This window comes from Lampetra fluviatilis, chromosome 30 (genome assembly GCF_964198595.1).
Source record: "Lampetra fluviatilis chromosome 30, kcLamFluv1.1, whole genome shotgun sequence".
NCBI lineage: Eukaryota > Metazoa > Chordata > Hyperoartia > Petromyzontiformes > Petromyzontidae > Lampetra > Lampetra fluviatilis.
Window position 1 is genome coordinate 12,552,403 of NC_136304.1, and position 56,545 is coordinate 12,608,947.

The following is a 56,545-nucleotide window of genomic DNA, read 5'->3' on the forward strand; positions in this document are numbered from 1 at the left end:
AGCTGCCAGAAGCCCGAAGAGAGATCTAGCGTTGAAAAGAACTTCGCCCCCGACAAGGCATCGAGAGAGTCGTCCATACGCGGCAGGGGATACGCATCTGCCACCGACACCTTATTTAATTTACGAAAGTCTACACAAAATCGCAATTTGCCATCTTTTTTCTTGACCAAAACAACAGGTGCGCCCCATGGGCTGTTAGACGGAGATATTATGTCCGCAGCCAACATGTCATCCACTGCCCCTCGAACATGCTCTCGCTGGTATCGACAATCAAGGGAATTTCCCTGTCCCCAGATGACCTGCTTGTCAGTTTTGATGTGGTTTCATTATTCACCAAAGTTACTGTGCCTGACACCATCGCAATTATTGAGGGCTTGGTTCATCAAGGACTGAATGCTGAGGTACTCGACCTGGTGAGACACTGCTTAACCAATACATACTTCACCTGGAATGGAACTTTCTACAAACAAACTGAGGGCACCCCAATGGGCTCCCCCCTATCTCCGGTTGTAGCCAACATTTTAATGGAGAAATTTGAGACTTACGCCATCCAGACTGCCACTCTACGCCCGACCTTATGGAAGAGGTAGGTAGATGACACTTTTGTCATCTGGCCACATGGCCGGCCTGCTCTAGACTGATTCCTCGACCACATCAATTCCATACACCCAGCCATCAGATTCACCATGGAAGTCGAAAAAGATGGCAAGCTACCCTTTTTGGATGTCCTAATTAAAAGGAGACCTGATGGTTCAATGAGCCACTCTGTCGACAGGAAAGCCACCTATACGGATGCTCACCTAAAACCGGATTCCCACCACCATCCATCCCAGAAGAATTCCCTCATCAAGAGTCTACACCATATAGCCCAATGCATCTCTGACCAGGAACACATTGCCAGTGAACTCAAGCACGTACGCCAAGCTCTTAAGGCTAATGGTTACTCCGACTACACAATCCGCAAAGCCATCACTCCAACCATCAAGAAGGATCCGGTTGAGGAGCCATTCAAAACCATCACCTTACCTTACATTGCGGGGGTCACAAAAATATATCTAAAATCCTGAATAAACACAAGATCCAGGTCCGATTCAACACAGTACATAAAATCCGTGATCTGGTCCCGTCTGTAAAAGATGTGGTTCCAGACATACAGTACCCTGGTGTCTACAAACTAAGTTGCCTCTGTGGTAGCAGTTACATTGGAGAAACCAAAAGACATGTCTCAGACCGCATCCGTGAACATAAAGCAGACCTGAAACACAGTAGGACAAACACATCAGCCGTGGCAGATCACTGTTACAATTCAGTGGGCTCACATGACATTGACTTTTCCAAGACAGAGGTTCTCTGCAAGCCATCTGGCTACGATGAGGGATTCGTTCATGAGGCGATCCACATATACCAACACAGAGACAATTTCAACCGAGAATATGGATTCTGGCTCAGCAATCATTGGAAGGACGTAATAAACCATTTCGGATCTTAACTGATTGTGGTCACGTTTACGGTGAATTTCAGACCGCAGTCCACTCACTGGCATTGACTACATATATTTTGTATTCTCCGCAGGGAATGGAGTCTTTGTTCCGCTGCAAGTCCCCTGCCACCACTCTCCCATTGACATATTTCGTTGCTTCCTCTTAGTATCTTTCACGCGACGGTCAATGGTATAGTTTATAGCAGATTGTATAATAATAAATAGTATAAAAGTGTAATGTTTAATATAATGTATATATAGTATCGTAATTGTATATTGAATATACAGCAGTGTGGTATACAGTAGGGTGGGTAGAATAATACATAGTGTAATATTACAATGTATAGTCTAAGGTATAGGGTGGTATATAGTAATGCAGTATATAATTTAATTTTGGGTTTGCCTATGGCAGTATATAGTACGGGGTAGATCCGTGTGATGTAAGGAAAAACTTTAGCTGGAGGCATATTATATTTTTTGCAACAGAATTGTAATGTATGACTTACTGTTAGTAGCTCAGCTTATTGGAGAGAATATTTAGTATATTTATGATATTGATGTAGTTTATATTTTAGTTTTTTTACGTGGTGGTTTGGCTGCTGCAGCTCCTTACTATTAAAATTCCTTCCCTTTATTACTGCTAACCCTACCTCCTCCCTTTGTTGCTGCTAATCCTACATAATGCACGGGCATAATATGACTTTGAGACCCCCCCCCCCACCTCCTACGCATTCCACAAGTAGTGACTAATCCCATATCTGCATTTTCCATAAATATGCTAAATTCCTCTGTTGATATGCAAATTCCTTTGTCAATGCGCCCTTCCTCCCCTAACCCAGCTTAAATATAAGCTTGGTGGTGTTCATTCAGACGCTGTCTTTCCAACAGACCTGTTCTTCACCTGAGGACGGCTGCTTGCGTTGTGGCCAAAACGTCGTGATAATTGTATTTTATTATGTTTTATTTTCATTATTTTATTATTTCCCTTCTACGTGACTTTACCAAAAGAACCAAGAAGATGAATCCCTGCAGTCATGAAAGCTTTAAATCGAAAGTTTGGAATTGCCCTCAGGCCGTCGCATTGCGTTCTTTGTTGTTCCCCACTCGTCTGCATACGGTTAACGCGACTGTCCAGGAGCTAGCTACCGTCACGGTTACAATCCCTCCGATGCGCAATTACTTGTCCCCATGCGGTTGTGTAAGCCGCTCAATCGGGAGGCCACCGTGGGAGGGGTTGTGCTGGGACCCTCTAACAGATCGGCCCGGGGGATGACGCTCGTAGGAGCTCAGACGCTGGTCTCGAGTGACCAGCAGCCATTCAATCAGATGCTAAATGTTGGGCTGGACACATCAGTTATACAGGTGGGCACAGTGCTCGCCCACGAGTCGGCCGCGAAGGTAGACGGTAACGTAGTGGGGGGTGTAGGGGTCGTGCCGGACACGGACCAAGGGCTAAATGGCAAGGACAGCTGGGCGGATGCCCTCTGCTCCGAAAATCAAAACTTGTTCGGCGCCCAGAGGTCCGCGCTGCACGCGCTGTTGCTCGAGTTTGGGGACTTTTTCAGCAGGGGTAAATTTGATATTGGTTGCACGACCCTCCTGAGCCATGACATTGACACAGGTAACTCTGTCCCCATTCGGCAAAACCCTTACCACTTGAGTCCTGCTGAAAAGGAACATGTGTGCCAGGCAGTCAACGAGCCCATGGGGTGCTCTGATTGTGCTCGTGAAGAAGCACGACTGGAGTTTACGCTTTTGGGTCGACTTCCGGAAGCTTAACAAAGTATCTGTGGCGGACGCGTACCCCCTGCCTTGTATGGATGAATCGCTGGACGCGCTGGCAGGGGCACGGTTTTTCTCAATGCTCGACCTGCTTTCGGGATTCTGGCAACTGCCCTTGGATGATTGCTCAAAGCCGAAGACTGCTTTTCGCACGCCGCAAGGTTTATTTGAGTTTAACCAGCTTACAATGGGCCTCCACCCGGCCCCGGCGACGTTCCAGAGGCTCATGAAGTTGGTCCTGGCAGGACTCCAATGGGACTCCTGCCTGATATACTTGGATGACGTTATCGTGTTTAGCCCCACATTTGATGAGCACTTGGTCTGGCTACGCGCTGTTTTTCTTAATATGCAAGCGGCTAACCTCAAATTTAAACCTCAGAAATGCCACATGTTGCGGACGTCCGTTCGGTACCTTGGGCACATCGTCAGCGAGTCGGGTATTGCGACAGAACCTGATAAAACTGCGTGCGTGCGCACATGGCCAACCCCCAAGTCGGGGGGTGAGGTGCGTAGCTTTATCGGATTTGCATCCTACTACCGCCGCTTTGCGCCCGGGTTCACCACCATTGCCAAACCCCTCCACACCCTGACGGCGAAGGGCCAAAAATTTCGATGGGGAGCGGAAGAAGAGGCCGCATTCGTTGTGCTCCGCAATGGGCTGGTGGGCGCTCCTCCCCTCAGATACCCTGATTTTTCATTACCATTCATCCTGGACACTGACGCTAGTGTAGTGAGTCCAACTGAGTCGCAGACGTTGTCTTAGGAGCAACACGTTTATTAGCTATTAACACAACATACCCTCAGGTGGTGACCACCCAACTAACCACGATACGGCGGAACTAGACGCAGTTCCACTATCCTGGTCCGGACCACAAGCTGGGTCCTGGACTGCATGGCTGGAGGCTTCTTCAAGCTTGACGGGGATTTCCTGCCTCTCCAACAGTAAGAACCCCGAGCCCCTCTCAGGGCTCCCTCATATCAGGCCGGGCTGGGGCTGGTTTCGCCTCTCGCCCCGCCCACCTTCTCGATCGCTCTCGCCCTTGCCCGAAGGTTCTCGACAGTTCCTCCCGGACCATGTGACCACCCATTGGCCCCCTCCACCGGTGGTCCCCCTCCAGTATCAACCGGTCACATGTCCCCAGGTCAGCCAGAGTATCATGCCCCCAACGTAACCCTAGCTGGCTGACACTCTCTCGCTCTCTCAATTGGAACCCGCACCGCATGCTGTGCGTGGTGCCACTGCACTTAACCAGTGCTCACCCAAGCCCCCACTAAGGCTGGTACTGCACCTCGTGTACACACAACAGTATACATCCCGCCGTGGCCTCGCAGGCCCGGCACCACACAGTGACATTCCCAGCCACTCCACTAGCAACACAGGCATTGGCGCAGTGTTGTCTCAGGTGGTGAACGGGGTGGAGAAGGTTGTAGCATGTGGCAGCAGGGTGCTGTCCCCGGCTGAGCAACGCTACTGCGTGACGCGTCGGGAACTGCTTGCCATAGTTTATTCATACAGCAGTACTGGCCCTATCTGTATGGCAGGCGATTTGAGGTGCGTTCCCATCACGCTTCCCTCCAGTATGCTTTGCGTGTTGAGCAACCATCCGGCCGGCTCTCCCGCTGGTTGGAAATCCTGCAGGACTACTCATTCCGGGTGTCTTACCGGAAAGGTGCATGGCACACTAATGCAGACGCGCTTTCGCGGCTTCCCCCGGGCAACGAATGTGTGTGCCTTTCTGGTTCGGGCTGCTGCAGATTGCCTGCCGCGGCTGTGCATCCTCCGGTTGTCGCGTCGGCGGGGACCTCCACCCCTGATATTCCCGGCGATCCTGGCGCACGACGAATGGAGGCACCTCCAGGCGGAGGACGCCTCTCTGTTGAAATTGCGGCGCCGTGTCAGTGATCCGGGCGACGGATCGAGCCGACGCAGGGTAGCTCCTGTCATTCTCAGGGAAGGTCTTTTAATGTTTTTGGACAGCGGCTTGCAACGCTATCGTAGTACCTACGAGCCTCAGGGGCAGACTAATTTTGGCCATCCATGAGCGGCTGATGCATCTGGGAGTTCACAAAACCCTGGCTACCCTTAAGCTTGATTTTCTTTGGCCCGGAATGGCGGGAGACATCAAGAACGTCCTGATGGGTTGTGTGCAGTGTGCTCGCCGCAAATCGCTGTCCGCCTTTGCAATCTATTTGGGTTTCCCGTATCAACGAGCTTGTCACACTCGATATACTGGGACCTTTCCCCATCACAGCCCGGGGTAATAAATATTTGCTGGTGGGTGTGGAGTATTTCTCCCGTTGGCCTGTGGCTTGGCCGCTCCCCAATCAATCGGCCACCGCCATCACCGAGGCATTTCTGCACAGATACGTGCTAGATAAGGGGGCCCCGGAGCACCTCCTTACTGACCAAGGGAAACATTTTTACTCCAAATGATTGCAAGAGGTGTGCGAGCTCTTGGGCATGAAGGTCTGCACGTCGCCCTATCATCCCCAGACGGATGGGATGGTGGAGCGACTTTACAGGACTCTAACCTCTATGTTGAGTCAGCAGGTCAATGCATCCCAGAAAGACTGTGATCTGCACATTCCAGGGGTACTTGCAGCCTACAGAATGGCTCCGCACGTTTCTACCGGCTACTCGACATTCTTTCTAATGTACGGGAGAGAACCAAACCCCCCCCCCCCATTGACGTCCAGCTAAATACAGCTTCTAGGAAGCCGAGGGTTACCATCTCGGAACCCATGCGTTTTACCCTTCAACGGGTTTCGGAAGCACACGAAGCTTCAAAAGAAAATTTCACCTCACAGCAATTGGCCAACAAACGTCTAAGGGGCCTTCGCATTTTGGGTAAACAGTGGGCCACGGGGGACAGGGCTTGGCTGCACTGTCCTCAAGTGCCCATGGGGACATCCCCCAAGTTGTACAGACCCTGGCGGGAACCGGTTGAGGTGATACGGGCCGACCGGCCACAATGTGTTAAGATCCCGTTCGGCCGTCGGAATTGGTTTGTGCATCCTTCCCGCCTTAAGCCTTTTGTCACTCCCCGTCACATCCCTTCATCTCCAATTCATGAGGGCCGAGTGTCGGGTGTGCCGGGCGATCTGGGGGGCGCGCCTGTTGAGGTTGTTCCACAGGGTGATTCTGCGGTCCCACCCACAGGACCGGAGCGCATGACTCCCTCGACGCCGTCGGCTGCTGCTCCTCCAGACACTCTGCTTGGTGGCTGCTGACCAGCTGTTCTCCGCTGACTCTATTATCTGCTATGGAGGGGCCGTGCCAGTCGGCCAGCATTCAAGTCCCCCCCGGGCCTCCCAGGGAGCTTAGGCCCACCTCGCCTGGAGGTCCGGCCATGCGGACTCGTTCTAAGACTGCTCGCTTTGTATGACTCTCACACACCTTGCTGGTTGCCTACACTGTCGGTCACACAGTCACGCTCACGGGTCATGGAGGTCATTGGCTGAACCTGGGTTTTTATTGTACTGTGCGCACGTGATTTTACAGGGGTGCACCGTGCTGTGAGGGGTAAGCGAGTTAACCGGTTCATGTACATTTGTTGTTATCATTAATTCCCCTCCTTCCATGCGTTCTTCCCTCTCTCCCTCCCTCCCTCGCTCGCGGTATTTGTACGTACATATGTTATTTGCGGTATTTATTGTCGGTCGCCAGTTATTTATTGACGTTGGCTTTTTGGGAGGCATCCCTCTCCATTTTTCCATAGTTGTGTTACAGCCGGGACGGATGTGTGATACACGGGGTGGGGGGGGGGGGGTGATGTAGTGACATATGACGTCACTACTGTGTCGGGACTGTACGAGCGTAGGGACATATGACGTCACTACCGTGTCGGCTCGGTATGGGTGCTGTAGGTGATTGTCACGGGGGTCGTGTCAAGCCGTGGCACTCCGCGTGAACCCAACAGAACACGTGACCGGATAAAGGGGGGCCAGGGGCCCCAGGGGGAAGCTTGGGGGTCACATGGTTGGGGGTCCGAACCTTCCCGAAGGATCGAGAAGGGGGGCATGGCCTGGGGCAAGCCGGCCACGCCAGAGCGGTTATTAGCGGGTGTAAACGGGGAGCGCGGCTGTTCTACTCCGGGATGAAGATGCCATAAGAAGTCCTCAAGTCTCCGATCGTCGTTCGTGACCAAGCAGCCGTCCTCCTGCCTTGGTCACTCTATGTAATGCTCCCGAGTATTAGTGAGAGTCGGTGGTCACCACCTTATGTATAACCGCCTCTACGGGGAGGGCTTCCACATAACTTTGAGATCCTTCAACAAGCTCCGTGATAAGAAGGCTCAGCTAATCGAGTCTCTCACCTTTCTGAAGAGATGCCGCGACTCTAAGGTAATACCAAACGCATTTACACTAACATCTGCTGCTGTAACTTCTTCTAATGATAAACGAATTCTGTCTAGAACTAGCTTAGCTCTTATCTCAGAGAAAATCAGACTTACGCGCACCGAACTAGATCAGTTAGACAAGACACTCTACAAATCACACTTATCTTTGACTGCAACAATGTCCACATCAGATTGGGAACATGTAGACAATATGACTGCCTCTTCAGCTGCCGCTATGTCGACCAAATGTAAGGACAACTTGATTTCCAAATTTAACCGCCTCTCAAACAAGAAACCGGACCCACACATTGAAAAGCTAGATGTTAACAAAGTCGTAATTAATCGCAGTAACAGTCCTATTTCTGAAGGTCTGAAATCCGTTTTAGCTAAAGGACTAAACTTTGCAGTCACACCTAGACACATACCAGTTAATGATATAATTGCTCGAGTAGATGTAGCTCTCAAGGGCTTGAGTCACATCGCTGCAGACGTAGCAAGATCTGAAATCTCTGCAACCCTCAAAAACGCTAAGATGCCAGTTAGCAACATCAGCAAAGATGAGCGTTTTGAATTAGCTCAATTAAAAAAGAGGGATGACATTGTCATCCTCTCAGCCGACAAAGGCAATGCCACTGTCATCATGGACAAAATAGAATACAACAACAAAATTCAAGAACTACTCAACGATGGCAGCTATACAAAAATAAAAAGAGACCCCACCAACAGCCTCGTCACCAAAACCAACAAAATAATTTCTGCTTCAACCGCATTAATTGATCAGACCAAACAGTTCTCGTTGAAACCTTCTGCAGCCAGGCCACCAAGATTGTACGGCTTGCCAAAGATACATAAAGAAGATACACCTCTTCGTCCCATTGTCTCTACTATCAACTCCCCCACTTACAAACTGGCTCGTTTTTTGTCTGAAATCCTACGGCCTTTCTCTGGAAAAACCACCCCTGCGGTACAAAACTCTACTGACCTGGTATCGACAATCAAGGGGATTTCCCTGTCCCCAGACGACCTGCTTGTCAGTTTTGATGTGGTTTCCTTGTTCACCAAGGTTCCTGTGCCTGACACCATCGCAATCATTGAAGACTTGGTTCATCAAGGACTGAATGCTGGGGTACCCCCCCCTGGTGAGACACTGCTTAACCAATACATACTTCACCTGGAATGGAACCTTCTACAAGCAAATTGAGGGCACCCCAATGGGCTCCCCCCTATCTCCGGTTGTAGCCAACATTTTCATGGAGAAATTTGAGACTGACGCCATCCAGACTGCCAATCTACACCCGACCTTATGGAAGAGGTACGTAGATGACACTTTTGTCATCTGGCCACATGGCCGTCCTGCTCTAGACCATTTTCTCGACCACATCAATTCCATACACCCAGCCATCAGATTCACCATGGAAGTCGAAAAAGATGGCAAGCTACCCTTTTTGGATGTCCTAATTAAAAGGAGACCTGATGGTTCAATGAGCCATTCTGTCTACAGGAAAGCCACCCATACGGATGCCTACCTAAAACCGGATTCCCACCACCATCCATCCCAGAAGAACTCCCTCATCAAGACTCTATACCATAGAGCCCAATGCATCTCCGACCAGGAACACATTGCCAGTGAACTCAAACACGTACGCCAAGCTCTTAAGGCTAATGGTTATTCCGACTACACAATCCGCAAGGCCATCACTCCAACCGTCAAGAAGGATCCTGCTGAGGAGCCTTTCAAAACCATCACCTTACCCTACATTGCTGGGGTCACAAAAAAGATCTCCAAAATCCTGATTAAACACAAGATTCAGGTACGATTCAACACAGTACATAAAATCCGTGATCTGGTTCCGTCTGTAAAAGACGTGGTTCCAGACATACAGTACCCTGGCGTCTACAAACTAAGTTGCCTCTGTGGTAGCAGTTACATTGGAGAAACCAAACGACATGTCTCGGACCGCATCCGTGAACATAAAGCTGACCTGAAACACGGTAGGACAAACACCTCAGCCGTGGCAGATCACTGTTACAATTCAGTGGGTTCACATGACATTGACTTCTCCAAGACAGAGGTTCTCTGCAAGCCATCTGGCTACCATGAGAGATTCGTTCATGAGGCGATCCACATATACAAACACAGAGACAATTTCAACCGAGAAGATGGATTCTGGCTCAGCAATCATTGGAAGGACGTAATAAACCACTTCGGATCTTAACTGATTGTTGTTCACGTTTATGGTGACTTTCAGACCGCAGTCCACTCACTGGCATTAACTGTGTATATTGTGTTCTCCACAGGGAATGCATTATTTGCTCTGCTGCGGATCTCCTGCCACCGTTTTCCCATTCACATGTTTCATTGCTTCTACATACTATTAACATGCCCTCCCTTTGTTAATGCTACCCCTCCCTCCCTTTGGTGCTGCTGATCCTGCATAATGCATGGGTATAATATGACTTTGAAACCCCCCCGCCCACCTCCTACGCATTTCCCATGAATATGCTAAATTCCTCTTGATATGCACATTCTTTTGTTAAGGCTCTCTTCTTCTTCCACCTCCAACTCAGCTTATATATAAGCTCCTAGCTTGGCAGTGTCTCATTCTTCACCTGAAGACGGCTGCTTGCGTTGTAGCCGAAACGTCGTGAGAATTGTTTTATTATGTTTTATTTTTATTATTTTATTACTTCCCTTCTACGTGACTTTACCGAAAGAACCAAGAAGATATAGTGTTAATGTTATGTGTTAATAAAGTGTTGCCTCCAAGTTGAGTGTGCGCCTCAATCGAACCCATTACAAAGGCAATAAAAAGAGTAGCTCCGGACGATTTTGGCCAGTTGTCTTCAACCTCTAGGCCGTCAAGACCCACTCCCTGCCGTCCTGCCTCCTCGAGCCGCTTGCAGCCTCCGTGTGACGCCAGCGAGTGCTGCTACGAGTCATTGATAGGTAAAGTTTCGTCTCATCCTTCTCCCTCCAACTCTCACAGCGTCCGTGCGATGCCGTGAGTCCAGCTTCGAGGTACGAGGTAGGACGCTTGAGTGACTTGGTTCGTTAATAAACTTTAGTACAGAGTATCGGTGCAGTGTGATTTCTGTGTGTGTGGGTAGAACGTCGGCGTGGTGTCTGCGATTTGTGTGTGGTGCGACTGCGCGGGGAGACGGTGTGCACGAGAGAGTGAGCGTGGAGCTGCAGCGTGTGCGCGCATGCTGAGAGGAGATCGCTGCAGGCGTGGGTGCGGTCGTGCCGCGGTGTGCCGCATTTGGGTGAGACACAGTGCACGCGGGAGAGCTTGCGCAGGGCTGCAGCATTGGTGGGGTGTTGGTAATTTGAGTGTGTGTGTGAGGCACGTGTGTATTAAACATAGACGGCCGCCGACATTCGCGTGTCCGTGCCACGCGAATATTAGGGCGGGGGAGGGGCGCGTTAGAACCCGCTCGCCGACGCTCGCGTGTGTTCACACAGACAAATAGCATTGACGGCGAGGCGCGTGCGCAAATTCGCACAGCCCTTTAGCGCTAGCCTTTGTGTGCAAGCGGATTAGGGCTTAACCACCCAGAGGTGCACGCGCATATTCATACCGCTGTTTTTAGCGCTCGCTTGTTAGAAACGAGCACCTGCAATGGCACACGCGTACATGCAGCCGCCTTCATATGAGTGGTGGTGTACGTGGGCGTGTGCGGAGTAACCCCCGTGCGGTGGTGAGCCAGCGATTTAGCTATGGCCAATCATCCGATCGATGGAGAGGGTGGACGTCGCGCCCTGCCCGCTCACAGGGAGCGGGGAGGCGGGCGTTGGCCCCCACAAAAGCATACATTTCATAACGCACAACTCGCAGCATGGAGGGTTACGCGGTGACCTGGAAATGGCAGTGTGGCAACTGATAGATGAGGATGTTTCAACAAATTTCAGACAGCCTGAAATGCCCCCACTGTCGCGGAGGCTTTCATACACAAATATTTGAGTGAGAAAGGTGAGGACAACGATGCGCATGGTCCCATTTTAATTCTGGCCCAAGAACCAGCCTTGAGGAAAGCATGCGAATTAGCATTTGCAAAGTTCAGGTGGAGGGAAGGGTGGCAGGAGTGTGGCCCAAGCCAAAGGTGTTGTAATTGCCAGCACTTGTTGTGCACGCTTGATCCGGGTGTCGTCAGTCTGGGCACCAGCATGAGTTCTCGTATGCACAATCCGAAGCGGGTGTTGGCAGTGATAACAGTGCTGTGGTTCACTGCTTGGGCTGCTGAGATTCACCCCCATGTTTGCACTGCTCAAGGTCGGTGTACATAGAGGAGGAATTTAATGCAGATTTCTATCGTGAAAATTTACAGACAGCATAGGAATCGGCTTCTGAACCAGATGGGTATAACTGTGGATATCATCAAAGATGCAGCACCAACTGCTAAAACAAAACGGTGAGGGGAGGGCGATGCCTGTCGGCAGCGTCCCCCCGTGAAACACAGGCAGGTCTCCTCAGCCCGTGTCTCGGAGCACACTGCGGGTCGCATCGAAAACGCATTCGCATGCGTCCGTCCGGCCCTGTACTCGATCTGCAGGTCATATTCCTGCAGTTGCGTTAGCCACCGGGCCATCTGCCCCCATAATGATAAGTGCGCACGCGACATTTCCTGCCGTACAAATATGGCCGGAACTGCTTACACGCGAAAATCACGGCATACAGTTCCTGACGGGTCACAAAATAGTTCAGTTTGGCCCCACTCAGAGTCCGGCTGGCGTATGCAATGACCCGCTCCGTCCCATCCTGCACCTGTGACAACACAGCGTCCAACCCACTGCTGCAGGTGTCGGTGTTCAGGATAAAATCTGTGGAAAAGTCAGGGAAAGCCAGGGTGGGGGTATGGGTGAGGTGGTCCTTGAGGGTGGTGAAGGCCGTCTGGCAGGCCTCCATCCAATGGTAGGGGTTCTTAGGGGAAGTGAGTTGGGTTAGGGGGCATGCAATCTCGCTGAATCCCTTCACAAATCGACGATAATAGGTGCCTAGCCCCAAAAATGACCTGATCTCCGTCAGGTTCCTCGGCCATGGCCATTCCACTTCAGCGCATACCTTTTCCGGGTCGGTGAGCACCCCTGCCTCGCTGATGCCGTGTCCGAGGTATCCAAACTCGCGCTGCGCAATATAGCACTTACGCGGTTTGAGCTTGAGATGGCCTGCTCGCGGTCATTGGAACACCTCCCGTAACCTGGACCAGTGCTCAGACAGGGGACCTACTGAACACTATCACGTCATCCAGGTAAATCAGGCACTGTTCCCACTGCAAGCCCCGCATCACCAACTCCATCAACCGCTGGAACATCGCAGGCGCGTTAGTGAGTTCGAGCGGAAGTCCTCGGAACTCGAATAGCCCCATCAAGGTGGTAAATGCAGTCTTCAGCCGGTCCTCCTCCGTCATCTCCACCTGCCAGTACCCGGACTGACAGAGTGGAGAAATACCGTGCACCCGTGAGGCTGTCAAAGGTGTCATCGATGTGGGGGATGGGGAAGGCGTCACCGAGGATAACCGCGTTCAACTTTCGATAATCAACCCATCCTTTTTCGTCACCCGCACAACCGGGGCAGACCAGGGGCTCGCTAGGAGCTGGAATATGTTATCGCGGAGCATATCCTCGACCGCCTCGTTAATGTGGGCCCATTCGGGTGCACCCAGTCGGTAATGAGTTGGGCTGCACCTGTGTCAATTTGGTGCTTAACGAGGTCTGTCTGGCCCACATCCGAATTGTGCTCACTAAACACGTTAGCGTACTCCCGTAGTCTCCCTCACAGCTCATCGGCCTCTACCTTGGTTAAATCTGCCCAGAGTACCTGTAGTGCGTCAAGCAGGGGGATGACCTCTGCCCTGGGGGTCGGGCCGACCCGCCATTCCAGGTCCTGGTTGTCCTCGGGGCAGCAGGGGTCCTCAACATCAAGTTGCTAGAGTGGTGTATGTGCAGGGGTTATACTGTGGCTACCGTGGTGCACCGTCGCAGCATTGCTGGGGTACTGTGGGGGTTAAACACTCGCATAAACAGTCAGCCCCCTTCAGCGTTTACCAACGTGGCCGACCCTACAACCCCGTACCGGTCCACCAACTCCAGGTGAGGAGTCAACATTGCCTCACCCAATGGTCGGTGGGAGGGGTCAGTGGGGGGCATTGCTACCGGCAACAGCATCTCCGCAAGGGGGCCGACGGTGATGGCTGACGCCCAGATAGCAGCCACGGGCTCAAAGCGGGGGCGACCCGGCTCCTGTCCCAAAAACGTAATCCGCTCCCCGCTGCCCTCCACGGTGGCGCATCGCTGGCAGGGCTGCATGTTGAGCCCCAACTTTTCCAGGAGGTCGGTACTTGCAATACACTTGTGGCATAACACGCTCGACACATAGAACTCCTGGTTACACACCTGGTGTTCGAGGCGGACCTCAAGAGTGACCCTCCCCAGCAGTCCCATCCCCACTTCACTTGCTGTGTGCAGTGCACGATCCGGGGCCTGTAGGTGGCCCAAGTCAACCCCAACCACGCTGCAGTGTGTTGCAATCACAAATGAGGCTACCGCCCCTGTGTCCAGCAGAATCCGGGTACGCCGCCTGTTCACCTGCCCTTCCACCAGCGACGTGGCCCCCGTTATTCCTGCCACTAGCTCCCACAGCCAGTCGCCCACAGTCGCCACGTTCTTGGGTGTTGTTGCTGGCCTCTGCGTGGGGGTCACTCGCTCGCCATTATCATTACAGTTTATTCGAGCCGGTACTGCGTCGATTGCGCCCCTCGGTGGTCCCCTCTCTAGGGAGGCCTTGGTGTTTAACCCTGGCCCTTGTCTAGCGCGGGCGATCTGGGGACAGTCTCTCACGGGATGCCCCCGTTGGTCGCATATATAGCATGCCCGGGGAAGGGTGGTGGCTCCATAAAAGGCCCCTTGCTCACTCCCCCTTCCCCTCCCAGTGCGCATTTGTTTGAGCTCTGCCTCTAATTGAGACACCCGCCCGGTTATCCCCCCTACCATGGAGCGTAGTCCTCCCACCTCGGACTGGACCACCTCCACTGTGGACTGCAGCTTGTTCATATATCCGTGTACTCGGGTCACCTCCCCGTGCACTTGGGTCACCTGCTCGCTTACTTGGGTCGCATCCCCGCATGCTTGGGTCACCTCCCCGCGTACTTGGGTCACCTCCCCGCGTAAATGGGTCACATGGCCTGTTATATCTCCTATGCCAGTCTGTATCCCTGCTACCCATCCCGGGGTTGTCTCACTGAGTCCCGGGGGCTCCCTCGTCCCCCCCTCACCGTCCTACCAGTAGAGGATATGATTTCTCAGATTGATGTAGCCCTCAGAGGCATAGGACACATCCATGCGGATGTAGCAAGAGCTGAAATAGCTACTATTCTTAAGAATGCTAAGAAACCCACTAGTAACATCAGCAAAAACGAACGCTCTGAACTCGCGGACCTAAAAAAGAGAGATGATATAGTCATCCTCTCGGCAGACAAGGGCAATGCCACGGTCATCATGGATAAAGATTCATACAACAACAAAATCCTGGACCTTCTTTATGATGGGAGTTACTCCAAAATTAAAAACGATCCCACTAAAAGCCTAACGACGAAAACCAACAGAATCATCACGAGTTCGACTTCCCTAATCGAACCAAGCAAACGTCCCTCTCTAAAACCATCGGCGGCAAGACCTCCCAGACTCTATGGTCTTCCCAAAATCCATAAGGAAGGCACCCCGCTACGACCCATCGTGTCGACGATAAACTCTCCTACGTACAAACTAGCCCGTTTTCTATCAGATACTCTGCTCCCCTTCACAGGCAAGACCTCTTCGGCAGTACTCAACTCAACCCAATTAGTCTCTATGGTTAAGGACATGGTACTATCTCCTGATGACATCCTCGTCAGCTTTGATGTAGTATCTTTGTTTACCAAAGTCCCAGTACCGGACACCCTAACAATAATTGAGGACTTAGTCCAACATGGATTGAATTCTGATGCACCTGCGCTGGTTAGGCATTGCCTCACCAACACCTATTTTACCTGGAATGGCACCTTCTACAAACAGAATGAGGGTACCCCTATGGGCTCCCCTTTGTCACCAGTTATAGCCAACATGTTCATGGAAAAGTTTGAATCAGACGCCATCCAGACATCCACCCTGCGTCCTTCCCTGTGGAAGAGGTATGTGGATGACACTTTCGTCATCTGGCCACATGGCCCCCCAGCATTGAACCACTTCTTGGACCACATCAATTCTAGACACCCATCCATCAGATTCACCATGGAAGTGGAGAAAGACGGTAAACTACCATTCTTGGATATTCTGTTTGAGAGGAGGCCTGACGGATCCTTGGGACATTCTGTCTACAGGAAAGCCAACCACACAGATTCCTACTTGAAACCGGATTCCCACCACCACCCATCTCAAAATAATTCTCTCATCAAAACGCTATACCACAGAGCCCATGGCATTTCTGACAAACACCACCTGACCGGTGAATTAAGACATGTACATCGGGCCCTCAGGATGAACGGATACTCTGACCGTACTATCCGCCAAGCTGTCTCTCCCACCACACAGAAACAGCCACATGAAACTCCAACCAAAACTATCACGTTACCATACATAGCAGGCGTGACCAAAAAGATCTCCAAAATTCTAAACAAACATAAGATCCAAGTCCGATTCAGTACAGTGCATAAAATCCGTGATCTGATTCCATCTGTGAAGGATGTCGTTCCTGACTTACAATATCCTGGAGTCTACAAATTGAGTTGCATTTGTGGTGATTGCTACATTGGAGAAACGAAACGTCATGTTTCTGATCGTGTCCGCGAGCACAAGTCAGATCTGAAACACGGCAGAACTGATTCTTCTGCCGTTGCCGATCATTGCTACAACTCGGTGGGCTCTCATGAAATTGTCTTTTCCGAGACCAAGGTTCTCTGCAAACCTCCCGGCTACCATCAAAGGTTTGTACACGAAGCCATACAAATATACAAACACAGACATAATTTCAACCGTGATGATGGGTACAAACTTAGTAATCATTGGAAAGATGTTATCAACCACGCAATAAAGACTTAATTACACTTTTTTGGACCATCTTATCTGACAGGCACTATTTTACTTTACTTTACCGAGTGTTAACATCCCCAGTGTTTAACAGTATTCTCTTCATTGTTCAGCCAGCATTGGTGTAAACATGGGCATTTTCGTTCTTTTTTATATCATGTGTATCAGGCCTCCCCTCCCCCTCTCTGTCCAATGCGTTGGTGTGTGCAGCAGCAACCGCGTCCAAGCCGTTGTCCATTCTTTTTGGCCCCGCCCCCCCTCCCCCTCCCGATGCGTTGTACTTGACACTCCGTGATGTCTTTGAGCCCCGCCCCCCTCCCTCCCGATACGTTCCATTCATTGGCTACCACATTCTGATGAGCTCCCCCCCCCCTCTCCTCCCCCTTCAACTTGCTTATAAGGGATTACATCATGAATCATTGCCTCACTTGATGCAGCTAATTCGGCTGTGACGGTCCCACCTGATGACGGAGACTTGTGTTGCCTCCGAAACGTCGTGATTTTTGTTTTATTTTGTTTTTTCATTAATGTTGATGTTTTACCTACGTTGACTTTACCGAAAAAACCTAAGAATATGAGCTCCTCCTCCTCCTCTGGAAGGAGGCTTACGATGGTGCGCTCCCGTCCCAGCCCTCGGAACTGCGCGCGCTCACGAGAAAATCTCTCACACACACGCGCACGCTCGACAAGGGTGTTAAATGGGCATATGGCCAGTTCACATCTGGCTGCCACCATGCCGTGCTAATTATAGCACGGCATGGTGCAGAACTTTCTCGGCGGCGAGGCCATCAATGATTTCGGAAGCTTATCCCGGGCGTGCGCTCTGCGTTAGCGAGCGCATGTCCTCAGCGTATCTGCGGAGGTCCTCGCCGGGCTGGTGGCGGCGCACATTTTATGCTGCCTTTGCCTCCTCCCGGTCACTCGTGCCGAAGCGTTGGCCGAGTCAGTGCATTTACTCTCCCCAATGCGCTTGCGCGCTTGTGGGTAGCGCTGCTACAAAGTCAGCTGCCTGCCACATCCAAATTAATATGTAGCTGCTGCAGCGCTTGTGTGTACGTCCAGCCATTAATATCTCTCGTGTACCCGAGGTTCCGGGCAAACGATTTCCACTACGGTATCCCTTGCCCGGTGAACACATACTTTACTGTTGTTCGGGGTGGGGCGCCTCTCTCCCTTGGAGGTGGAAGAAGTCGTATCACCTCTGACACCAATCTGTGGGGGCTGGCGTCCACCCCATCGTCCTTGCCGGGCAGGAGGGGCGCGACGTCCGCCTCTTCCACTCCCTCTTCCACTCCCTCCTCTACCACGCCGATCGGCCCCCGCCGGGCCCCCACCGACCGGGTGATCGGCCCCCCGGCGTTAGCATCCCCTCTGAGGGACTAGGCCTCGGCAAGGTAAGGTAAAAGTTAAAAGGTAAAAACAACGAGCCTACCTTTACCCTACCTTTTACCCTATCACAATACAATCACTCTACCCTTACCTTTTACCCTTTTGCAGGTAAGGTAAAAGGTAAAAGGTAAAAAGCAATGACCCTACCTTTACCCTACCTTTTACCCTTACCCCATACAAATTACCCGATTACAGGGTAATTACTGGGGTACTACACATGACAAAGGTTTATAATGGTAAATTCTGGGTAGAGCGCTTTATTCATATAGAATACTCTCGATGATTGTTGTTGTTGTCGTTGTTGTCGTTGTTGTTGTCGTTGTTGTCGTTATTGTTGTTGTCGTCGTTGTCGTATCCTCAAATCTTGTAACTCAATTTTAACCCACTTCCCAATGTGGTATCGACTGCAAACTTGGTATACTTATGTCACACTGATGAAAATACTATATTCTATCATAAAAAACATGTATATTTTTAAACCATCTTTTTTATATGTTATGTTTCGGCTTGGGTATAATTGTCCACGGTCAACTGACGTTGGCTGTAATTGGCCATGGTCCCTTACTTCATGGCAAGCTTCGGGGCCACTTCCTGGAGTCTTGGAGTTCTTACATTACTCGCACATTTCATAAAAGCATGTTTTTAAAAAAGTTTTTTTCAAATATTACTTATTAAATGGAGGCCACGGATTGCGCCACGGAGCTTTTAGCGGTAAACAAGGTACCGTATTTACCGGGTAATACTTCGCGCTTCCTTTACCCTACCGGGTAATTCTTCCGAGCTACCTTTACCCTACCTTTTACCTTACCCCTTGGCATGTCGACACCTTTACCTTTACCCTTTTACCCGGTAAAAAGGGTAAATTACCTTACCTTGCCGAGGCCTATGAGAGACATAGCTAAATCGCTGGCTCACCGCCGCACGGGGTTATTCCACACACGCACACACACCAACGCTAATTTTACAGTGGCGAGCACGCGCGCGCCCCTGCCGGCGATCAGATTCTAATATGCGCCTGCACTAAGACTGACGCGAAATGGCTGCACGAATACGCGCGCGCCGGCGGGTGGTTTATACGCTACCCCGCACCCGCACTAAGACTTGGTCTAAAGCAGCTGCGCGAACACGCGCGCTCCTGCGGGGGATTATATTCTAACACCCGCACGCCCCCACAGCTAACGCTACAGCAGCTGCGTGAGCGCGCACGCTCCTGTGGGTGATCCTATTCTAAACCGCGCACACACCACAGCTAACGCTACAGCAGCTGCGCGAACGCGCACGCACCTGCAGGCGATTATCTCAACGAGCGCTCGTGCTGCAGCTCTGCCCTCACTCTCGCCACGCGTCTGCCCACGCAGCCGCTCCACACATAAATCACTCACACCACACCAAGGCTCTGTGCTAACATTTATTCACGGCGCAAACCCTGCATGGCCCGGAGGGATATTCTGCGAGCAGTGCCTAGCCTACTGCTACCCAAGTCCCGAAACACTCACATGCCCTATCACGTACCTCGCAGCTGTACTCACGGCGTCGCACGGACGCTGTGAGAGTCGGAGGGAGGATGACGAAAAAACTTGCCTATCAGTCTCGTAGCAGCACTCGCTGGCATCCCATGGATGCTGTGAGCGGCTCGAGGAGGCAGGACGGCCGGGGGGGGGGTCACGGCGACCAAACTGTTGGAGGATCAGAAAACTGACTTGAACCATGTCGGGCTCATACTCTTAGGTTTTTCGGTAAAGTCACGTAGGTAAAAAAATATAAAAAATAGAAATAATATAAATAAAATAAGAAGTCACGACGTTTCGGAGGCAACACAAGTCTCCGTCATCAGGTGGGACCGTTACAGATAAATTTACTGTCTCAAGTGAGGAAAAATCCAAGAGACAAGCTCTTAAAATACAAGTTAAGGGGGAGGGGGGGGGGCTTATCTGAATGTGGTAGCCAGGGAATGGAATGGTGGGGGGGGGCTAAAAGAGAACAATGGTGCACATCGACTTGGGGTTGTGGCCGGTGTTAGCTGATAATCAAAATAAAAAGAAGAAAGCAGTACTGTTAAACGCTGGGGATGTCAACACTCGGTAAAGTAGAATAGTACCTGTCAAATAAGATGGTACAAATGTGTAGTTAAATCTGTTTTAGATGGTTAATAACATATTTCCAATGATTACTCAGTTTGTACCCATCATCACGGTTGAAGTTATGTCTGTGTTTGTATATCTGGATGGCTTCGTGTACAAACCTTTGATGGTAGCCAGAAGGTTTGCAGAGCACCTTGGTCTCGGATAAGACAATATCATGAGAGCCCACAGCGTTGTAGCAATGATCGGCAACGGCGGAAGACTCAATTTTGCCGTGTTTCAGATCTGACTTGTGCTCGCGGACACGATCGGAGACATGACGTTTCGTTTCCCCAATGTAACAATCACCACAGATGCAACTCATTTTATTGACTCCAGGGTATTGTAAGTCAGGAATGACATCTTTTACAGATGGGATTAGATCACGGATTTTATGTACTGTACTGAATCGGACTTGGATCTTATGTTTGTTTAGAATTTTGGAGAACTTTTTGGTCACGCCTGCTATATATGGCAACGTGATAGTTTTGATCAGAGTTTCAAGTGGTTGTTTCTGTATGGTGGGAGAAACAGCTTGGCGGATAGTGCGGTCAGAGTATCCGTTCATCGTTTCGGGCTACCCTTTTCATGCCCCTTGATAAAAAAAAAACATCTGGGGTTATGTTATCCTGCGTAGCCAATCGTGAGCCTACCTGTGATTTTCAAACGTTTTTCTGCCCTTACACGTTACGTTTTTTTCCGGCCCATTGTCTCTGCACCCATACTCATTAATCCCTGACTCAGCCGGTTTAATCTGGGAGAGTGTCCGGCTGGCGTATACACACCCGGTCAGTGTGTACTTGGTCGGTGGCGCGGGGATCCCCCCGCGCTCATCGTCTACCCTGCTCGCTTAATATTTCTCCCCAGCCCTCTCCCCGATGTCGTGCGTGACTCATTGCGTTGTGCCAGGCGATCCCCCGCCGGGACACTACGTGTGCGTGTGCTCGGGGGTGGGGGGGAATCGCGGCGCTTGCGGAGTCGCTCCGCGGTCGAGGCACCACAATAGTACTCAGACAGCTCCAGCTATGGTTCTAATTGATCTGCTAGCAAGAGACTAGAAGATCCATTCCATCATGCTGTTTGTAGATCTCTTGGCAGCGTGTGACATGGTGGAATATGGAGTGCTAATGACGTGCCTACGACTCATCTGTGGATTGTCCGAGTTTACCTGATTGTGCTGAACTAACCCTTTTATTTAAAAAAAACACAAACAGGTTAATTACATCATCGAAACTTTTAATAAAAGCGGGCTTGGGCAGGACACGCCGTTAGAAGGGATGATGAGCAAGATTAATAAGAAGTGGCGGCGAGAAGATGGAGTGATTAAATCAGTTTAGGTACTGGAAGAATTGTTACATTTCAAGATCGTCAGGTGGCAACGGCTTTTAGATGCCTTCATTCAGCAGTACGAAACGGTTTAGTGCCAGTAGGGGGGTAACACCACAGGCAAACGATTCAGAACGACTGCCCTTACCCAACGTCATAGAAAAAAATTCTAGTTTTAATACTCGTATGGGTATCAGTGATATATTTTTTACTACTCACCTGTTAGAGGGCGCTGTAGTTCAGTGCTTGATTCACAACTGGAGAAATTAGATGAACAAGTGCTACTTTGTTGAAAGTCACACATCCAGTAAAAGCACGATATAACGCGGGCGTATGGGGGCACGAATAACACCCGCATTATAATGGTAAACGCATGTCTCCATGTTCGTGTGAGCTAGTGAAACGTGGGCCCCTCTAATGGAACTGTGCTGGTTAGAAACATTCAGGCTGGCCTGCCTACGATCCATCCTGGGTTTAACCAGGCTGGATTGTGTGAGCTCACAAATCCTTGAAAGACCTCGACCTGGACACATTCCCATCAGTGAGCTTCTTCGGCAGGTAAGGCTGCATTGGCTGGGTCATGTAGCCTGCATTTCCAGCCATGGCATGCCCAAGCAGCCTCTATTTTGGCCGCATACAGGGGGATAAACGGGCATGACACGGGCTGTAAAAGAGATGGACTGATGCAATATAGGAGGATGTGGAGCTTCGTGGACTGTTACCAGCGGTGTAAATATCGGCCTCTAATGAAGGAGGCTCGTGAAGGGCGCTGCTGGGCAATTGGAGGCAGTCGCCCTCCAGCAACAAAGGAGTGCAGAGGAATGATGCTCAAAACGATAAGAGTGCTGGACGGCTAAAATGCAGAACGTTGGCACAGTAGGGGACACTGCTAGTGCATCTGCAAGTCATCTCAGTCAGTCAATCCATGGCTCCTGGGTCTGTCCCGTTGCCTCCTGTCAATGAGCCTTTGACACTTCACGTGGCCTCAAAGTGCACCTGGCCTGGCATAGGTGCCGTGAAGTTAACGCCACTAGTGGCGAATGGCAGGTGTTGTTGTTGTTGTGTCTCCGTATCTGTGTAGGACTTGAAATCACGCGCCACGCGTTCTGTTGCTAGGCAAGCGAGCAGAGTACAGTGGGAGCATCTGAGGACACGGTTGTTGTGGAATTAAGGGGGGGGGGGGGTCGTTAAGAGACACGACAGGTGTTAGGGGTGACGGAGGACGCAGGCCGGTGATTGGTCAGGAGGGTGAGTGGTTAATGACCGACGCCGGCCTGGCGGCAATAACATGGTCACGTGAGGCTGGGGGCCTGGGGGCGAGTAGCAAAGCGGGGGATGAGATAATTGATTGGGACTGATTGGTGCGGGGATATAGGGCACAGCGTAACGGAGAGACGGGAGTCTTGTTTGGGATTGGAGCTGGAGTGGTTGGTGCCCGGGAGAGAGACGGAGCAGCAGTGAGCAGGGATAGGTACGATAAGGATAGAGAGAACAGTGTACGGTAGAGTGGATAGAGAGAACAGTGTACGGTTAGCAGTGGAGAGAGAGAACACAGTGTACGGTAGCAGTGGATAGAGAGAACACCGTGTACGGTAGTAGTGGATAGAGGATACAGTGTACGGTAGAAACGGGGAGACATGGAGTGTTGTTAATGGCGAGTTGTGCATCGGAGCGAACGGAGAGACACGGAACGATGATGAGGTGTGAACTCTACGCGTGAATAAACGAGACGAGAAAGACAACGAGAGTACGAGTCCTACATCTGTATGAATTTGTCTCCGTATTTGCCCAACTGCGTGTCACCAAAGGAGTTGAGAGCGCTTGGGGTGGGGACTGATGTCTGGCTCTCTGCCGATCTGCAACCTGACCAATGGAGAGAGGACAGCTGAGGGTAGGGGGGCTGGATCAGACACTCAACACCTGGGACTTGGCCACGGCACACCGGCTGCGATACACTGATGTATATAATCAACAAAAGCAAATACGACATTCCCTCATTATTCACGAGGGATACATTCCAGAGATGCTCATGAATAGCACATTTCTAAGATATTCTCCTACGAAAACCTTTTTTATGAATTGCCTGAAATTCCAAAATAAGCTATTGATTACATAAAAATAGAATAACACATCTCTTTATCTCATCACTTTCTTTCTCTCTCGATGCAGTCATGTAGAGTTCCAGATGCGATTCACGGATCGCAAGTTCGTGAATAACGAGGGAATCAGTAAATTTGTCTTTTCATTCATTAGCACGGTTGGCTATGTATGGTGTCAAAGAAGTTCAACATACATCCACATTTTTTTTCACAGGTGATATAACTTGAACCGTAGTATATACGATTCGAATGCGACTGGCCTGTCATGGAAATGTGGAATTTCCACCACTAGTTCAGGCCCTCCAATTAATATGTTCAACTTCTTTTTCACCGTATGTAGCCAACTGTGCTAATCGGAGGTGGGGATGATGAGCATCATCCCACACTCACTGAAGCAGGAAGACAGACTTTTAATATTCATTCAAATGCAATTTAACTTTTGAATCTTTATTTACTCTTAAAATAACCACAAGTGACATGGTATCAATGCACGGGACTGACAAAACTGATTGAGCTACTGAGAATGTCAGCTTACATTTTGGCATCTCTGGTACCACCTAAACTCTTGCCATCACACCACTGCCATTTGGAATGGATATAAAACACCACTAGATGGCAGAATAATATTGTTAAGTTTTATTTCAATGTTATTTCACTTGAGCAGTCAATGCAGGCAAAGTCTGTATTTGTAATATTATGCAACATAATGTCTATTTATTTTTAATTTGTACTGCCTTTAAATTGTTGTGCATCACCTCTAGGTGAGCTGGTTGGTTGCTGCAAGGTCACTGAGAAGTGAGCACTACCCTCTCCATGCTTGTAGTGCCATCGACTGGCTGAAAGTTTATCTGCCTCTGGTAATGCTAAAATTACCTAGGCTCTGGCAGCTATGGGTGTCCTTGCCCAACCGTAGGGTATTCTGTATTTAGCAGTTTTACTACAAGAGGAGTTCCACAGCTCTGGTGCTGGGAGCTTAAGTGCAGCGCACATCCGATATTTGAGGGGCGCTGGGTCGATGCCGTCAAGATTCTGTTCAATGTGGGCGAGTGGCGCTGTGAAGCAACTGCGTTCCATCCTGCAGTCGCAGCAAGGCTCTTGCTGCCTCCTCCCGGAGCTGTGCCGACGAACTCAGCTGCATCCACTCCTCATTCTGAAAAAGAAAGTGGTACAGTCACAGACACGAGCAATATTATTCTGTTAACACCACCTGTAAAGAGCTGGCTTTCCATCACGAGTGAACGTGTTATTTACACAAGCCAATCGGCGTATGCACATTCAATGCAAATTTCTTTGTAAAACACGTGGTAAAAAATCTCCTGCAGAAACTACACAGACTGTTGGGGCAAATGTTAGAGTAGCAAGCATTTATTATGCAGGCCATCAAGGCACATGAAAGAGTGGTGTGGCTAGGACCACTCCTAGCCGCCTTTGTCTCCCCAGTGTGGATGTTTACATGCCACACTACTCATTTAGGGCCGAATTGACCATGGGGATATTACTCACCACTGGTGTTATCCGTGGAGGGAAATCGAACGCACGCTGCCAGATTTGAAGCTCGATGCATGAACCACTAGGCCACCGCTCCCCCCATGTGTTAAGAATATGGCCATAACATCACACGTATCAATCACCACTCTCCTCTCTCAGCCGGCAAAGTGAACTGTGCACAAGCACAGCACAGGAAAAGGAACACGGGTACAAAGCTGCACAAGGTCCCATGCTCAACCGTGGCAGGGACAGGAGTTCTCACCAGCTTCTTGTGCTGGATGTGAAAGGCATTGACCTCGTGCAAAAGGGACACGTTCCCCTCCAGATCGGCCAGGAGACGGCTCACAAGACTCAGGAGCTCCACTGCTTGCCTAATACCACCAGAGCACGCCAATAGCAATCGTCATTAGAATCATGGCTGCCCTGCCAATCCTGTCAAGAATGCTGCAATCCCAATATTGTTAGAACAATTGGTTTATGTCAGCAGTTAATTGTTTGTACACACAGTGGAACTGCTTTAACAACTGATCTTGTAAACATAAGTAAAGGTTCTTTGGTTCTTTTCGGTTAAGTCACGTCTAAAAATAAAATAATAAATCAAAATAAAACAACACATTACGACGTTTCGATTGCAACACAAGCAATCATCATCATGCATAAAAGAAATAGCAACAAAAATCTAACTAGAAAACTATAGACCGACATACAAGCAGACAGACATCACAACGGCACACAGAGAGAGGACACAAATCGGCACAAAGAGATGGTCGTTTCTGTGACGGTCCCTTAAATATAGAGAGGAGGGGGAGGGGACGGGGGGAGGGATAGGGCGGGGAGATCAATGGGTGCACGCCAACGTACTCCTATTGTAAGTGAGATGATAGACGCGGTAAGTAAAGGTACAACATTGATTTTAGAAACAATGATCATGTTAAATAATCATATTAAAATAACAAGATCTGGATTCTTGAGCGTTGTGCATCGCGATGTTCATAGAATGCTTGTTAACATTCGTCTTGGCCAATCAACACGCTCCCTACAACTATTCTTTGGGTCTTTCGGTAAAGTCACGTAGACAGGTTCAAAGAAAATAACAAAAACTACGACGTTTCGATCGCAACACAAGCTTGGATGACGACCGCTTGTGTTGCGATCGAAACATCATAGTTTTTGTTATTATATTTGAACCTATATATGTGACTTTACCAAAAGACCCAGTCACAAAAGCTTTAAGTCAAGATTTCCCTACAACTAACTCCACACCCCCTCTCCCACCAAAGCCATGTACGGAGCTATAGTGTTTGGTGGGCAATACAACCTTATGACTGCACCGAAGGCTATACTAGTGTGAATATATTTTACAGTATACTAAGTAAAAAATATTTAAATACTGTACAGTATAAATACTATTTTCAATAGAAATAGTTTTTGTTTCCAATATGAATCATAAGTTATGTGTTTACAGTATGAAATGGTAAGTTATAAAGGCTGTGAACGTATACTCCTAGTACTGTTAGAAGTTATTTAATATTCGAAGCTCCAGAAACGCATTTACTTTGTATATCGAGGTATTACTGTATCTTCCCTTCTGCATTCATGACTTTCGAACACAGCTATCACAAAATTATAATTCTGTGACATTGTTATCGTGGGCTGCAGGGGGTCCTCAGTCCAAAACAAGTTGAGAACCACTGCTGGTGAGCCTGTAATAAAGAATGACATTCAAACAACATCTATATATATATAAAAAAGGGAAATTTGTGAACATGTGTGTCTGTTCGAAATGTTTAGCATACTTCCCAACATGCAACAACCCTGAAATTTGGCATGTGGGTAGCTTCCAGACTGTACACAATGGAAAAAGTATAAAAATTACTTTTGTATTTGGGGGGGGGGGGGGGCGCAATAATGGATATATTTTGCACAGCAAGTGAGCGGTGACGTCACCCGCATGCGGCAGTGTCACGCAGTGTGCCTACTGACGTCACGCATCCCCCCCCCACCCTCCGCGTAGGCCGTGTATTAATCCAAAACGAGAATCCTCTCGGGCGAAGCCGGGTAGTAAAGCTAGTACAACATATAATTGTCAAGCTAACATTCTCAACAGCCACATCCTCAAGCTGGCTCTTTTCCTCATTCCTGTGTGGACGTCGTGTGCTGCCCTCTCCCCATAAAACCATAGGCATCCTCACTCCAAACTCGTGGCCACCCCTCTTCTGTTGCACTCCCCGTGCAATCTCTGCCCAGGCACCTGTGGTAGTTTGCGTCCAAAGCGACGCTTGCCGTGGTGGTGGGCTCCAGCAGCCGCTGTGTTAGGGCACGCCGCTCTTTGAGCACCCCCTCCAGTTCCCCGTTGATTCGCTGCAGCTTCTTTGTCTTTTGCACTGCAATTGCACACGTTCACAAACAATGCTCTCTGCCTGCTGCTTCCGAAGAGCCATCATGCCTCTTTGCATCAGCTTACCATGCACAGAGTACTTGTTGAAAATGGGTAATTAGAATGTTGTTTTCCCCATTCTTTAAGTTAAATATATTTCAACAAATGTCCCACTTAACCATACAGTTTTATCAGCAACAACATATTCAGCAACAATGGGAATAGGGAACAAAACCTTTGCCATTGCAGCACCAACGTTTTGGAACATTGTTTCCTCCCTTAACATCATACATCTTAAATTTCGATTTAAAGCGTTCGTGACTGCAGGGATTCATCTTCTTGGTTCTTTCGGTAAAGTCACGTAGAAGGGAAATAATAAAATAATAAAAATATAACATAATAAAATAAGTTTAACACGTAGGCTTTCCCGACCAATATTATTCATAATCAACGTTTTTGGGTTTAGATCGCGTTATTTATAAATGTGTCGTAACCCTCCACCACCCGACACGGCCAATCAGTAAAAAAGTGTCACGTTGACAAAAGACAAATAGTTCACTGCTTTAGCCCACCGGTGTGTTGAAGCGTGAAACCACAACATTTACAATTTGAGTACGACGTTTCGCTGGTAATTGCGGTTTTTAAATTTTATTCAGTATCTCGGCGGTGACAACAAACCGAAAAACAAACCGAATCCCGAGGGGGCGCCCCCTCACTCGTGCCCTAAAGGTCCCGCTCAGTCACCGACCCATCCTCTGGGCCGGGATCACCCGTGCCACAGCATCGGAGGGGAAGCCTCCCCTTCCAGCCACGCACACCTTCACCCCCCGGATGCCGGCGAGGACCTCCCACCCCCCCCTGCCCTAGCCCACCCTGGGCAGCGGCCACTTCCATCGTTCCCTTGCGGCCTCGCGCCCCATTTTCCCTTGGTCCATCTCTACCACCCTTTCCAACAGTCTCCTCGCAGCATAGCATGTCTCCAACGGGGACGTCAGGGACCCCTCCAGCCCCTTCTTTCGCGCTTTCCACAGCGCCTCTTTCGTCGCTCCTATTACAGCCCACACCCGGTCCCTGTCCTCCCTCCCCACCCCCCGCAGCTCTCCCCACATGACGTCCCGTGCCGTCACCCTTGATAGAGCGAAACGGGCCAGCAACGGCTTACTCCTCCTCCAGACTTCCTGGGCGAAAGGGCACGCCACCATCACATGCGCCGCAGTTTCATCCGCGTTGCAGCCCCTCGGGCACTTGGGGGTATGCGCCATTTGGCGGCTGTACAAGAAACCCCGCGTCTCCAACCTGTCTCGGACAGCCAGCCATGACAGGTCCCGCTGCTCCTTCGTGAGCACTGCCGACGCCACATTCCTCCAAATCTTCCCGTGCGTCTCCCTCCTCGCACCGGCCACCTCGTCACAGGCCTCCTCCTTCTCCGCCGCAGCCCGCACCTCCCTGGGGGCCCACCGACCCCCCCACCGGCTCAGGCCGTGCTGCCCGACGTAGCTCCCCACCACGTCGCTAACCCAGCCCCCCGGCCAGTCCAAAGGGGTGCTCCTTCCTGCCTCAGTCATCCCGAGCCCCCGCAACCGCCACGTCAGTCGGTACCTCATATACCACGCTGCCTTGCCCCGCGGCTCCGCAGAGAAGAACAGCCGCAGCGCATTGCAGACAAAGGTCGATTGCAGGGTATACCCCACATTTGGGGCACCCCTCCCCCCATTCTGGACCTGCAGACACACCACGGCCCTCCTCACCCTCTCCATCCCTCCCCCCCAGATAAACCTGAAAATCGCCGTGGTCAAGGCCTTAGCCTCCCTCCCACCTGGCGGGAACACCTGCGCCAAGTAGTTTAGGGGTGGTAATATTTCTGTTTTAACCACCATAATTCTACCGGCCATCGTGAGCCGCCTCCCAGCCCACTTACCTAGGCAGCCCTTTGCCTTCCTCACCCCCTTCTCCCAGTTACCTTCCCCCATCCTATCCCCACAGAAAAACACCCCCAGTATCTTTATCCCCTCTGTTTGTAGACTCAGCTCCGGCGGCCGACCCTCGAAAAGCCTCGGGTCTCCAAAAACCATGAGCTGACTTTTCCCCACACTGACCTTCAATCCGGAGGCCGCGCAGAACCTCCCCATCCCCTCCATTGCCCTCCATACCGATACCACGTCCCTGCATAGCACGGCCACGTCGTCCATGTACAGGGTCACCTTTCCCTGCTCCTTGCTCCCCGGTATTACCACCCCCCCAATCCTCTGGTCATTCCTTATCATCTGCGCCAGCGGCTCCATGCACATGACAAATAGCACTGGGGACATCGGGCATCCCTGCCGCACCCCCGATCCCACTGGGATGATCCCGGAGCATTCCCCATTTATCAGGAGCCTGGCCCTGAGCCCCCCATAGAGTCGCTTCACCCACTCCACCAGGGGCCCGCACACCCCCATCCTCTCCATCACCGCCAGCATGAATTCATGAGAGAGGCGGTCGAAGGCCTTGTCCAGGTCCAGACTTAGGATCCCCAACGGACACCCCCTCTCTCTCTCGCCTTCAATCGCCTCCCTCAAGACCACCAAAGTGTCCGCGATCCTCCTCCCCGGGACCGCACACGTCTGGTCCGGCCCCACCACCTCACCCACCACCTTCCCCAGTCGCCCTGCCACCACCCTTGCCACGATCTTATAGTCCGCGTTCAGGAGGGTTATTGGCCTCCAACTTCCCAGGTCCCTACGCTCCCCCTTCCCTTTATAAATCAGTGTCACCAGGCCCTCCTGCATGTCGTCCGGTACCTGCCCCTCCTCCAACGTTTCCCTACAAATTTGCACAACATCCTCCTTCAGGAGTTCCCAGAATTTTATGTAAAAGTCCGCCGGGATCCCGTCCGGGCCTGGGGTCCTGTTCTTGTTCAGCCCCTTCACCGCCCCTTCCACTTCCTCCCATTGAATCCTCTCCCCTAGCGCCTCCGGGTTCTCAACCCTCTTCGCCAATGCTCCCAGCAGCTCCTCCCGCCGCCCCCCATCTATCCCTTTCCCTTTATACAACTCCCCATAAAAGTCCTCCGCTACACTAATCATCCCTTCCGTCGTCACCTGTCTACCCCTAGTAGGACTAACCAGCTCCCTCATTTCATTGTCTCCCTCCCTACCCGCCTTAAGGAAAAAACGTGTACACTGCTCCCTATCCTCTGTTGCCCTGACCCTCGCCCTATACACTAATTGCCTAGCCCTCTTTTCCAGGACTGAGGCTACCCTCCCCTTCATCTCCGCTATCCTTTCTCCCACCGGGAACCCTAGCCCTAGCAGCCCATACAGCCTTTCTAACCTAGCGTTCCATTGTCTCAAATCCCTACACACCCCCCCTTTCTTCTACTGTAACACTGAAAGAACGTTCTGATCCTACACTTTACATGCCCCCACCACTCCACCCTCGTGGGGAAGCACACCTGCAGCGTCCTCCAGCTGGCATACGCTCGCTTGAAATCCTCCACCAACTCCTGCTCCGCCAGCAAGCCCACATTCATCTTCCACACGCCCTTCCCCCTCTTCACCCCCCCCGGGATCACAAGCTCCGCCACCACCATTCTGTGATCCGAGAGGGGAAAAGGTTCCACCCCCGCGCTGCCCACATTTACCTTGTCGGAAACGAAGATAAAGTCAATGCGTGACTGTGCTCCCCCACTCTTGTCCGCCCACGTGAACTCTGGCCGCGTGCCGTGCATCCTCCTGAACGTATCCACCATCCCAAAGGTCCCCATCAGCTCCCTCAGTTCCCTGGAAGAGGAATCTAACTTCCTCCTCCCCTTCACCGACACCAGGTCCGCCAGGCCTAACGATCAAACGTTCCCCCCCTTCCCCCCACCTCCACCCCGACTCTCCCGAGTCCGGCGCGGATCCTGAAGGGCTCGTGTCTTCCTGGGGACTAGCTCCTATCAGGACTCTTGTCCCGCTTCCTTTTCCTCCCCCCCACTTCCTCCCATGCTTCATCCGCCCCTTCCTCCACCCGCTGCCCCACCTCGCCCTCCTCTCCTGTCACCTCCGACCAGTTCCCCAGCGGCGTTCCCGAGTCCTCCATGCTGTCTCCCCTTCCCTCCTCCGCCCCCTCCAGTGGTGGTGGTGCTCCCTCCCCCGCCGATCCCCCTCCCTCCCCCTCCCTGCCGTCTCCCCTTCCCTCCTCCGCCCCCTCCAGTGGTGGTGGTGCTCCCTCCTCCGCCGATCCCCCTCCCTCACCTTCCTCGGGGGGCCGCGGTTCCTCCACCTCCCCTTTCCCTTCCCCTTCTCGCTCCCGGCCCGCTTCCCGTCCGGCAGCCTCCGTCGCCTCCTCCACCTGGCCACTCCGCCATGCCCGCGCCCTGTTAGCGTAGGATTCTGGGCAGGTCCTGTACAAATGCCCTCTGCTGCCGCACAGGTTGCAAAGGGCTGGCTCCCCGCACTCCTCCACCGTGTGGTCCAGCGCCCTGCACCTGTAGCAAACGCGCGCCACGCATGCTGCTGCCAGGTGCCCCCCTCCCCCACACCTCCTGCACAGCTTGGGCTGTCCCGCGTACACCACATAGCCCGTTTCCGCCGATGTTCAGAGCACTCGGGACATGCTTCAGTGCCCCCCCCTCCGTCTTCAGACGCACCCTCCACTGCCTGGCCCCCGTCCATATCCCCGCCGCATCCAGCACCCTCTTGCAGCCCGACAGGACCACACAGTGCTGCCGCAGCCACACCTCCACGTCCTGATCATGCAACGCTTCATTATAAAGGAACACGGTCACGACCTTCGTCTCCAGGTCCGATAGCAACCGCGTCCTCAGACGCCAGCGGCTTCTCCCCCGCCTTCTCCTCGAAACGGGCAAGGAATTTTTGCAGCAGGATGTTGGTGGTGAAGCTCACGTCGAATGCCCTCCCCCCCGGCAGGGCAATCAGGCAGTACAAGTCCTCCACCTCCACCTGCAGCATTCCCAGCACAACCGACCTCACAGAGGTCGTCCTGTCCAGGGTGACCCCCTCTTCCACATCTTCCTTAAACTCGACCCGCACGCAATTGTGCCTCTTGGCCTGCAACGGGGTCAGGCCCGCCCCAGCTCCACCGCGCCACCTCCCCGCTCCCCCGCCGGGCCTCCCCGCACCCACCGGGCCAACCCCCGCCGTCTTCTCTCTCCACTGCCCCCCTCCCGGCCCCTGGGCTGCGGGCGCCTCTCCTGCCCCTTCCTCCCCCTTCCGATCGGGGGTACTCCCACCCCCTCCTCCCGGCGCTCCCCCTCGTTCTCCTCCCCGCTCCTCCCTCCCCGCGCTCCCCAACCCCTCCACCCCCCCCACTCTCTTCCCTTGTTGCGCCTCACCCGACGTCACCCTCGCACCAGACGGGCCCGCCCCGCTCCTACGGTCTCTCGCAGCGCCCCGGGTGTCTTCCTCAGGCTGTGCCGTGCGCCGCGACTCCGTCTCCATCTCCATGTGCTCGCTGCAGCTGGGTCACTCCTCCCACAGCGCCCGCGGCTCCCCCACCCTCCGGCAGCAAGGCCACCCCAGACCACCCGGTCTGGGGCCCTCGCACACCCCGGGGTGGCTGGAGAACCCACGGGACACCGACGAGCCGCAGCAGTGTATCAGGGAGAACCGGTTCAGGAACGCGTTTCGCTGGTAATTGCGTTCAGCGTCATCGGGCAATTCGCCAGAATGGTGAGGCTCTGCTGTGTCTCCCGTTCTTATATAGAGCAGCAGCAGAGTGACGTCATCATTAACTCATTAACTCATCTGGTGCAAAGATTTGAGGGGGGGGGGGGTTATTGTAATGATATACTAGATTGGTAATCAGGCTATTGTTACGATGCGAGTTGTAGATTAGTAATCATTTGGAATGTGTTTTATTGTGATTATGCTACATTAGTAATCAGTTAGTGTTTGTTTCCCTTATAAGGAATTGTAATGCATCTTATTTAATAATACGCTTTCAGGCTGCACTAAGCCTGTAGCTGTCTGAGCGATTATAGTTATTTCTGTTTCTCTCAATTTCAATGGATTCTCTAATTAGTCTTTGCCAGTAGTAACTAGTTTTACACAACACTTCAACGTTGTCAAAATCAATTGAGTGTCCCTGTTGGCATGCATGTTCTGCCACTGCCGACAGTTGTGTTTGCGATAGTTTAATATTTCTCTGGTGTTCTTTTAGTCGTACACTAACGTTACGCCCTGTCTGTCCAATATAGCATCTGCCACATACACAATTAATCCGATATACACCTTCTGTTGATAATTTAGGTAATTCGTCTTTAGTGCACGTTACTAGTTGCTGAATTTTGTGTACTGTACCAAATCTTACTGTAATGTTTTGCTTTTGCAAAACACGGGCTAATTTGTCAGTTACTCCTGAGATAAATGGTATTTTTAATGTTTTAATAATCTGATCGCTTTCAGCAGTGTTGCTTTGCGATCGTGATTTGGCATTTAGTGCTCTGTTAATTTGAGCATTATTGTAGCCATTCTGTCTTAGTGCTTCTTTAACATGTTTAATCTCTATCACTAGACTTTCACCATCTGACACTGTTTTAGCCCGATGTATGAGCGTCTTGATAAGAGAGGATTTCTGAGCTGGGTGATGATGCGAATCTGCATTCAGATAGGCATCAGTGTGCGTTTGCTTTCTGTAAACGCTGTGTGTTATTTTACCATTTAGGCCATGCCCAAGTAAAATATCCAGGAACGGGAGTGTGTTATTCACCTCCATTTCCATGGTGAACTGAATGGCTGGGTTTTGTGCATTGAGATGATTTAGAAAATCGTTAAGTGTATCTTTACCATGTGGCCAGACAACCAAAGTGTCATCCACATATCTAAACCAAAAGGATGGTTTTAATGTGCTCGAGGCAAGTGCTCTGGTTTCAAAGTTTTCCATGTACAAATTTGCTATAGCAGGAGATAAAGGAGAGCCCATTGCTGCTCCCTCCCTTTGTTTAAAGAATTCGCCTCTCCATAAGAAGTAAGTGTTATTTAAACAATGGTCAGCGAGTTTCGGAATATCTTTTGGTAAACCTGTATTCTTTACCAGTGTATCAAGTAATTTAAGCGACTCGCTCACTGGAACCTTAGTGAATAGCGAAATCACATCAAAACTCACCAAAATATCGATACTATAACACAACAATCGGCTGATAATGTGTTTAATCTAACACATGCTAACCAAATTAACAAATTTTCTAGACTTTACAATAAACAAATCCCTATTTAAAACGAACAATTTAAAAACAAAACCGTAATGAACTTGACTAACACTGATTTAACCACTGACATGATTTCTGTCCTTTCTAAAGTCCTTAACTTTGATGCGATTTCGCTATTCACTAAGGTTCCAGTGAGCGAGTCGCTTAAATTACTTGATACACTGGTAAAGAATACAGGTTTACCAAAAGATATTCCGAAACTCGCTGACCATTGTTTAAATAACACTTACTTCTTATGGAGAGGCGAATTCTTTAAACAAAGGGAGGGAGCAGCAATGGGCTCTCCTTTATCTCCTGCTATAGCAAATTTGTACATGGAAAACTTTGAAACCAGAGCACTTGCCTCGAGCACATTAAAACCATCCTTTTGGTTTAGATATGTGGATGACACTTTGGTTGTCTGGCCACATGGTAAAGATACACTTAACGATTTTCTAAATCATCTCAATGCACAAAACCCGGCCATTCAGTTCACCATGGAAATGGAGGTGAATAACACACTCCCGTTCCTGGATATTTTACTTGGGCATGGCCTAAATGGTAAAATAACACACAGCGTTTACAGAAAGCAAACGCACACTGATGCCTATCTGAATGCAGATTCGCATCATCACCCAGCTCAGAAATCCTCTCTTATAAAGACGCTCATACATCGGGCTAAAACAGTGTCAGATGGTGAAAGTCTAGTGAGAGAGATTAAACATGTTAAAGAAGCACTAAGACAGAATGGCTACAATAATGCTCAAATTAACAGAGCACTAAATGCCAAATCACGATCGCAAAGCAACACTGCTGAAAGCGATCAGATTATTAAAACAATAAAAATACCATTTATCTCAGGAGTAACTGACAAATTAGCCCGTGTTTTGCAAAAGCAAAACATTACAGTAAGATTTGGTACAGTACACAAAATTCAGCAACTAGTAACGTGCACTAAAGACAAATTACCTAAATTATCAACAGAAGGTGTATATCGGATTAATTGTGTATGTGGCAGATGCTATATTGGACAGACATGGCGTAACGTTAGTGTAAGACTAAAAGAACACCAGAGAAATATTAAACTATCGCAAACACAACTGTTGGCAGTGGCAGAACATGCATGCCAACAGGGAGACTCAATTGATTTTGACAATGTTGAAGTGTTGTGTTAAACTAGTTACTACTGGCAAAGACTAATTAGAGAATCCATTGAAATTGAGAGAAACAGAAATAACTTTAATCGCTCAGACAGCTACAGGCTTAGTGCGGCCTGGAAACGTATTATTAAATAAGATGCATTACAATTCCTTATAAGGGAAACAAACACTAACTGATTACTAATGTAGCATAATCACAATAAAACACATTCCAAATGATTACTAATCTACAACTCGCATTGTAACAATAGCCTGATTACCAATCTAGTATATCATTACAATAACCCCCCCCCCCTCAAATCTTTGCACCAGATGAGTTAATGAGTTAATGATGACGTCACCCTGCTGCTGCTCTATATAAGAACGGGAGACACAGCAGAGCCTCACCATTCTGGCGAATTGCCCGATGATGCTGGATGCAATTACCAACGAAACGTCGTACTCAAATTGTAAATGTTGTGGTTTCACGCTTCAACACACCGGTGGGCTAAAGCAGTGAAATATTTGTCTTTTGTCAACGTGACACTTTTTTACTGATTGGCCGTGTCGGGTGGTGGAGGGTTACGCCACATTTATAAATAACGCGATCTAAACCCAAAAACGTTGATTATGAATAATAAAATAATTCTCACGACATTTCGGCCACAACGCAAGCAGCCGTCCTCAGGTGAAGACCAGGTCTGTCGGGGAGACAGCGTCTGAATGAAACACCACCACGCTTGGAGCGTATATTTAAGCTGGGTTGGAAGAGGGGAGAGCGCCTTGACAAAATAATTTGCATATCAAGAGGAATTTAGCATATTTATGGGAAATGCAGATATGCGATTAGTACTACTTGTGAAATGCGTAGGTGGGCGGGGGGTTTCAAAGTCATATTATGCCTGTGCATTATGCAGCATTAGCAGCATCAAAGGGAGGGGATAAGGGTAGCATTAATAAATGGAAGCAAAGTTAATAGTATGTAGCTGCAGTAACTAAACAACCACGTAAAAAACTAAAGTATAAACTACATAGTATCATCAGTATACTAAATATACTCACCAATAAGCTGAGCTACTAACAGTAAGTAATACATTACAATTCTATGTCGCAAAAAATATAATATGCTTCCAGCTAAACTTTTTTCCCCTACATCACTCGGGTCTACCCCGTACAATATGCTGCCATAGACAAACCCAACATTAAATTATATACTGTATTACTATACACCACCCTATACCTTAGAATAATACATAGTGTAATATTACACTATGTATTATTCTATCCACCCTACTGTAAATCACACTGCTTTATATTCACTATACAATTACGATACTATATATTGCCTTATACATTGTATTAAACATTACAATTTTATACTGGTCTTCACCTGAGGACGGCTGCTTGCGTTGTGGCCGAAACGTCGTGAGAATTATTTTATAATGTTTTATTTTTATTATTTCCCTTCTACGTGACTTTACCGAAAGCACCAAGAAGATCATACATGATAATTGATAATTGTTTTTTTACCCTTCTATCTGGCAACAAAACTGACACCTTTTTACAAGGAGTCATGTTTGCATAGACCGCAATACCTGCAGTCATAATACAAACAAAATAACATAACTCTGATAATGTGCACTGTCCTTGAAGTTGATTGGTCCACACCCAAGACAGCTTTCCTTAGAGCCTGGTCTCACATGGGTTGGACCAGATGACGCCAAAAGGCGCACAACTCAAAGACAATGCACCATCAGAGTATGAGAGCTCGGGGCAAGCATCTACACTATGGGAACCTCATTTGCCAGTAAAAATATGATAATTGGTTTTTTACCCTTCTATCTGGCAACAAAACTGACACCTTTTTACAAGGAGTCATGTTTGCATAGACCGCAATACCTGCAGTCATAATACAAACAAAATAACATAACTCTGATAATGTGCACTGTCCTTGTATTATGACTGCAGGTATTGCGGTCTATGCAAACATGACTCCTTGTAAAAAGGTGTCAGTTTTGTTGCCAGATAGAAGGGTAAAAAACCAATTATCATATTTTTACTGGCAAATGAGGTTCCCATAGTGTAGATGCTTGCCCCGAGCTCTCATACTCTGATGGTGCATTGTCTTTGAGTTGTGCGCCTTTTGGCGTCATCTGGTCCAACCCATGTGAGACTAGGCTCTAAGGAAAGCTGTCTCGGGTGTGGACCAATCAACTTCAAGGACAGTGCACATTATCAGAGTTATGTTATTTTGTTTGTATTATGACTGCAGGTATTGCGGTCTTTGCAAACATGACTCCTTGTAAAAAGGTGTCAGTTTTGTTGCCAGATAGAAGGGTAAAAAAACAATTATCATATTTTTACTGGCAAATGAGGTTCCCATAGTGAAGATCATACATCTTCCTTAAAAAAAATCACTTGAAGCATAATAACACGTAGGCTTTCGCGACCAATATCATCCATAATAGAGTTTTTTTGGGTTAGATCGCGTAAATATATAACATATAAGTGAACTAAGTCACACTTCTAAATCACTAATGTCCTTACACGTGTAGCGAGTCCAACTGAGTCACAGACGTTATCTTGAACATAACACAACCTACGCTCGGGTCTCGAATACCCATCTAACCATGCTACGGCTGGCTCCGCCCTTAGCCCCGCCCACCTTCCAGGCTCCTCGAGTGCCTTCTCGAATGTTCCCGAGAGCTCTCCGGGACCACGTGACCGCTCCTCGGCCTCCAGTGGCCCCCCTCCAGTATCGTCCGGTCACGTGACAACAGGTCAGCCAGAGTATCATGCCCCAGAGTAACCCTGGCTGGCTGACGCTCGCTATCGCTCCCTCACTGGGAGCCGGCACCGCACACTGCTTGCGGTGCCCCCGTGCTAACCAGCGCTCACCCAACAACCGCTAGTGTTGGTACTGCAGCCTGCAACCCGGGCTGCCCGCAATGACATTACCGGCCGTGACTTCGCAAGTCCTGGCACCACACAGTGACAGGTACAGTCACTACACACGTAAAATATAGTAAGTGTCTCTACAGATCACTGGAATATAATCGACACAATTACACAGCAATCAGCTGATAATGCATTTAACAAAACTAACACTACCCAAATTAACAAATTTGCTAGACTGGCTAACAAACAACTCTCAATTAAAAATGAACATTTTATAAACAAAACAGTTATCAACATGACTAACGTTGAATTATCCAGCGATATGGTTTCAGTCCTGTCTAAAGGTCTTAACTTTTCTATTGCCCATTGTACAATCCCTGTCGATCATTGCTTAAGTGGAATCAGCAGTTAGACATCTCCCTATAATTAAGCTGAGATGACTAGGCATGAGGTTGCCAAAATGATTGAGAACAGCAAATTGCCAAAAGCAAATATTAACTTCAGTGAAGCAAAAGCCTTAAGAGAATTGAGAGAAAATAAAGATATTCAAATTCTTGCTGCTGATAAGGGCCGATCAACTGTTGTGATGCCCCGTGAGGACTATGATAATAAAATAAAAAATGTACTCGATGAACAAACCAACACCATGGAACATAAAACAACGGCAATCATTGCCAAGTCATAAATTCCCAAGGAAGAGCAATACCTAATCAAACCAAGGGCATCAAAACCACCAAGACTTTATGGGCTACCAAAAATTCACAAACCTGATGTCCCATTAAGACCCATAGAATACAATAAGCTCTGCCACGTACAAATTAGCACAATATGTAACGAAACAAATACAGCCCTATATCGGTAGGACCTCTTCGTTCATCAAAAACTCTAAACATCTCATAAATATAATCAAAGATATTAAGCTTAACCCTAATGATATTCTCGTAAGTTTTGATGTGACTTCTCTGTTCACGAGGGTTCCGGTCAACGAGCCAATTAAATTACTCGATACTCTGGTAACGAACAAAGGTTTAGCCAAAGATATCCCAAGACTAGCTGAACACTGTCTAAAGAACATTTCTCGTGGCAATGTGACTTCTATAAACAAAAGGAGCAGCAATGGGCTCTCCTTTGTCTCCTGTGATCGCTAATTTGTACATGGAAGATTTCGAAACAAAAGCAATATCTTCAAGCACACTAAAACCATCTGCTTGGTTTAGATATGTGGATGACACATTAGTGGTCTAGCCACATGGCAAAGATACACTGAACGCATTTCTAAATCATCTCAACTCGCAAAACCCATCCATCCAGTTCACCATGGAAGTGGAAGATGACATAACTCTAACATTTCTGGATATTCTGCTCGGACGGGATCGAAATGGTTGAAAAATGGCTCAAGAAACGCATGATTGTGACAACACCAAGGCAGCACTGATGAGCCAGAGTTGCTCCTTGCTCAAGATCTTCTTCTCTAATTGACTCCCTCCCTCTTCACGTTTCTATGATATGATTAATACAATCTTGATTTGAAGCTTTCGTGACTACAGGAATCCATACTCTCTGGTTCTTTCAGTAAAGTCACATAGATAGTAAAAATAATAATAGAACACGACGTTTCGGTCGCAACACAAGCGTCCGTCATCAGGTGAGAAAGAATGATATGCTGTTGTGGCTTTATGTAGGCATGGCAGAGGGGAGGAGGAGGGGAGGGGGTTTTGTTAAGTAAAATTAGCATGTCAATGAGATTTAAATCTTGAGTCTTGACTTATAGCTTTCGTGGCTGCAGGAGTTCACGGGGGGAGGGGGGAGTGTTTGTGGCGTGCAGGGATGGAGGGGGGGGCTGGAAAAATTACCATGTCAATGAGCTTGAATTAGTGAATGAAAACAGCAGGGGTGGGTGAGTGAAAATCACAGCAGTTAAAACTTGACGTGGTTTATCATGTCCTTCCAATGATTGAGATTTCGTGGTTGCAGGAGTTCACAAAGCGGATTTGAAACACGGTAGAACCAACACCTCGGCGGTGGCGGATCATTGTTTCAACGCTGTGGGCACACATGACATTGTTTTTTTCCGAAACCAAGGTGCTCTGCAAACTCTCGGGCTACCATCAGAGATTTGTTCATGAAGCCATCCAGATATACAAACACAGACAAAACTTTAATGGAGAAGATGGATTCAGATTGAGCAATCATTAGAAGGACGTGATAAACCACGTCAAGTTTTAACTGCTGTGATTTTCACTCACCCACCCGTGCTGTTTTCTAAAAAATACGCGTTTACTAATTCAAGACTCAAGATTTAAATCTCATTCACATGTAGAGGTGTTACGGAGGGCAAACAAACACACTGGGCGTGGTTATGCCCGTACGCCAAGAGGTGCTTACATCCACGTCCGCACCGTTTAGCCTGGGGGGCTAACACGGCGCTGGGATCTTCCACGGCCCCACCCCTCAGTGGGGGAGTTGCTATATAAGGCGGTGAGCCGGAGGGCTCGGGGTTCAGTGTTCAGCCTTAACTAGCGAAGCAAGAAGACCGGCTAGATAGGCCCTGGGACTCCCCTGGATCGCTGTCCTTCTCAGGACCGACCAGGGCAAGCCAGTGGCGTGGCCCCAAGAGCCCAGAGCCAATGCTCTTGTAAGAGCCGGTCTGGGGACTCAGGGTGCCGTAATCCCAGCTTAACCAGAGCTGGTTTAGCTAGCCTCCCCTAGCAGTGTAGTGGAGGACCTAGGAGTAGGCTAGCCGTGACATAGATTGTGTGATCTCCCTGTTAGACGGGTGAAGGGGCCGATACCCCTTCGAGTGTTGTACATCTCGGCCTGTTATGTACATTGTGGTTAATAAATAAGTGTGCCTCCAACTACGTCGTCCAAGTCTCCTGGAACCTGCTACAACTGGCGTCAGAAGTGGTCTTCTAAGGATGGATACAAGACGGACGGCTCGTACCAGGGAACCGGGGGAGGAGGAAACCTCGGCCGACTCAAGAGCCCGAGATTGTGGAGGGCGAATCCGAGCAACCGGGGCCGAGTCCACCCACACCGCAACGGCAGGACGGGTGGGGACCGTCGGCTGACGGACTACGGCTGGCTCACTCCCGCCTGGCGGAGCTACTCTACACGGCAGCCGCCACGTTGGAGGAAATCACTTGCCTGGGGGCTGGAGAAGCTGCACGGGGCGACGATGGACGACACGTGACGCCGGTTCCCGCCATTTCTACGGGCCTGGAAGTTGGATTTGCCGCCATCAGTACAGTGGGTGCTGAGGGCGGGGCCGGGCTACGTCAGGTGACCGACATTCGCCAACCAGAAGCCGCCACGTCGTCAATAGCGGCCGGCGCATCACCAGAAGAGCGACCGCCAATGGCACCCGCCCTTCCCGCAGAAACTGTGCGGAGTGGCGGGAATGACGGGGCGCGATCTACGGCTGCGGACGCCGCGTTACAGCAGCGATAACCACCCCTCACAGAGTTTGTGGGGGAAGACGGTGACTGGGGAGCCTTCCGAAGACGCTTCCTCGCTCACCAAGAAATAGCACAATGGACGGATGACGAAGCACTACGCGCGCTACCGGCGATGCTCGACAGTGACGCCCTCGCTACCCTCACCTCGGCACCAAGAGCGAAGCGTGCCACACTGCAAATGGCACTTCAACTCCTGTCTGCAGTCTATGGACCACCTTTTGACTGCAGGCAGCTGTTCTACGATCGCCAGCGGGGCGCCAAGGAATCGCCTCTGGCATACCGCACAGCTCTCCTGGCCCTGGCGAAGGCGGCTTTCCCTCGGATGGACGAGGAAGGGGTGGACGCCATGGTGGCAGAGAATATACTGCTGTTGGCGGACGATTTGTACATTGTTGTCTTGGCGCAAGACGACACGGAGATGTGTTCCCTGCGGGCCGCGCGGCACATCCACGCTAACTTGCTGTCCCAGCGTCGCAAGGCCAGCAAGGCGGCGGCCAGGCATACCGTGGCTGCAACCACCCTCCCATCGGAAGAGGTCTGCGCTGTGGATCGCCCGATGGAGTGGAGATCCGGGGGACGACCAGCTCGGGACGGACCGAGCCGCCAGGATCAGCCCAAGCCGTCTGGGGCGCTCACGCGCTGCTACAACTGTGGCCTCCGGGGCCATGTGGCTTCGGGATGCCGGGCTTCTCGACAGCGCGGTGCGACGCCTCGGCTGAACGTCGCACCTTTACCCAAGCTTCACCAGCAAACTCCGGCGAGTCGTGGCACCCCACATGTTTGGCCTACGCACACACCTGTGACACACTCACGCACTGCAACGAACGGGGGTCAAAAATTGCCTGTCGTCGCGCCGAAACGTGCCACGCTGGGGAGTGCGTTCCAACCGGGCCAGTGGTCCGAATTGGCCCATCGCGTTGTTGCCGCGTCGTCGGGGTCGTCAGTCGTTGTGGGGCATATTGATGGGGTTGAGGTGCGGGTCTTAGTTGATATAGGAGCATCGGCAACTATTGTGTCCGATTTAATTCATAACATTCTCCCCGTTCAAAGCCGTCCTTTGCTCCCCGTTGATGTTCCATGCTACGCTGCTAACGGGGGCTCGCTGGGAATTATCGGACAGATCCGCGCGCAAATTTGTATTGGGGACATCAAATTATCCGGCCCGATATTGGTCTCCTCCTCGCTGGCGGTTCCGTGCCTGTTGGGGACGGATTTCTTGGCCAAAATGCCGATTCATATCTTGGTCGACCAGGGTTGCATCGATCTCCCGTCGGGCTGACGTATGATGTTTTTGTCCTCCCCCGCTACTGTCCGTACGGCATTTGCGACGGTACAGGCGCTGGTTGCGAGGACGGTACGCGTACCGCCGGGAGCTCAGATGCTCGTGCCTCTTAGGCTGCGGCGACCATTTGCTAAGGGCGTTGGGGATCGGGGGGTTCTGTTGGGACCATCTAGGGCCGGGGTCAACGGACCCGATTTGATAGCGGACCAGACGATTGTGAAAGGGGACGGGGACCCCTTAATCGCCGTCCTCAATGTGGGATCGCGAACGGCTGTGGTTCCTCAAGGGACCGTGCTTGCGCACGCGTCGCCGGTACCCTGTGAGGAACCGGTCATTGGTCAGGTGAGCGCCGCTCCTCCGTCGCGACCGCATTCGGACCGTGATGAGGGGTGGCTGGATGCGCTTTGTGAGGGATCATCGGACCTGTCCGACTCACAGCGTGAGAGGCTTCGAATCCTCCTGCGCGAGTTTTCCGACGTTTTTAGTCAAAACAAATACGATATTGGTTGTACTAAACTGCTGCGACACCATATTGACACGGGTGACAGCGCGCCAATCCGCCAAAATCCTTTTCGGTTGAGTCCCGCCGAAAAGGATCATGTCAAATCGGCCGTAGACGACATGCTAGCTGCGGATATTATATCCCCTTCTACCAGCCCTTGGGGTACGCCGATCGTCTTAGTTAAAAAACACGATGGCTCATTGCGGTTGTGTCGATTTTCGTCGGCTGAACAAGATTTCTGTAGCCGACGCATACCCGCTTCCTCGGATGGATGAATCGCTTGATGCCCTGGCGGGGGGCGCGGTTCTTCTCCACATTGGATTTATTGTCCGGGTTCTGGCAGCTCCCTCTGGATGATGAATCTAAACCGAACTGCTTTCCGTACGCGGCACGGCCCTTTCCAATTTAACCACTTGCCGATGGGGCTCCATTCAGCGCCGGCAACTTTTCAGCGATTAATGGAATTGGTCCTGGCTGGGTTGCAATGGGATTCATGTTTGATTTACTTAGACGATGTCATCGTCTTTAGTAAAACATTCGATGAACACCTCCAGAGGTTGCGTGCCGTTTTTCTCAAAATGCGGGCTGCTAATTTGAAATTCAAGCCCCAGAAGTGTCATTTGCTCCGCGAATCGGTGCGGTATTTGGGTCACATTGTCGGACGCTCAGGTATTGCCACAGATCCCGCCAAAACGCAATGTGTCAGCTCCTGGCCGACTCCCACCTCGGTGGGGGAGGTCAGGAGTTTCATTGGATTCGTGTCATATTACCGACGGTTTGTCGCTAATTTCGCTACAATTGCGAAACCCTTACATGCCTTGACATCAAAGGGGGTCAAGTTTCATTGGGGTCAGGAGGAGGAGGCTGCTTTTCGCTCCCTCCGGGACGCCCTAGTGGGGGCTCCGCCATTGAGTTATCCTGACTTTACAAAACCCTTCTTGCTCGATACAGACGCAAGCAACACAGGCATTGGGGGCGTGCTTTCGCAGGTTGTTGGGGGCGTAGAGCATGTGGTTGCGTACGGCAGTCGGGTGTTGTCTCCGGCAGAACAAAGGTACTGTGTTACCCTTCGGGAACTATTGGCAATCGTTTACTTCATTCAGCAATATCGCCCATATCTGTACGGTCAACATTTCACCGTCCGCACAGATCATGCGGCGCTGCAGTACGCCTTGCGGGTTCAACAGCCATCGGGACAATTGTCTCGATGGTTGGAGATTCTCCAAGATTTCGATTTTGAAACTACTTATCGTAAGGGCGTTCGCCACACGAACGCAGACGCTCTGTCGCGTTTTCCGCCCATCTCCGAGTGCGCTTGCCTCCTGGGTTCGGGGCGTTGCAGACCTCCGAATGTGATCTCTGATTCGGTCCTTGCGGCCGCCGCTGATGCGCCTTCGATTGCGGGTCCTATTGAGCAAGAATGGAGGGATTATTTGCTGGGGTTGTCTGTTGCGGAGTGGGGGCGCCTCCAAATGGAGGACACCTCCCGCCTCGCTTTGCGCCGTCGCATCGGGGGAGTTGGTCGGGGGGCGGAAAATGTCGACTCGTGGGGGTTATTTCAGGGTCTTTTGATGCATTGGGACGGGAGATCCCGCCGCCACCAGCTGGTGGTGCCTTCCGCATTGAGGGGTAGAGTGGTGTGGGCTGCGCATGAGCGACTCCTTCACCTGGGGACTCACAAAACCCTTGCCATGCTCCAGCTGGATTTTTCTTGGCCGGGCATGGCAAGGGACGTGGATGATCTTTTAGGGTCGTGTACTCAGTGCGCGCAACGGAAGCCACCATCGCGGGGGTCCAACCCACCATTGCAGTCTATCAAAGTTTTCCGGGTTAACGAGCTCGTTGCGCTTGATATTCTGGGCCCATTCCCCGCTACACCTAGGGAAAATAGATACCTATTGACCGGGGTAGAATATTTTACGCGATGGCCTATGGCCTGGCCCCTCGCCAACCAGTCGGCAGCAGCCATCGCGGAGGCCTTTGTCCAGGGCTACGTCCTCGACAAAGGTGCTCCGGAGCGGCTGCTGACCGACCAGGGTAAAACATTTTCGGGTAAACTTCTACACGAGGTATGCGAGCTCCTGGAAACGAAAAAAATTCGTACCTCCCCATATCATTCGCAATCTGACGGGATGGTGGAGCGTCTGCATCGGACTATCACGTCCATGCTGTCCCAACAGGTCTCTGAATCCCAGACCGATTGGGACCTTCATATTCCGGGGGTTTTGGCGGCATACAGAATGGCTCCTCATGCGGCGACCGGATTTTCGCCCTTCTTCCTAATGTACGGCCGCGAGGCTAACCCACCTGTCGCGACTCAGCTGCAGATCTCCACGCCGCATGCTAAATCAAGATTGACCGACCATGTCAAATTCAACATCGCTAAATTGACAGAGGCGCGGGAGGCGGCCATCCAGAATTCAGAACTCCGCCAAAGGGCGAATGAGAGGCTCAGGCTGGGTCGGGCACATGTGCTCTAGTGGAAACCGGGTGACAAGGCGTGGTTGCACTGTCCCCAAATACCACTGGCGACCTCGTCTAAGCTGGTGCGGCCGTGGCGGCGGCCCGTGGAAGTGGTGCAGGTCTTGCGGCCACAATGTGTGCGTATCCAATGGGGGAAGCGTCGGTGGTTTGTGCACCCCTCCAGGTTGAAAGCGTTCGTTGCGCCCCATGTTCCTACCACACACACGCGTGGCCAAACATGTGAGGGGTCCACCGACTCCCGGAGTCCGACTTCGCTGCTTTCGCCTAACTTGCCACCGACTGTTCCACCTCCAGGTGCACCAGGATTGACGTGCTCACGACCGCCAACCCCTCCCGGGTGGGTCGGGGGTCGCTCAGCAGCGAAGCCAGACACTCTCGCACCCGGACTGTTGACACCCGCCACTGGGCCAAACGGGGTTGCCCCTTGTGACGGCCCCGCTGCAAGAATGCGCGCCAAAACGCGCAGACTTTTGTGAGATCGGCCGCTTGTGCGGCCCTTGCAGGGGTCGCGGGGTAGGGGGGGGGGTCCTGGAAATTGTATATATGTTGGTTTTTTTTTACGGGATGGGGTATTTATTCGGGGGGGGGGGGGTGCGTCAGGTTATTTTTCTCTTTCTTGTTGTTGTTGATTGTTGTTGTTCTTGTTAATTACGCGAGGCACACACAGATTTGGGGGGATGCATCTTTATTGTGATTTTGTTACAGTCAGGGGGGGGGGGTGATGTAGAGGTGTTACAGAGGGCAAACACACTGGGCGTGGTTATGCCCGTACGCCAAGAGGTGCTTACATCCACGTCCGCACCGTTTAGCCTGGGGGGCTAACACGGCGCTGGGATCCCCCACGGCCCCACCCCTCAGTGGGGGAGTTGCTATATAAGGTGGTGAGCCGGAGGGCTCGGGGTTCAGTGTTCAGCCTTAACCAGCGAAGCAAGAAGACCGGCTAGATAGGCCCTGGGACTCCCCTGGATCGCTGTCCTTCTCAGGACCGACCAGGGCAAGCCAGTGGCGTGGCCCCAAGAGCCCAGAGCCGATGCTCTTGTATGAGCCGGTCTGGGGACTCAGGGTGCCGTAATCCCAGCTTAACCAGAGCTGGGTTAGCTAGCCTCCCCTAGCCCTGTAGTGGAGGACCTAGGAGTAGGCTAGCCGTGACATAGATTGTGTGATCTCCCTGTTAGACGGGTGAAGGGGCCGATACCCCTTCGAGTGTTGTACATCTCGGCCTGTTATGTACATTGTGGTTAATAAATAAGTGTGCCTCCAACTACGTCGTCCAAGTCTCCTGGAACCTACTACACACATACTAATTTCTCCAGCCCCCACCCGTCCCTGCACGCCACAAACCCTCCCCCCTCTGGGTAATGACGGCTCTAGCGAGGCATGGCGTGCGATGTATTTACATCGCGGACACCCCGTATATGTGGGTGTAGTACCAGCCCTAGAGGGGCTCGGTGAGCCCTGATAAAGAACGCTGAGTGACACCATGCTCGGCGTGCAGTGCTGTCCCATATAGGAGGGGGGGTGTGAGAGTGCCGGCCATGAATGGGGTTAATGTAGGCCATGGCACTCTGGTTGACCCTAGAAGGCACGTGACGGTAAGATCTACACAGGGGCCCCAAGTGGGGGCTAGGGGTGGTCACATGTCGGAGCGATATCCTGCTAGAGGATTCTAGAAGGTGATCATGGCCAAGGGCGGAGCCAGCCACGACCAGGGAACATATAAACCGGGTCCCCAGAGGGACTGGGGTTCAGCATTGCTGTGTTATCCTGAAGATCTACGTTCTAAGTTCGACGTCCGAGAAGAGTTACCAACACGTGGACCTGGACCCAAGCCAGGGTCCTGTCCGTTGTAGCTACTCCTAGTGTAATTAGTGTAGTTAGCGTGGTGGTCCACCACCATAGGTTGTTATCTGGTAAAGGGGCAGTTACCCCTTTGTGTTGGTATCAATAAATGTGTTGCCTCCTAGGAGTACGTCTGGCTCTTATTTTGCCACCCGCTTCTTTATTATCTTTGTAATTTTCATGCACGGCGCCTTGAGACATTTTGAATTTCACCTGAAAAGATTCAATTATTATTAGTCCACAAGTGTCATCTACCAAAGTTCCAGCTCACATGTACACAAGGTCTTATGGCCAATGGTGCACGGTTCCTCTGGAAATATAATTGCAGGCATCCCTCGCGTAACGCGCGCCCCCCCCCCCCCCCCCTTTAGCGCGAATTCGCAAGTTCCACAATTCATCTTCGAGGGACATACTTCACACTGACGCTATGCGTTTCAAGATAAAACAAAAAATTTAAATATTTTTCTCAAAAATGTGTTCAATGATCAAAATTCAAAATAAACAATAATTCTGATTGCGTCACCGCGCCATGGCAGCGCTCAGTGTCACGGGCTGGGTGTGGCCATCGTAGATCTGCTGCCTTTGTTTGCATCATACATGATGCCGCAAGCAACCCACGTAAGCATTCAAGAAGCCTTGAAGTTACTGCATATTAAGTAATCTTTATAAGTAGTAATCTTTAGCATCTTATTATTTGTTATTAAACTCCTTATTAAGTCTAGATTTGTAATATCGATATTAAGCATTACATTTATACGGATTTTGTAAATCTATGGCTAAAATAATGAAATTAAACGACTTAATTTATCATTGCTAGCACACCCCCCCCCCCCCCTTACAACATGTACGTCTGTGGGAAAATAAGCTTAAAACAGCGTGATTCGACTTACGCGCTGTCTTTCAGAAACGCATGTCACGCGTCATGCGAGGGACGACTGTGCTACATGTGTTTACCTAGGAGAGCCTCACTGAGTCTTGATATTCGTTTGAAAGAGGGTTCTGCCATGAGTGGGTGATGTTGCAATGTGTAATCCAAACTGGCTAATTTTCAGGTATTTCTTCTGCATGGAGATGTTTTGGCCAGATATATTTGATGGGGCTTTTTTCTCTCTGGGAGGAAACCCATGCGGTATAGGTGAAAAACATCCAAGCTCCACATACTCACATGGTGCCAATCGGGAATCGAACCCAATACGTTCTTGCTATAAGGCACAATCATTACCACTGTGCCACCTTGCAGCATGGAAGTCACTTACAGAGCAGGGACTGGTGGCTCACATCAGCTGTGTCCAGCACCAACTCCAGCTTCTGTCTCTCCAGCTTCGTCTGCGTTGCAACAGCACGACTTACATATCACTTGAATGATGAATAATATACATATATTACTATGTTAATGGCCAAAGCAAATCATCTCACAATACAGGATGTCATTGGTTTAACTGCTTAAAATAAGGAATATTTATTGGCCTACAAGTCATCCGGAATGCTTCCATTATGTATGTCTGAAAAAAATGAACCGGTTAACAATTTCAACTCTTTAATATAGTTTATGAACAAGTATAACCCGTAAAAACAAAGTTTTTCACTATAAATCCTTTATATGCGTGGCGGCTAGAGTCCTCTCGTCCTCTGGCTTGAGATGGCTGCCACCTATGGGTCAGATGATTGCATGGCACCATTAAGCAATTGGTAATTAAATATAATATTTATGTCCTAAAAAGTGTAAACTTTTTGAACATTAATTGTCACGCACAACGAGTCTGTGTGGAAAATGTCAGCTCGATTGGATCACGGGAAGTGGGTTAAAAAACGACCAAAAGATTTTCATGGTCGTAAGCAAGCAAGCAAGCGCGCAAGTGAACTTAATATAAAGGATTTAAAAATAAAACACTCCAGAAAGTTTTCCATGGAATACGATATCACTTACAATCGTGTGGATTACTATATTACTCTGTTTGAATGTCCATTTATTACTTTGAGGATATAAATTGAAAATAACATTGAGTTCAGAGTGGTGTGTTTATAAATCAGTGTTACCAACAAGTTGTGGAAAATAAAAGAACATTAATGGATGCCCTGGTATGGGCAGAAGCCATCAAAGAATAATTTAGCACCACAAAATTATATCACCAGTTACTCACTCCTCCAGTCCTACCTTGTTGACCTCAGTCTGCAGTGCTGCAATTTCATTTTGAAGTTTTATTTGGTGGACAACAGCAGATTTCTTTTCCACTTGTTTCCTGTTGTCTTCCATCTCCTCCTAAAACGTGAGCAGGGTAGTAACATTTACCATCTGACCTCAACAGATTCAGTCAGTCTATTTATTAAAATGCAACTTATATTATAAAATCATGGGTCTGCATACATGAATAGTGCAGGGTGTTTCAAAATAGGAAAAGGGTGCTGTGTTTAAACTAAATATACAAATCAGGGGTGGGTTCAAATGCACACAGGTGTAAAATGAAGTTAAGAGAGAATGCGATTATCCGTATGCTGACTTTAGATTTAAACTGGGAAGATGAACATACCGTGGAAATGTACAAGGGGAGGCAGTTGCAAGGTGTGTGGGAAACAGTGGTGAAGGAGTGACCCGCCCACTGAGTGGAGGATGAAACACTAAAGGGAGGCTTGTGATTGCCAGGTGACTATATTTACAAGAGCATGATGCTGCTCACCAGTGTAGTGAGCAATATTTTACTGCAAGATGTTCTCATCCTCAAAAAGTATGAGAACAAGTGTTATAGCTCAAATATCTATTAGTTATGCGCATGTCAGGATTGTGGCTGCATAGCGACTTTGAGGATCATCCACGAGCTATGCTGATACATGCTGATGAGTGCAGAAATATTGTGATAAATCTTGACTAAAAGCTTTCGTGACTGCAGGAATTCATATTTGGGTCTTTCAGTAAAGCCACGTAGAAAAAAATAAATCACGTTTCGATCAACACAAGCAATCGTCATCATATTTTGTCTTGCCTCAGCAGCTCTCCTGCTATATTTTTTAACCTGATGACGATTGCTTGTGTTGCAATCGAAACGTCTAGATTTTTTTCTATTTGTGTCTTTACCGAAAAACCCAAAGAATAATATTGTGATAATTGTGAATGATGCGACTATGGTGGCATTAATGTTATTGTGGGGTAAAGTCTTACTTGGGTTATCATCCCATCAGCGACGGCTCTCGAAAGAAATAACGCCACACTAGAAGGACACTCCGCCTCCCAAGGGTTCCGCTCATTGCCCTGAAGATTTTTATCAACCATAGTCACGTAGATTCAGCAACTAGAATTCAAAAACAGAAAAAGCAGCATGTTGGACACTGGATAAGATGTAACACTGTACCTTGATCACCCTGACTTCACACCATATAATCATCATCACCAGCTAGGGTACCAACTGCTCGATGAGGCCAATCCCATTGCCCACGTGAAGCCCCCATAAGAGAGAACAGCACTACCCACATGGACATGCATCAACCGAATCAGCTGACATAAACATGCGGATGCACATAGGTGAATGAGCATTGACAACTCGTAACCTACACACGGTGTACATGGCTGGTTTAGTTGAACGGCTAAGGGTTTCCCCTTTTGTTGAAAAACACGTGTACTTACTGCAAGTTATGTGTACGTGTGTATACTGAGTATAGAGGTGTTTATCTGAGGGGTTAGCTGCAGGTAACCGTGAGTCTGGGGCAGAATCTCTCAGTGTGTGCAAAACAATTTGGTAATACTGCGTTAGCAGTGGTGTTAAGCACAAACAAATAAAAACGTTAGGCAATAATAGTCGATGTTTTGGGAAATTGCCCTTCTTCATATTGTGCAATGAAAGGCCACTGCATATGCACAGGCATCCCTCGATATACGAATATATATTCCTGAAAATGTATCCGTATAGTGAAGTTCCGTATATCGAATTGGCGATACGTTCCTATGGAAAATTGGCCCCAAGACATGATAAAATCAAACGTATGAACACAGCAAACCTGACCTTTAATAAGCACAGATTTAATGGAAAACAGATAAAACATTTAAATGTTTTTATCGTACTCAAAATAAGTCGTGAAATCATAATGAATCGTCATTTAGTCTGGAGGAATCCAATGAGCTATTATGATTTTTCAAACATGTCCAGAATTTTTTTTTTGTACAGTATTGTAGTTACCAGATACTGTGATTGCCATGTGAGGTGGTTGTGCTGTGGATTTGCAAGCCTGTCTACGGCGTTCATGATATAGTTTTGCCATCAAAAAGTATTCCTCAGGTAATAAGCCTTGAAGGTGTTGATCACGAATTGATCCATGGACTGGATCAAGCCAGTCGTGTTTTTGGGAAGTACTCCCACCCTCACATTATGAGACCAATCACCTAAATATACTGGGTGCCATGGGGTATTGTCTAGGATGAACAATGCCTTGCTGGCGACATTACTTTTGGCATGGAACCTTTCAAAAGCAGGCCATTTGGGAACAAATTTCTGTCGCCCAAACCTTCTTGTTCGATCGCCAGGCAAGGTAGTTAACATCTCGCCACGATGGCGAGATGTTAACTACCTTGCCAAAGTGGGCTTTACCTGGTATAATAAAATGTGTCTATTTCTAGTGACTCGCTTACCTTTCCTATACTTCATAACCCGCCCCTTCTGGACATCCGTGCAAAAGAGCTTCATAGCTCATCGGATTTCACCAGAATAAAAAACAATATTCTGATTCTGACCAGGCGTGATCAACGCCTGCACCAAAACAAGGCGAGGCCGGTAAACACGCAGCGCGGGAAGCAGTGCAGCGTGAAATGCACGCCGAGCATGAACCAAAGACCGAAGGATGGAAAGAGGTTGTGAAAACGAAAGGCCAGCGAGCATTGTTCGATTTCCTATACCTCCCCACCCCGTCTCCAAAAAACTTTGGATTAAACATTCCGTAAATGAGAATTTAACGTAAAGTACATCGACTTAGCCCCCGAGTTTATAAGTTAGGGTCTAGCGAAATTCCGTGTATTCAGTCGATGACTCTACTGTATATTGACGAATGTTTTTTTCATACAGAGACGTATGCACTATAATATGACTTTTCGTCGGCTCAAGTGAATTATTATAGCAGCGTTCCCGTGTCTGACCCGCCCCGACTGGACACCTGGGGAAAAGAACTTCAAAGCTCATCGGATTCCTTCCCGTCCCCTCTACCGGTAATTCAAGGTCCCCATTCTGTCTCTCACCTCTCCGCGTTCCCGCGTTCCGCATTCAATCTGCGTCTCGAGCACCGCCACCCAATCGGAGGCCGCCTTACTCACGCACGGAGCCAATGGACGAACTTAACATTTAAGATACCTTTGTGCAGCCAATCAACGAGAACCTACGGTGGCTCGCATCGACGCGTTGACAAAACGCGTTTCGTAATTAGTGGCGGCTCCATTCATGTGACCTCTTCAGCATAACTGTCATAACGTTGTAACTTTTTTTGCCAGTTTCAGTTTTCATTTCATTTATTAGGTATAACCCTCAGAGCCATGCGGCTCTTGACTCGGGTGCAACCGCAACAAGCAAAAACATGAACAAAGAACATCTTAAAGTGACTACGTGCAATAGAAAAATCCAGGGAAAAAAAATCTAAATCTTCCAGAAAAATACACCGCAAATCAACGCTGTGTGCAAAAATGCCAGTGGGATGCAAGTCAAACAATAACAACCATAACACAATTTAGATTAAAGTTATCAGGCTAACTCTGTACTTCAACAAACAAACCTGGCTAAACCAAACGTTTTCGAAATCACCAAAATAAAGCTATAACAGCAATTTAATAGTGATCAGAGGAACTGTGATTCAAATTTAACAATAAAAATATACATAACATGTACGAGCAAACTTTGCAGCCATAGCTGACAGCATGAGTCACGCCATAACAGCAGGAGTATCAGTAGGAGTATCTAAATTTTTCAATGCACTTTTAAAGCTCATCACACTATAATCAAACCTCAAGATCATAGTTTGCAGCGGTCATCTGGAGCAATACATTTGATTTCAGGCCACTGAATAGCAGTGGCAGCTAGGGTTGTACAGTTCCTCGAGAGCAGTTTTGAGTGAACATCTCACAGATCGTGATCCAAGTTTCAGTTGATTGGCGATAGCATTCCAGACCCTGAGGGCATCAATAGCAAAGGCCCTTCCTTCAGAATTTGTACGGCAATAAGGAATGTGAAGCTGTTCTTCGAAACAGTGAGGAGATCCAGCAGCTAGTCTGCTGATTTTTTTGTAAGTACATCGTGAATAAATAAGATCTGATGCACGAGCCGTCGATCATTAAGAGATGTTAAGTTTGACCCAATGTAGAGAACCACAGTGATAGGTCTTATATGGGCAGTTAAATGCAAATCTTAAGGCCGAGTGATAAATTGAGTCAAGTTTCTTGAGTATAGTACTGAGGGCTGATTTATATACGATGCCACAGTAATCAAGTAGAGGCATACATTTTGATTTCAAGCTTTCGTGACTGCAGGGATTCATATTATTGGTTCTTTCGGTAAAGTCACGTAGAAGGGAAATCAAATAATATAAATCAATAAAAAAATTTTTTTAATATTATTTTATTTCCCTTCTACGTGACTTTACCGAAAGAACCAAGAATACAAGTAGAGGCAGTATGGTAGCTTTTATCAATTCAAAACGGAACATAGGGGGGAAGCAGTGCTTGTGTCGATACAGAAAACTTTTTTATTTTGTCTTTTTACCAATATAATCAATGTGATTTTGAAAATTCAGTTTTGAATCAAAGATGACCCCAAGATACATATCGATCTTGACTTGCTCTATTTTATAATTATTTAAGGAATGTAATTTGGAAAAATAACTTCCTGCTTTAGTCCTGGTGAGAAGCATAACACCTTGGTTTTGGAGGTATTCAGAACTAGTTTAAGAGCAACTAGCTGATGTAGTTTGTTGAAATCACCCTGGAGCTTAGCAATCACGTCATCCGGAGAGCGGCCAGCAGTAATCAGTATCGTGTCATCTGCAAACAGTTTTACCATGGAATGATCCAGGTCAGTTCCCAAGTAATTGACATTAAGAGAGAACAAGAGGGGGACGAGGATGGAACCCCGTGCAACCCCTTTTATTATCTTAACACTGTTTGACCTCCAACCATCTCTGTATCAAAGTATGAAAAATAAGAATAGGTTTTACCCTTTCTGGCAATAAAACAGGTATTAAGATGTTCAAACACCAAATAGATACCTTTTGCAAGGAATCAAGTCTGCATTAACTACACGTACGTATGGTGAACATGCAAACAAACATGCTCTGATAATATATGGCATAGCCTTTGAAACTGATTGGCCTGCACCATAGACAGCCTTCTTTGAAGGCTAATGAAGCCCTATAATGATCCATGGGCAGATATCCCGGAGGTGTCCACTGCCCATTTCGTAATTTGTTTCCACTTTTCTCTGTCTTGTGCCAATATGCTTAAGTAGTGCTATATCTTTCTGGCACCAATCTCTTAAGTCGTCGTCAAGCCATTCTCTGTTAGCTCTTCTCTTTTTCCGAACAACACACATTTAATTTCCCTGTTGTCCATCCTACATGTGCCCAAATAGTGCCAATTTCGATTTAAAGCTTTCGTGACTGCAGGGATTCATCTTCTTGGTTCTTTCGGTAAAGTCACGTAGAAGGAAACTAATAAAATAATAAAAAATAATAAAACATAATAAAATAATTATCACGACGTTTCGGCCACAACGCAAGCAGCCGTCTTCAGGTGGAGAACAGGTCTGCCAAGTAGACAGAGTCTGAATGGCACGCCCCAGGCTTCGAGCGACTATTTATGCTGGGATGAAGGGGCGAAGAGCGCTTTGACAAAATAATTTGCATATCAAGAGGAATTTAGCATATTTATGGGAAATGCAGATATGCGATTAGTACTACTTGTGAAATGCGTAGGAGGTTTGGCGAGGGGTTTAAAGTCATTATGCCCATGCATTATGCAGGATAGCAGTATCAAAGGGAGGGAGTAAGGTTAGAATTAATAAAGGGAAGGAATGTTAATAATATGGCGCCGCAGCAACTAATATGCTTATTGACTATACATTGTCATATTACACTACGTTTTATTCTACCCACTCAAATGTATACCACACTGCTATATATTCACTATAAAATTACGATACTATATATTACCTTATACATTGTATTAAACATTACACTTTAATACTATTTATTATTCTATAATATGCTATACACTATACCATTAACCGTCGCGTGAAAGGTACTAAGAGGAAGCAATTAAATATGTCAATGGGAGAGTGGTGGTAGGAAGCTTGC

The 56,545-nt window shown here is 49.2% G+C and overlaps 1 protein-coding gene across 1 annotated transcript; it reads right to left on the reverse strand.

Annotated features, from left to right (window-relative positions):
- Positions 1-24,341: 24,341 nt before the first annotated feature.
- HAUS2 (HAUS augmin like complex subunit 2) lies at positions 24,342-53,515 on the reverse strand. Its single transcript, XM_078870712.1, has 7 exons — positions 53,448-53,515; positions 51,387-51,516; positions 50,388-50,492; positions 49,489-49,558; positions 27,334-27,466; positions 25,345-25,453; positions 24,342-24,744 (listed from the first exon to the last, which is right to left on the reverse strand). Exons 2-7 carry the CDS (start codon positions 51,495-51,497, stop codon positions 24,628-24,630), a joined length of 645 nt encoding a protein of 214 aa, XP_078726838.1. The 5' UTR covers positions 51,498-51,516; positions 53,448-53,515; the 3' UTR covers positions 24,342-24,627.
- Between the last annotated feature and the right edge of the window lie 3,030 nt (positions 53,516-56,545).

Excerpts from the sequence above, each read along its gene's own strand:
- HAUS2 (XM_078870712.1), bottom strand. The coding sequence starts at position 51,497 with ATGGTTGATAAAAATCTTCAGGGCAATGAGCGGAACCCTTGGGAGGCG. Across the intron at positions 49,559-50,387 it reads TGCAGACTGAGGTCAACAAG|ACGAAGCTGGAGAGACAGAA; the intron begins GTAGGACTGGAG and ends GTTGCAACGCAG. Across the intron at positions 25,454-27,333 it reads TTGGACGCAAACTACCACAG|GCAAGCAGTGGAGCTCCTGA; the intron begins GTGCCTGGGCAG and ends TGGTGGTATTAG.